Source organism: Hibiscus syriacus, unplaced genomic scaffold, assembly GCF_006381635.1.
Source record: "Hibiscus syriacus cultivar Baekdansim isolate YM2019G1 unplaced genomic scaffold, ASM638163v2 tig00111566_pilon, whole genome shotgun sequence".
NCBI classification, from domain to species: Eukaryota; Viridiplantae; Streptophyta; class Magnoliopsida; order Malvales; family Malvaceae; genus Hibiscus; species Hibiscus syriacus.
The window spans coordinates 1,279,210-1,351,298 of record NW_024063122.1 but is presented as its reverse complement, the minus strand read 5'-3'; the positions used below and the strand labels follow the sequence as shown (position 1 = coordinate 1,351,298).

Below are 72,089 nucleotides of genomic sequence, written 5' to 3'. Positions count from 1 at the left end.
AAAGATGTCTTATTGATACTGTAGGTTGGTTTGATTTCTCAAGAAGAGATGCTCTCAATGCTCTTTACTTCACATCCTTTTCTTTATTCAAATTCATGCATGAAAATCATCACAAGCTAAGTATAACTTAGTGAGATAGCAATACATCTAAGGTGAGATAAAACATAAAATACTTTTAAACGTAAAATGTAATTTAAAGAGAAATATTAAAACTTTCAAACAGAGCTATTCAAGAAGATTTCTAATTTAGAAAAATTTGAAAATCATCATCTCATGATTTTATCAAAATAATGTAAATCAACATCATATAAAATAAATATTTCATATTATTTTTCATTTGTACATAATTTAAAACTTTGATTTTTTTACTTTCTTGTTCTTTTGTTTCAGACTTTTCTTACTTTCACATTCACTTTTCATACTTACTTTCTTAGCCCAAAGTACATTTAAGAGAATGCAAGGTACACAAGTCAAACATAATGTGTGCACTAGGCACTTACACGGTGCTGAATCATCATCATATTATAAAATGCACTCCAAGTGTTATCTTATCATTTCACCAACGGTGACATTAATAATGTACACGAATGTACCATAACTTTACTTTACTTTAACTTTACTGAACTCCTTGGCATGCCAAGTGTACCTACGACTCTCAATGCAACATAAAATGGGCTTTAGAATTATATTATAATCAATTAAAGATCAACATTTCTGATTCAAAATCATTTTTCATTCATCAGCATAAAACCATAACTTGAGCAATTTATACCCTAAAATAATTCAATTAACATTTATGAAACCATTAAAGAAATATTTCATCATTAAGAATTCGGATCATACGTAAAATCACTTTAGAAAATTCATTCAAATATATATTTATAAAATATCATTTATAATGTATTGGGTAATTTCATACCCAAAATAGTCATAAATCCTTTTTACAACATTATGAAAATATCCTTTAATAAAAAATAAAATCATACTTTAAAATAAATAAGAGGTTGACTTATCACAAGTCTTCATCGATCAGAACAATTAAATAAATCAACTGCACTCACCTTTGCCTCACTACAAAATATTTTCTATGATATTCATTTCAATCTCGTACTTTTTTCTTCTCTTTCGAACAACTCAGTTTGCTAGATTTTTCGTAATCTGAACATTATCATAAAATAATACAATACCCAATACTTATGTTAGTATTATACTAACATAATACAATTTTCAATAAAATAATTTCTATAAAACTAAATCATAATTCTATCATAACTTTAAACTTTCCAAAATAATCATTCAATTCCATAAATATCCACTTCCTTCATCAACCCTTCAACTCTTCAAATTTTTCATTCGAATTACTAATTATGAATTCTTTTTAGAATTTATATCAATTTTTCATTTTATTTATAACGGTATGTTGAGTTAATCGATTGACAGAATCGGCCAAGAGGGGGTGAATTGGCAATTAAAATTTTGTGGAAGCTTTTGCAGAAAATTGAAAGTAATTGAACAGCGATTTAGAGTGGTTCGACTTTATCAACCAAAGTCTACGTCCACTACCTTAGTTATCCACACTAAGGATTTCCAACAAATTCACTAATTTGTTCTTTATTTTGAGGCCAAAGAGATAACCTTACAACTCCCTCAAGAATATACCCCAATTCTTGAGAACACTCTTTTCTCAAAGAGAAGATTACAAATTTGCAAACTTACAAGAAAAACCTCATAAGGCAAATATGTTTGCACAATTCTAGAAGAAAGAAAGAACACTCAAGAATAAATACAATTGAACACAATAAGTGTTCTTGAAAGCAAAATGAATATTGAATGAAAAATAGGCTTGAAATGCTCAAACTTGAGGTTTAATGCTTTCTCTTTGATTCTCTCTTGATTCTAGTTGCTTGATGTTTCTTGTTTTTGATCAATGACTTCTAAGCTTGTTTAAATACTCCTTGAATCAATTCTGAACGTTGGAGATCATTAATGAAGTTATTGGAGCCATTTAAGTGTGAAACCAATTAATACAATAGCTTGGAGCGTGGGGGGAATCGGTACCCCTCATGGGGAATCGGTTCCCTAAGTGTAAAATTCAAATATTTCGACCGTTGAACAGTGGGGGAATCGATACTCCTAGGGGGAATCGGTTCCCTCCGAGCATACTGGAATTTCTCGGAGCCAAACCATTCAGGGGGAATCGGTTCCCTCTGGACAAACTATAATTTTTTGCTTTGAAACGGTTCGAAATACTTTGTAAAATTGTTTTGAAATTATTTTAAGATTAAAACTTAATTTTACACTTTAGTAAGGATTTTAAAATGAACTTTGAAATACTTTGATTAATATTTTGATATTCGATTTAATATATCGAATATGCTTAGAAAAATCATTTTCAAAATTAAAATTCTTTTAATTTAATTTGTTATATCGAAACATCAAAATGTTTTCAACAATATCCCCCTTTTTGATATAACAAAACATTTTAAGATTTTCTAATTTCAAAATGAATTTTGATTTTGAAAAAACTACTCCCCCTTACTTTAACACTTTCTGCCCCCTTTTTGTTAAATCAAAAAAGACCTATAAAAACGTTTTAAACAAGAATTTTGAAAAAAAAAACGTAAGCCAATTGATTTATTAATATAAAGCTTAAGCTGCTAAGATCACAATCAAAAGAGAGGTTAGTCATTAGTTTCATAATCAATATTCATAAACATGTAATGGATAATTGGTCATATATGTCTAAAGATGCAAAATAAACACGAAATCCAAATCAAATGTATTAAACATAAGTTCGAACAACCAAAAATAAACAATCCAAAAGCATTCAAAATGTTTTAACAATAATGCAAATATCCAAGTTCAATCCAAACAAGCAAAGCAAAGATCAAAGTTCAAGCATTCGTAAGAGGATCAGGAGGTGGGAAATGAGCTCGCATAGCTGCCATTTCATGAGTGAGTTCATTAATACGAGCTTTTGTTGCTTCATTGTTTGCACGCATCTCCCGGAGAATTTCCAATTGTTGAGCTTCCATAGTCGATAAGTGAGATTCTATGGAAGTGAAGCGAGAATCCAAGGATGCATAACAGAAATCAAATGATTGAAAATATGGGGGCACATGATCTTCTTGTTGAGCTTATTCCTCGTGTTGTTCTGGCTCATCGTCAACTTTGTCAATATCTTGCATTAATTGTTCAAGCTCAGGATCGTCGTCAGCTTCTGGTGGAGCTTGAGAATAACTAGCTCCCAGAGTATTTTCAGAAGATCGAACCCATTCACCGGTTTCCTTATTATTTATCCATCCCGCTCTCGTTAAGGAAAGAAGATTAATTTATTTCTTGAGAGGAAAGACGACATCTAGGCCTACTCTAAGCCCGGCTTTAGAAAATAGATTACTCAAAATGTAACCGTAAACTAGAGATGAACAGAGTTTCTTATTAGGAACAAGATTTACAGTTTCAACAATTTCAGCAAAAATAATCTGAGGTAGGTTTATTTTAATATTGTTTTGGAAACAATGTAACCACTAAAGATCCAAGGCTCTAAGAGTTGAGTAACGACCTCCAGATGGTCGAAACCACTAAGAAATCATTAGATGAAGAAAACGATCATGAAGATCTATGACACTCGCACTATCCCTTCTTTTATAACGAGAACCTAAAAATTGTTTTTCATTTGATATACCATCATTATCTAATCCTAATTCATTAGCTATGTAAGTCGAGTCAAGATGGAAGAATTGTCATAGGAGATAGGAACGAACTGCTATGGTTTTAGTTTGAGCTCGATTTTTAACACAAACGGTATTAGAATAGAAGATGTGAACAAGTTGATGGTAAACTATAGGTTCAAGGTCACAAAGTTTATCAAATTTCCACTCTTGTAAAAGATGAAGATATCTAAAATTGATATCTATCATAGCTTGAAGAGAAGGGATACGTTCTTCTCTAATTTTGTAAGAGTCAAAATATTGATAATACCAAAAACGATGATTTCTAGGACCAGGATGATTGAAGCACGAGTTTTGGATAGTCATATTAGGATCAACGGGATTAGGAATAGGAATTTCAGGAATAGGAGGAGGATTTGGAGGTGGATTTCGCTGTTGGTTTGAACGACTAGATGAAGACCTAGCACGTTTAGGATTTGGCATGGTTTAGGAAATCGGAATAGAATGGATAACCTGTAATTTAGAAAACACATGTATGCAATTCAATCAATCCCAAAACTCAATTGAGTTCTCAATATTTCAAGGTTCTCTTAAACTAATCCTAATGGGCAAAGTTTTTGAAAAACTTATTGAAAAATGAGGTTTTGAAAATCAATATATATATAGTTTTCATAACAACAACATAATTAAATCAAAACAAAATAATTTGAAAAAACAAAATTTTTTTATTTCGAAAATTTCAAAGAATTTTGGAAAATTCTTGTGTTTTTGATGAAATTAGTTGTAAAATCTAGTTTCTAATCACTAACAATCAATGCCCGATCTAAAGTTCAACCTAGAACTAACTAAAACTAGTTCTAAAATCAAAATTTGATGAAATAGAAGTTTTAGAAAAATACCTTGAAGAAATTCGAATTTGAGTGAGATTAGATGAAGTTTGCACGATTTTGTTGATTCCAACAGGTTTAGAAGATGATATTTGAAGAGAATTCCGATTAAAAATATTGATTTGAGGCAAAATAGAGATAGGGAGAGAGTAGAGAGGGGAACAACGGCAAGAGGAAAAGAAGAGGTTTTGAGAGTAAAAGGGTATTCTGGTCGTGTTATATCCAGAAACCCCAGGGGGTATCGATTCCCCTAGGGGGAATTGGTTCCCCTTCAAGGGGGTATCGATTCCCTCTGCCCTATAATTCAAAAATCTATATTTTAAACACTCAAAATGCTAAATTAATCTTCTCTAGTGGTATTGGCAACTCATATATCAAAAATTAATTATGTTCAATCAATCAAATTAATCCTTAAACTACATTTCAACATAAAGTTAATTTTTCATCAAGAATCATAAACTCCCCCTAACTAATAGCAATGAATGCAATAAAAAATTACTATTATAAGCATTTTTTATTTAGTCTTTAAAATGCTAAAATTATTTTAAACTCTTAGTGAAGATAGGTCAGTTAAACCTAATTCTCTCCTAAGTGTCCAAAAACGTTCCTTGTCTAAAGGTTTTGTAAATATATCCGCTAATTGATGCAAAGTATCAACAAATTCTAGAACTACATCTTCCTTAGTGACATGGTCTCTAATGAAGTGATGTCTTATTTCAATGTGCTTAGTTCTAGAGTGTTGGATGGGATTTTTAGTGAGACAAATAGCACTAGTATTGTTACACTTGATAGGAATGGTACCTACTTAAATTCCATAATCAAAACGTTGTTGTTTCATCCATAAAACTTGTGTACAACAACTACCAGCTGAAATGTATTCGGCTTCAGTGGTAGATAATGCAACACAATTTTGTTTCTTTGAAAACCAAGAAATCAGCATATTTCCAAAGAATTGGCAAGTACCGGAGGTGCTTTTCCTATCTAATTTGCATCATCCATAATCCGCATCAGAAAAGGCATGCAAGCTAAAGCTAGAGTCTCTATGATACCAAAGTCGAAAACTAGGAGTGTCCTTAAGGTATCTAAAGCTTAACAGCTAGTAAATGTGATTCCTTAGGACATGATTGAAATCTAGCACATAAACAAACACTAAACATAATGCCTGGTCTACTTGCAGTTAGATAGAGAAAAGAACTAATCATTGACCTATATAATTTAACATACACACATTTACCTCTCCTTCATCTAAGTCAAGCTTTGTTGAAGAGCTCATTGGAGTGTCATGAGGTTTGCCATTTTCCAGTCCAAACATCTTCAGCATATCTTTGACGTACTTAGCTTGATTGATGAAGATGCCATCTTTTCTTTGCTTGATTTGGAGTCCCAAGAAAAATGAGAGCTCCCCCATCATGCTCACTTTGAATTCGCTTTGCATTAGCTTAGAAAATTCTTGGCAAAGAACATCATTAGTAGAACCAAATATTATATCATCAACATAAATTTGAACTACTAATAAATCTTTACCTTTATGCTTTAAAAACAATGTAGTGTCAACCTTCCCTTTTGAAAAACCTTTTTCAATTAAAAAATTTGACAATCTTTCATACCAAGCTCTAGGAGCTTGTTTTAACCCATAAAGAGCTTTTGTCAATTTAAGAAAATGATCCGGAAATTTTGAATCTTCAAAACCTGGAGGATGTTCCACATACACTTCTTCTTTTATAAAACCATTTAAAAATGCACTTTTAACATCCATTTGATATAGTTTAAATTCATGAAAACATGCAAATGCTAATAACATTCTAATTGCTTCTATCCTAGCTACGGGAGCGTATGTTTCATCATAGTCTATGCCCTCTTCTTGAGTATACCCTTGAGCAACAAGTCTAGCCTTGTTTCTCACTATATTACCACTCTCATCAAGCGTATTCCTAAATACCCATCTAGTACCTACAGTAGATTTATTACTAGGCCTTTCAACTAATGTTCATACTTTACTTCTCTCAAATTGATTTAACTCTTCTTGTATAGCCATAATCCAATGTTCATCATTTAATGCTTCTTTAATATTCTTAGGCTCTATACATGAAATAAATGCAACATAATTACAAATATTTCTAAGAGAAGATCGAGTTGTTACCCCTTTGGATGGATCACATATAATCTCACCATCCTTGACCTAGTTGTACTCTCTTGGATAAGATACCTCCCTTTCTTCAATGGTTGGATTCTCGAGAGGATCATGAGTTTCCTCATCTTTCGTTTCTTCCTTTGATAATGATTCTCCAACATTATGTCTAACATCATTTGTATTTATAATACCTACATCATCATTAACACAAGAATTCTTCCTCGAAAGGAGATTATCATCGAAAACAACATGTATAGACTCTTCTACAACTAAAGTTCTTTTATTAAATACTCAATAAGCATTAGAATTTAAGGAATAACCCAGAAAAATTCCTTCATCACTTTTAGCATCAAATTTGCCAAGGTTTTCTTTACCGTTGTTTAAAACAAAACATTTACATCCGAAAGGATGAAAATAGCTAATGTTAGGATTTTTATTTTTGAAAATTTCATATGGATTTTTCTTTAAAATTGGCCTAATCATTACTCGATTTGCAACATAACAAGCGGTATTTGTGGCTTCCGCCCAAAAATATTTTGGCAAATTATTTTCACAAAGCATGGTTCTAGCCATTTCTTCTAAAGTTCGATTTTTCCTCTCAACAACTCCATTTTGTTGAGGGGTTCTAGGTGCTGAAAAATTATGACTAATACCATTAGAATTACAAAACTCATTAAATCCAAGATTTTCAAATTCAGTGCCATGATCACTTCTAACACTAGTGATAGAGTAACCATTTTCGTTTTGGATTACTTTTGAAAATATGATGAAATTTTCTAATGCTTCATCTTTAGTACTTAAGAATAGAACCCAAGTATATCTAGAATAGTCATCTACCAAGACAAATGCATATTGTTTTCTACCCAAGCTAGTAGTCCTAGTTGGCCCAAAAAGATCTATATGGATCAATTGTAATACTCTACTAGTTGACACATCATTAATGGATTTAAAAGAAACTCGCTTTTGTTTTCCTTTAGCACAAGCATCACAGATTTTATCATTATCAAATTTTAGTTTAGGCAGCCCTCGAACCAATTCTCCTTGAACTAACCGTTGCAAAACACTCATGCTAGCATGTCCTAGTTTCCTATGCCATAACCAACTATCATGCTCATCCTTAGCAACTAGGCATAAATTAGTCATTTCTATAGAGTCTAAATACACCATGTATATGTTTCCTATTCTATGACCAACAAGCATAATCCTATTAGATGCAATGTAAATGACTTTACAACCATTAGTTTTAAATATGACATTGAATCCCTTATCACATAATTGACTAATACTCAAGAGATTATGCTTTAATTCATTCACATATAACACATTTTTAATTTGTATGGAAGTGATATTACCTATTGTACATATACCTTCAATGTGACCTTTTGAATTATCACCAAAAGTCACTTCTCCTCCAGTTTTGGTGTTAAGCTCTATGAACTGGTTTTTGTCCCCGGTCATGTGTCTCGAGCATCCACTATCAAGGTACCATGAATTTGGATTTGTTTCCCGTGCCTTGTAGCAATGCTCCTTTTCCTACAAATATAGATTAATTTCTAATTTTTGGTACCCAAATTCTTTTGGGTCCATATTCATTAGTTTTTAAAATCCTTGTCCCCTTTATTATCCATTTATGAAGGACATCTTTATCTTTAGTAGTAATGAATTCTTTAGGATCCCATATACTCCTAATAATTTTACCATTCAAGGTTCGTTGAGGACTTCTATGATTGTAGCTTCTCAAAGTTTTCTTAACAAAGTTGGATTTTGAATTCTCACCTTTTTCAAAACTTTTTGTTCCAACCTTATTAAAAGAAGTTTTAAGATCATCAATCTTCTTTTGATGATCATTATGAACTTTTGAAAGTAAGTTATACAAATCAGTATTTTTCTTTTCAAAATTATTAATTTTGATTTGCATTCTTTGATCTTACTTTCAAGCTCATTATTGGTCTTGGATATAAGACTATTTTTGTTTTTCAATTTTGAAACATTATTTTTGTATTTTGAAAATATAGTCTTATAATCTGAAGAAAACCCATTATAATCCTCTAATAACTCATCATAAGATAATTCATCCAAATCGAATGAGTTAGAGGTTACCTTAGAATCTTCCCCGATAGCCATCAGGCACAAGTTTGCAACTTCTTATTCCTCTTCATCGGAACCTTCTTCATCACTCCATGTAGCTACATGAGCATTGTGCTTCTTTTTGGATTGACCCTTTTTCTTCAATTATGGGCAATCATATTTGACATGCCCTGGCTTTTTGCATTCATAACAAATGATCGGGTCTTTCTCCTTCGATTCAGTTTTGAAGCCTTCATGACGTTTGAATTTTCTTCCTCGGTTGGGCATCATCAACTTTCTGAATCGTTTGGCAAATAATGCCATTTCCTTGTCATCATCATCGTCATTCGAATCACTCTTATCTTTTGTGGATTTGAGAGCAATTCCAATGTTTTTCTTCATCTCCTTCTCCTTTGGTGTCTCGTCAATTTTATAGAGGTCCACTTCATCTTCAAGCATCATTTCATGAGTGAGAAGGGAACCGATTAGTTCTTCAAGAGTTAAGGACGTTAGGTCCTTAGACTCGATGATTGTCGTCTTCTTTGATTACCACGATTTTGGAAGGCAGTAGACTAACTTCCTCACAAGATTTTCATTTGAAATGATCTCTCCATATGATTTGAGACCATTGACAATCGTTGCAAATCTATCCGTCATAGCTTTGATATCTTCATTTGGTTTCATCCTGAAATTTTCATAACTATGCGTTAGAATACTAATTTTATATTTCTTTACCTTATTGGTACCTTCATGAGTGACTTGAAGTTTGTCCCATATTTCTTTGGTGGTTGTACAAGATGAAACTCTTTTGTATTCATCTGGTCCAAGAGTACAAAATATGATATGGATGGCTTTGGAGTTGAGCTAGAACATTCTTGTCTCTCCTTCACTCCACAATCTTGGATGAGTGAGAGGCTTGATATATCCTTCTTCTACGGCATTCCATGCTCCCATGTCACTTGTTTGAATGAAGTACATCATCATATTTTTCCAATAGGCATAGTTAGCCCCATTGAAGAAAGGAGGCTTGTTGACGGGCATCGAATCGAGACCGGAGTCGAAGTTTGAAGTAGAGGCCATTGATGACTTTGATTATCGATGTAACTCTTCCCGAATTGACTCAAGATGCGATTAAACCTTCAAATGAGTTAGGCTCTAATACCAATTGTTGAGTTAATCGATTGACGGAATCGGCCAAGATGGGGGTGAATTGGCAATTAAAATTTTGTGGAAGCTTTTGCAGAAAATTGAAAGTAATTGCACATCGATTTAGAGTGGTTCGACTTTATCAACCAAAGTCTACGTCCACTACCTTAGCTATCCACATTAAGGATTTTCCAACAAATTCACTAATTTGTTCTTTCTTTTGAGGCCAAAGAGATAACCTTACAACTCCCCCAATTCTTGATAACACTCTTTTCTCAAAGAGAAGATTATAAATTTGCAAACTTACAAGAAAAATCTCACAAGGAAAATATATTTGCACAATTCTAGAACAAAGAAAGAACACTCAAGAATAAATACAATTGAGCACAATAAGTATTCTTGAAAGCAAAATGAATATTGAATGAAAAATAGGCTTGAAATGCTCAAACTTGAGGTTTGATGCTTTCTCTTTGATTCTCTCTTGATTCTAGTTGCTTGATGTTTCTTGTTTTTGATCAATGGCTTCAAATCTTGTTTAAATACTCCTTGAATCAATTCTAAACGTTGGGGATCATTAATGAAGTTATTGGAGCCGTTTAAGTGTGAAAACAATTAATACAACAGCTTAGAGCGTGGGGGGAATCGGTTCCCTAAGTGTAAAATTCAAATATTTCGACCGTTGAACAATGGGGGGAATCGATACCCCTAGGGGGAATCGGTTCCCTCTGAGCATACTGGAATTTCTCGGAGCCAAACCATTCAGGGGGAATCGGTTCCCTCTGGACAAACTGTAATTTTTGGCTTTGAAACGGTTCGAAATACTTTGTAAAATTGTTTTGAAATTATTTTAAGATTAAAACTTAATTTTACACTTTAGTAAGGATTTTAAAACGAACTTTAAATATTTTGAGTAATATTTTGATATTCGATTTAATATATCGAATATGCTTAGAAAAATCATTTTCAAAATTAAAATTCTTTTAATTTAATTTGTTATATCGAAACATTAAAATGTTTTCAACACGGTCCTTCTCCATTATGATCACTTTTAATTAATTACTAGATTTCCAGCAAACAAATAACAATATCAACTTAGTAATTTAACAATTGAAAACTTAAAATTTATCGTAAGTTTTCTTAGCCTTTTCGAACTTAACCATTAACTTTAACAAACTTAAAATTTGATCCCAAACAAATATTTAAACTTAAAAAATCATCATGCTAATATGATTTCCAACTTTGAAGTTTCATACTCAACGAGTGCCTTCACATTTGAAAACTTGCAATTAAATCCTTAAATTTTAAAACCTATCGAATTTTGTTACCCAACTTGTCAAATTTACACTTTAATCCTCAAATCCCCATTCTAACTTAAAATTCAATAAATTTCATTCTTTAACACCTTAAATTCCACCATTTCAACTTAATTCACTAGCTTTTTCCATAATTGCAATTTGGTCCTCCAATCTTACAACTTTCCAAAATGGCCCAATTCCACATTCTAACATCAAATTCAACACTCTAACATTAAATTCCAGCATAATATAACAACTATTAAACAATTACACATCAACTCCATAATTTTTTGTAATTACTAAAAAGGTCCCTTAACTTTCAAAAATTTACAAATTGGTCCAAATAACTTTTTGTAGCTTGTAGGATCTTCCAAACATCATTTCTAAGCCTAAGAAAATTTTCATAATTTCCCCCCAATTATTTCCTTAAGGCTGATGCTATAAAGTTAGGGTTGGTTGATTTTCACTTGATTCAAGCATGAATTCCACTTCTAATCAACATTTCAAAGCTTCTAAAATTAAACCCCTAACATAATTGAATCAAATCTCAAACTTTCCAAAACATTCGGTCATGGCCAAACTTTTTACATGGATTTATACTTAATTTTAATCATCACACATGCTTTAGAATTAATCTACAACATCAATATAAAATTCAACCTTTAATTCATCTTGTTTTAACTTCCCCATTATAAACTGTAATCATGAAATCACTCATCCAAACATGTTTAACATGAACTACTTATACCAAATGATAAAGAATTTGATGTAGATCAATTCTCTATTTCACAACTTAGTCCAAAAATCAATCAAGTAAGCTTAAAATGAAAAAAAAAATCTTGATTTTTTTACACTTAATTATCATAATACACATGGCTTAATAATATAAATGAATTTAAAATTCATTTAATTCTAGTTTACCATTTTACCATTAATGAATCATGATAATTACCAATTGCCATTGCAATATCTTCCATTAAAATATTCCATAGTCAAAGATGAACTAATTTAACTTTGACTTTCTACTTTGGCCATGCAATTTTCAAAAATTGCATTTTAGTCACTAAATTCCTCAATTTTCAGACAAAACAGATAAATTATCTTCAATTTCACTGATCAGTGCTAAATTTCACTTTTCTAAAATATTGATATAATATCTCCAACCTTTATCTAACATCTTTTATTTTTTTGTGAAATTCCAATTTGATCTGATTATCATATTTATATACCAGACTTTACTGCTTTATAGCTTTTAATATAAATCTCGTACCAAATTCTGATTTTCGTGAAAATTCTTGTTTTAGGATGCACTATTCATTTACGAGCTAAAATACCTAAAAAATTTTAAAACTTTAGTCACCAAACTTTCAAAACTTATATTTTAGTCACTAACCAAAATTTAGGGTATTACAAAAGCACTTGTTCATGTTCCAAAGGATGAAAGATCTAAGTTGGATGTCAAGACTCTATAATACATCTTTATTAGCTGGTAAGTTTGATTATAAACTCTATGATCCAATTTAAAAGAAACTTGTGAGAAGTCAATAGAGTTTTGAAAAATATGTGGGTTTAAATGTTTAAGAAAAAAGAGAAGTCTTCATCTCCACAATACAAAGCTAGATTGGCCGTCAAGGGTTATACTAAAAACATGATTGATTTTGATGAAATTTTCTCTAGTTGTGAAGATTTCCTCTATCAGAATTATACTGAGTTTGACAGCTTGTTATGACTTAAAGCTTGAACAAATGGATGTGAAAACTACTTTTCTTCATGGTGATTTGAAGGAAGAACTTTACATGGAGCAACCAGAGGGATTTGTTGCACAAGGGAAAGAGGATTATGTGTGCAGGTTGAAGAAAAGCTTGTACAGTAGGTAATGGTTCAAGAAGTTTGAGTCTGTTATGAGGGAGTAAGGCTACAAGAAGACTACTTATGATCATTGTGTGTTTATTAAGAGATTCTCTGGTGATGATTTCATTATCCTTTTACTTTATGTTGATGATATGCAACGTTGTTTTGGCAATGAAAAACCTATTCTTGTTGGATATACAGATTCAGACATGGCCGAAGATATTGACTCGAGGAGATCTACTTTAGGTTACTTGATCACTTATGCAGGGGGAGTTGTGGCATGGCAATCGATATTACAAAAGTGTGTTGCATTGTGCACCATCGAATCAAAGTTTATTACAACCATCGAAGCGTGCAAGGAGATGCTTTGGATTAAGAAGTTTGTGCATGAACTTGGTTTTGCTCATAAGAAGTATGTCATATATTGTGATAGCCAAAGCACAATTCATCTTGGTAAGAAATCAACCTTTCATGCTAGATCAAAGCATATTGATGTGAGGTACCATTGGATATGAGATGTTCTTGAGCCTAAGTTTTTAGAGCTTGAGAAGATTAATAATAATGATAATGGTGCTGATATATTGACGAAAGTCTTACTAAGAGGGAAGTTTGAAGTATGTTGCTTGACTGTCGGCTTGGAGGTATTCCCCAAATAGTTAGAGGGGGAGATTTATTGGGTATGGGTCCCACTATGTGAGGAACCCTTCACTCGTGAATTCATTTAAAATGAGTTGCTTATTTTTCCTTTTGTATGGTAATAAAAGGTTCTACCACACTTTGAAAGTCTTCTTTTGACTATCACTAAATAAGGTCATTTTTTGCTTATGTGTGTGATATAGTGTGTATGGGCACCAAGAAAAAAAATCCGACTTGATTTTAGAAATGGAAGCTCATGTTCGAGAGAAATAAAGGGGAGGAAAACTTTTGTGAAGTTTGCACAACAGTGATCAACTCCGATCGAAGGTCCATCTATGGTTCGATTGTTGATTTTTGGATAGTAGTTAGACGACTTGGTGTTCTTGAGTTTGTATGGCCTAATTTTTATCTAAGTCCTGCAACGACGAGAATCACCAATTTACAGCTACTACATATTTAGGTGATGTTCTCATTTTTTTTTCTCTCTTGTGCTAAAGATTACTAGTTAGCCCTCTTGGAGTTGTATGCTTGTTGTATGCTTGATTTTGTGATCTTGTAATTGAACATTTGATGATATTAGAGCTTTTGATTGGACTCTAAAGTATCGTAGTTTTTACTATTGATTTAAAGGGGTTTTCCAAGTAAAAATATCGATGTCTCGATTTATTTACGTAGCGATTGCATTGGTTGATTTATGGTTGGTTAGTGTTGCTACATGTAATTATTTTGGAGAGATGAAATTCTTTTTGGGATCTCTGTAATTTTCGGAGCTTATGTTGCAGAGATAGTTTTGTAGGGATGTTGGAATAGTATTTTGGGATACTTGTGATATCATGTATTTGTACTCTTTGTATTCTCTACATTAATAGTGAATTATAGTTCATCTCGCCCGTGGAAGTAGGCAAAGCCGAACCACATTAAATATCATTTCTTGTGCATGTCTTATTTTATGTTGATATAATTTTGGTTATTTTTCTGCTCCCAAATTCCTAAAAATTTTGAATACTTATTGAACAATTAGGTTTCATAATAATCAAAATATTTTTTAGGCTTAATTGGAAAATAAGTACCCAAACTATATTGTTTTTTCAAAAGTGGTGCTTAAACTTTTTTTCCAATTCATCCAGATTTCTAACGTTACAAATGTTATCACTTTAGGTGCCCAACCGTAACGATCATCAAAAAGCTCTATTAAGTAGCATGTAACCCGTTTTGATAATTTTGAAAAATTTTATTTAAATTTTTTTTAAAAAACCAAAATTTTCGAAAATTAAAAAAAAATCTTAAAACTTTAGAAACCTTTATTCTAATACTTATATACACATCGGCTACTGTTGATGCCGTTGAACCCTCACTTTATCGAACCTCTAGCTTACGACAAGATGAAACTGACCACCATAAATACCGTCTGGCCATAAATCACGCATTAACCCCTACATATCATAGTGGTGAAATACCACAACAAATTCTAAAGTCGTGAAATAACACTGAAAATTATAATGGTGAAATTCCACTACAAATCATCACTGTCGTAAATGATCACTACTGCAATCAAATTCTTTCACCATCGCATCAAGGCCCTTGCACATTACATTCTTTGCAAAGCTTCTACTCCATCGATTGAAGGATAAAAAGTTAGGGTTCATGAATTTGGGCATTTAAAATTTTAGGGATTTAAGTTTTGAAATTTGGGAATTTAAGGTTTTGAGATAATGACAAGGTGTGGATAGTGACGGTTGGGTGACTGTTTGGCGACGGATGGGTGGCCGAAAATAACCGACGATGGAAGAAAAAAGGGTTAGAATTAGGGATTTTAAGAATTTGAGGTTTTTCTTATTTTTTTAAAAAATTGGGGTTATTTTCAAATAATAATAATAATAATTTTAACTTTTCTAATAATTTTTTTAAAATTATCTGAATGTGACACTTGTTAATTAACGAGTTCTTTTAATGGTTGTTATAGTCAAAGCAGTTAAAGTGACGACATTTGTAACGTTAGACACCTAGATGAATAGAAAAAAGTTTAGGCATCAATTTGAAAAAATGGTATAACTTGGATACTTTATTTTCTAATTAAGCCTATTTTTTTAAATTATAAAAAATTAAAATCATTTAAAATATTTTAGAATTCATTGTGTCATATGTCCCCAAACTATTAACTTTATTTCAAATTGATCTTTAAACTTCTGAATAATCCAATTTTATCCCGAAACTATGACTCTCATTCTAAATTATTCCTAAAAATTTTCAACATTCCAATTTGATCCCCAAACTATATAGGCCTATAGCTAAGCCTAGACAGGAGAGGCGCATGCCCGAGGTCTAAAACAATGAAGTCCACATATAATTAAAAAAAAAAGATAAATTATCTATCTAGTCCCCTACATATTATTTTTTTTTCATTTGGTTATCCGAATATTATTTTTCTTCAAAATCATACCTAAAGTTATATTTTTTTTCTTTTTTAGTTACCCACCATTAAAGAATTAACGACAATGCTTATGTGACATTTTAATTTTTTTACTTTCCAAATTTTGATATATTTACTATATAATTTATTAAACCAATAAAAAACAATTTATATGCAAATTTATTTATTTTTGCTTGTTCTTACTATTCATTTTTTTTCAATACTTGTTATGAGATGTTTAATTTCTATGTTTGACACATGCCAATGAAATCTTAGAAATGGGTCTGAAACTATGATCCTCATTTTAAATTGGTCCCCAAACATGTGAATCTTCCAATTTCATCCCCAAATTCATCCAAATATGTAATTAGTCTGAACCATAGTTCAACCTAAAATTTATTTTCTTTCAAGCATATAATAGTATAACTTGACCTAAAAGAGTTCATTAACAATGTATGTGATTAGTATATATGTATAGTTTAGGATGAAATTGAAATGTTTAAAATGTTTTGGGGACCAATTCAGAATGAATGTCATAATTTGGGGATGAAACTAGAATCTTTAAAAGTTTGAGGATTAATTTAGAATGATAACTATAGTTTAGGGATGAAATAAAAAAATTTAAAAGCTTAATGACCAATTTAAAATGAGATTCATAATTTGAAGATGTGTTGTATAATTAACTCAATATTTAATTAATAAATACAATTAACATTAGAGGTTAACGTTCTATCGAGTCGAGATAAATCATGTCAAATTTTGAGTTATTCGAGTTGATAACCTTATTTTATAATTTAAATTTTATTTAAAAAATTTTAAATTTATAAAATTACAAGTCGAGATAATTTAAATTGAGTTCTTTTCTAATGAAGTAAAAAAAAACCAAATTTTAGAGCCGAGATTTTGCTTAATTAACATGCGATCATCATAATTTTCAATTCTTCATTTCGTTTTAATTGGCAAAGGCCCAAAGGCCAATGTTAGGCGAGGTAATAACGTAAATTAAGCAGAGAAACGAGGTGGCCCAAACCTCAAAACTCCGAACTCATCTTCTCCTTTTCATTAAAACCTTGTCTCGCAGACACCTATCTGAAACATCATCGTCTTTGGTTTTGTCTCGTCGATTGTGTTTGCACTCTGCTCAAGGTAAAAACACATCAAACACCCAGATCACTCTGTTTATCTCTTTCCAATTTCTTTTTATTTTAATTCATTAAGTTCATTTTTTGTTCTTAATTCCATTCGTTATCTTTAGGTCTTTTTTTTCTTTTTTTAATTTTAGGGTTTTTCATGTTAGTGTTTGCTTTACAGATATGTTTGCGTACTGTTTCATATCGCTGTTCAACCAGATGCTCCTTTGATGAATTAGGTTAGTGAGTATAATATTTACAATATCATTGTTGGAATAGAAGTAAATAAATATATTGACAAGGAAATTTGGATTATTGGGCGCCCGAAAGGAATCTTAAGAGTGAATTAAGGATGAGTTTTATTGGATCAAGTGTGTAAAATCTTAAGAGTGAACGTATTATGTAGGATGAATTATAGGAAACAATCATCCGTTACGCAGAGTCTCCTTCTTTGGACCAATTTATCCGAACTCTGTTTCCCCTCTCTAGTATCTGTATTTGACGATATTTTGAACATATCCTCAAAATATATGTGAGAACGTGAAAACAAAAAATGAACTTATGTGTGTCAGACTGAGCAAATATAGGCATACTACTCTCACCCGAGTCTTGGTAAAATAGCTTCGTGAATGTCCAAATGCTTCCAGGACCGAAATCCGAAAACAATCAAACAAGACTACTGGTGAGGGTTTTATGTACCACCTCGATCTTGCATCATACCATTGTCTTTTTCCTTATCGTGCATCATATCGAAGTTTTATACTACAATTTAGTTCTCGAAGTATTGAAATGCTGAGATACAACGTGTGAAGTTATTAATTCCACTAGGTGTTATAAACTATGGAAACCAGGAATGATTAGATCTTCGAAGACCAAATAATCATTTAAAAGGGATAATTTGATTTCGAGGGAAGTAATACTTCCACTTCCTGGGCAATAGATTTTTCTTATTCAAAGGCAGTGACTTTAGCTTTGATTGTATAATTTATGTACTTCATCGCCAAAAGGTTACAACCGTGGAAGATAGAATTATAGTCTCTTTTAGTTTTTAATAGCATTGTATTGGGATTGTTTGTAATATTTAAAATTGTAGGCAAATAGGGCATGAGAAATCTATGTTACTCTAACTCGGGCATGAATTTCGGACATGGGTTTGTGTCCGGCATAAGTTTGATCCTACTATTTTCAAGATTTTAATTAATTTATAGGGTCTTTGGAGGATGGCATCCTGATACCCATGTTCGCAAGTGGATGCTGTTCACGGGGTAGACATGAGAAATATATGTTACTTAGACTCTGGTGTAACTTCGTATACTCAGGCCCGAGTCTATGTGCCACATGCGGGTGCCTTAGTTAGCAGTAAAGAAATTCATTCTTCCAAGGTTTAGAATGCTTTTGTTATTCTCTTTTGAATTGTGAATTTGTACTCTGATGATTAGGTTTTTGAGAGATGGGGAAGGACTCGAAATCGAAGGAAGCCAAGGGAAAAGGCAAGCAAGCTGGAGGTGGAAGTGATGAGACTGCATCAAAGGGTAAAGGGAAAGCCGGGAAGGGAGATGGCCTTGGCACTTGCACTTATGTTAAAGGTCTCTTTTTATTGTTACCCTTTCCAATCAAGTATTATTAGTTTATGCATTTCATCACATATCTTTTACGTGATTGTCTTCCTTTTTTTTTTTTTGGTTCAGCGAGGCACATCTTGTGCGAGAAGCAAGGGAAGATAAATGAAGCGTACAAGAAGCTGCAAGATGGTTGGCTTAGCAACGGTGATAAGGTCCCACCGGCTGAATTTGCAAAGGTGAGTTCATATACACATTTCATCTTTTGATTTTGACTTATGCCGGTAACATTAGCATGCCACCAATTCGCTGAGTATCGGGGTGGTTATTAGTTGCGTAGAATTTTTATATTCTAATCACATTATCCTACTGTTACTTAATAGCTCAAGCCCTTAATTTTTAATCGAAAATCATTGAAAAAGTGTCGGTAGGTTTGGCTATTTCATTTTTGTTATCTTTAAAAGATATAGAATTATGTTTGGAGAAACAGTGGCCGCTATTTCTCTAGCCCATGCATGCAGGTGTACATAATTCCATATGTAAGTGCTTATGCAGTCACACTCGTACGAATGCATATAGTCGGTGGCTGTGTACGGTGTACCGTAACTTAAATGTTTTCATGGTTATGTGGTACTTAATCATCCTTGCTATGCACCAATGAGACTCAACTACTCACTTCAGGTGTTGATCTAATACGTTCCATCTCTTTTCCAGATAGCTCAAGAATATTCTGAATGTCCCTCGGGGAAGAAAGGCGGAGATTTAGGATGGTTTCCAAGGGGTAAGATGGCTGGTCCGTTTCAGGAGGTTGCCTTTAACACAGTCGTTGGAGCTACCAGTGTACCCTTCAAATCGACGTATGTATTTTGCCTTTGATTCAGCTTCATACTGTTGACGTTTTTGAACTCTGACAATTATTCGTGTTTTTTTATATCTTTGTTTTGCAGTCACGGATACCATATAATCTTGTGTGAAGGAAGAAAGAATTGAAGGAAGCGAACCGTGAAGATAAGCTTTATGTTCTATATACAACTTCTGTAGACATGAAGTGTGCTAAGTTTGTCATTTGAACCAATGATTTTTCGGATATTTGATCCCATTTCATCTATATTATGTTTTATTAGTCTCGGTTATGGTGAAAGTTACCGGATCGAGATAAAAACGTATACTCGATTGAACTCGATACTAACATGTATAAAAATTATATTTATGTTATAAAAATAAGGATCTAATTAAAAATATATATATATTAAGAATGATATTATTATAATTATTTTTAAATATAAGAGATATTTATATTATTTTTTGGGTCAAATTGAAAATTTTCATATTAAACTTGAATCTGGATTTTTTTTTTCTACAATAAAATTAGGGGTGTTTAATGAATTGAGCAATTGATAAGTTGTTTAAATTTGACTCATTCAAAATTTGATCAATGTTGGATCCAAGTTGTTTTAAAACTTGAGCATGACTTGAGATTTTAACTAGATAGGATTACGAGTAATATGTTAATTTTTTTTATAATTTTTTAGTAGTTATCTTAGAAAGTTTTTCTATTAAAAAAAAGAAAATCCAATTAATAACTACTAATTTACCAATAGACAATAAGACAGATACTAAATTATTAATTACTACAAATTTTTAATATTTTAATAAATAAAAAAATATTAAATTATCAATTAATAATTATTAGTTTACTAGGTTCTACATATAGTTGAAAAAACAATAATCTGATGAATTTTTTGAACGAGTCAAATAAAAAAAAATTAATGAGTAAGAGTTGAATACCACTTAACTCGCGGAACTCGCTCAATAAACAGCCCTATTGTTTAGATGGCTCAAATTTATTGAAATCCTTATCTAAATTGTACATCTTACATTAATCAAACCATTGAACGAACAAAAAAATGTTCAAAATTAACGGATATTTGATTTAATATTCCTTTCTACAAGAGACGAGCAAAACTATGCTTATAACTCACTTTCATTGTCAACAAGCTTAAGACCCCAACTCATGTCTTCGCAGTGCCTTACATAAGGAACCACTGCACCTGTGTCAATGCCTCTCTTGGCTTTACAATCATAAAACGGTGGTGCATGGAAACATGGCTCCATCGACATGACTCGGCAACAAGGCGGATCTGGGACCGTCCGGTTCTCGGGTTTGTACAGTATCCATGGCTTCAAGCCTCCCAGGCTCTGAGCAACATAACCAAAAGTTGACCATCAGCTCGTTACAAGCACATCCATCAAGCTCAGTAAATACATTTCAGCTCATGCTTTCCGGTTGTGAAATTGCTTCTCCGTTTGCCGATACTCTTCGTGACTCGGTTGGTAAAAACCGATGATCTCCCCTGTCACGGTCGGATGTTCCCAGTACATGTCCCTTAATCTCTCAAAGTAACCGGCACTCAAAGATGTAACCAGCACAACTTTAGACTTCAAAGATTAATTGGTTATCAACTTTTCTGTGCTTATCTCGGGCAGCAGATTCTCCTTCAAGGCACAAGCAAGAATCTGATCAAAAACATGTTTGAATGGACCGGTCGCAGTATCGAATACCCTAATTTGGATGCATATCCTTTCATCTGCTTTAGCTAAATAAGCTTGATAATATCAAGTTATAAGTCCCCAAACCTCATTTGTAGGGTGGAGGAGATACCGACCCAAGAAGTGGAAAACCGTCTCTTTTCTCGGGAAGAGATTACCGAGTTCCTGCTCGAAAGAGGGGATCAAGAAGAGAGACGGGACAAAGTAGTTATCCGATTTCATGATCAACCATGAAACTTTCTGAAGAGAAGTTTGGTCTTGATCACAGAAAAAGAGCTTATCTTGATCATCATAATCATGAACCAGATGGAGATACACGAAAGATGATGATATCGACCTGTTTGAATTAGCAAAAGTGTTGCTCTTTAGAATTTTTCCGTAACAATGAAGAGATTTCTTATCGAGGCTGCTGAATTGCCTTGTAAGGGGGAAATCCAGGGGGAGAAACCAGGAGACCTCCAAAAATGGTTCACAAAAAAGATCAACCATATCTCCAGGGTCAACGAGTAGAACATGATTCATAAGGGCATAGAGAAATGCCGAGGCTAGGGTCAGTATCCTATTTCCCAATCCACTAAAGGAAATCCATACTAAATAATTACAATCTGTAGATTCAAGGTGATCCCCAGTCTTGAGCTTTTCCAAGGTTTTGTTATATGATTTGGTATACGGCCCACACCGTTTATGCAGAGCTTCATAACTCCGTAACCTCAAGATTAGATAAGGTGAAGCTTTATGTAGTGATTCTTTGCGGTATAAGACTGACTGATACCTGCTGATACAAGATGCTTCATTGAATCCACCTGCAAGAAGCCCACCTTGCAGTTTATCTTTACGCGCCTGGATAGGTGGGGCATAATCGTCTACTGGACCTATGACTAAAACGGGGAATACAAAGATTATTCCAAATTCATTTGAGAAAACAGAAATTGAAATCTGAGCAGGTAATGTCATTGTCAAGTCAAACAAATAGATGAGAACCGGGGAGGACCATGGTTCATATGGAAGCAATGGCAATGCATCTATTCTCAGGCCAAAAATTAACTAACAAACCAGCTGGTATTGGGGTAAATCGTTTGAGTATATTTCTGCTTACATGGAAAGTTGTCTTTGTTTTCTGTCTAACTGATTATGGTCAATGGTTCAAAAATTAAACGCTGTTGATTTCTTATATTGTTGATCTGTTCAATTTTAATTTTTAATCGTTAATGTTTGTTAATTTATTAACGAGTAGTAATTAAATTTTTCAAGAAAGATTCATGTGCATCACGTACCTCTTCTTTTTCATTTTATTTTTCTTCTTCCTCCTCCTTTGCTGCTCTTATAGGATCCAAAGTTGAAAATTTGGAAAGAAAAATTCCTAGTTGAAATTACTTGCAGACTGCAGTCAAACATTTCTACAACTTTCTCACGCTTTTCGGAAAAATTCCATGAACCCCAAGCTATATTATATACAACAGATACATCTGTATATATAAGCACATTTTGAGGGTGCAATACAAGTTGACAACTTGAGCATATGGAGCTGATATCTTCAAAGTTTCTAACACAAACAGATATCGAGAGAAGATGATCAGTTTCGACACGTATTCCGTTTTTGCTTCCCTTCATAGATGGAGACACCGGTCATCGATATGCTAATTGGCGAGTTATTGACGTCGGGGACAACATGTGAACTTTTCCGATGCATATGGCGAGATGGGATCTATGCGAAGCCTGTTTTCTCTAAAGGGTGGCTTGAATTCGTAGAACCTTAAAATCTACGATGTAGTAGTATTGTATGTTGAGAAAGATGTTGGTGAAGCTGTTATTTATTGAACTGAAGTGAGAAGGAATGTTTAGCAGTTGATGGGTCAGGTTATTTGGATTGAGATTGAACATTCACATCTTCATGGTTTGGCTTAGATTTTATGCAAAATTTTCCATTCATTTATGATTTTTCAAGTTTATGTTTTATTGTTATTAGGTTTTATGACTCGAATTTCGTTTTGATATGATTCATTTAGCAAAAAAAATTAAATTAAATTGGTTAAAGAACAAGGGCTATGGGACTACTTAACATAGGTGGACAAACAAATTTCAAAAGCTGGATGACAATTTTTTCATCTAAAAGACGAGCATCCAACTCCTTAGCATGGAGTGGGCAACAAGGAACACAACATATATACGCACAAAAGCTAATCAAACAAATCATAATCAACTTTAAAACTCATTTTTTCCATTTCTATTTACAAAGCTAATCATATATCATATGATGAGTTGCTTAACAGAGTCTCGGTATTTCTGGAATTTCACGTGCGTAGAAATGTTGGACTGCAGTCTGCGATGTCGTCGGGAGATAGCTTACCGGTGATGGAGAGGCCAAGCGTGGAGAAGAGTGAGTTAAGTGCTCCCACTGGCTTCTCTTTACTTGTCTATGCGTGAAGAAGAAGAAAGAGGAAGCGTGATTGTTTTTTAAAATGCCACATAATGGGTTGACGGACATTAACATCGAGAGGCTTAAACCGGACAGACATATAACGTAGGGATCCTGACTAGGGAAGGTACTTGACTGATATGACAGTCAAACATGTTGAGGCCAACTTTTTACTGAGGGTTAAAATCTCAAACCACATGATTTTCTTAATACTGCTTTGCCATAACAATTTTAATTTTTTTTCTAGCTATTGTACATTGCTTGAAGACAAGCAATAGCTTAAGTTTGGGGGTGTGATAACTCCATAAAAAAGACTCAATTTCTAGTCTTTTCACTTAAGTTATTGCTTGTCTAAACAAAGTATGCACACAATTTAATTGCATTTAGTTGCATTTAGGTTATATTTGTGGTGGATAAGTTTTGCTTCGGCAAAATTTATTTGGTTTGATTGATGCTACTGAGGAGAAAGAGTCTGTGTGGATTATGTATGTGCAGGAAATTTACTTAGGAAGAACATTTCAGTCGCGACAACGAAATTTGAAAGGGCCAATGGAATAGAGAAGCTAAAGAAAGTGAGGATCAGATTTATCTCGCCAAGACAAGGTTTATCTGGAAAGTCTGAAGCGGATATGACGAAATTGCCTATGTCACATGTCAGTTGTACGACTTCCTTCACGTGCAAGCAAGCCCTCAAGATTCTGACAACATCCATCTGCCTTTCTTTTTTAGCCTGGATAAGACAATAACGGGTATCTAGGGAATATTTATTTATGCAAAACCCTAGGAGATTTCCCTTTATAAATACCAAGCCATAGCCTCCAAGAGGAGGAAATGAAATTAGAAGAGCTTTACTTGAAGTGTGAGTAAGCAACTGCAGTGTTTCCCCATCGTTTACCAACCGACCTTTCTTGGTGTCCTCCATAGCCAGACTGTAGCAGAGCGGCGGTCAGGTCTCGAGAGAGGCTAACTGCCAGGGCAGGCGCAGTGTTGATCAGAATTGTCACGAAAGAGCCCTCGGTTTTGGGAGTCGTTCTTCCTTTGTTCTTAATTTCTTTACGTATTTGGGATTGTATTAAAACGATGATACTTGATTGACTTTTCGATAACACCATGAACTGTCTTACTTGGTGTTAATCTTTGTTTTGCCTAAACAATTATTTTCTACTTTATGAATGATCAATTATGATTCTGCTCATAACTGTTTTGTTCATTGTTTGAATATTTTGTCTTGACACCGTAAGAGCTTTGAGAGATTGCCTGGGGTCTTGCTGAAACATGTCTTGGCAATGTAAGAGCGTCGAGAGATTGCCCTTTGTCTAGATATTGATTCTTAGATTCGAGAGAATTAAGATAGATCTACGTGAACAATGGAATGGATTCGAGATGGTGATGTTCTAACTTGTATACCTTAGAGATAAGAAACGGATTTCAAAAGACTAAAAGGGATAGACGCTAAAGTAGGATAGACAACGACTATAGTTTACGCTAAGAGGTATTACTACAACAACAGTCTGACAAACCAAGGGTTGTAGTTAATGCTAAGTAGTATTGCCATAGCAACCGTCTAAGAATACTTAGTAATCCTATCGGGCAGCTTAAGCATGCTATAACAATTCATTATGGACTTAGAATAATTGATTGGCAATACAAAAGATTAGCATGAGTGCTCTGTGATAAGTCTGAATATCTGAGGTTATTTTGGAAATATTTAAATCAACGTTTATCCTTGCTTTATTTATTTTACTTCGATAGTTTTGCATATTTATTTTGTCTCGACCAAACTTTTCTGCAATCATACTTATAATATTTTCTTGATTTATTACTAATAGTTTTCTAGTTTGACAAGATAATAGGAATTAGCTTGTGACAACTAGTTCTGGTTATGGTGAAACTTAAAAACTTCGACCAATCTTTGAGGAGACGGTAACTCACTTACCCTATATTACTTGATTCGATTATGTATACTTGCACATAATTGCTTGCCTTAGCATATACATTTACAAGCGATCAAGCTTCAATGATCTTCACAAGGTTGTTAGACCGTTGATTTGTGACCTGCTCTAAGACCAAATGTTGGAAATTTGGAAACTTGATTCGATCAATTGAAATATGCCAAAAGGGGGTTAATTGGCCAAATAAAAATGGTAGGAGTATGGAGAGAAAGGATAGATAATTTACACAATGATTTAGATTGGTTGGATTTTTCAACCAAGTCTATATCCACTACCTTAGCTCCACACTAAAGATTTTCAAACAAATTTACTAATTTGTTCTTTCTTTTTCTAGGTTCAAGAGTGACCTTTTACAACTCCCTAGTTTTCAATGGCTAAACTAGAACCAAACCCTTTTTACAAAAAGATATAAAGATTGTAAACAAGAAAACATCACAAGGTAGGTGTTTACACAATTTAGTTCACTAAAACACTATATACAAGAGAAAATAAAGATAAATAGTGAAAAAGTTTTTCTCTTGAAGATCAATTCTTGAATAGGAGTTATGTAACCTTCTTTAGGTGTCTTGAACTTGTTTTTATATGATGGAATGAGTTTCTGGACGTTTCTAGCCATTGGGAATATTTTGGAGCTGTTGGAAACCTTAATTTTGAGCATTGAATGCTCACCTGCAACTTTGGTATTGAGACCGGAAAGTTGGTCTCGAGACCAAGCCTTCCAACGGTCGAAAATATAACCGTTGAACCCTTAGTGTCAATACCAACACCATGGTATCAATACCAAATTTTCCTACTAGAATATCAGTCTCCAGACTACCATGTTGGTCTCTAGACTGGCTGGTATTAGTCTCAAGACTGATAGGGTTTTTGGCTAATTTTAAGGGTTTTGGCTAATTTCAAGAGTTTTGAGTTTTAAAACAATATTTAAAAGTTTGACAAAGTTAGAAAACATTTAAAACATAATTTTCAAATTTATTTGGACCTTAAATTATTTTTGAAAACTTTGAATAAATTCAATTTAGTTCTAACAAACATTTTACCCTTATTTGTTATATCAAAATATAGATTCAACATTCTCACATTTTTTGATATAACAAAACCTTTGAAAAAATAGTTTTTTGACAAAAGCTCTCTCTTATTGAAACACCAGTTGAATAGGAGAAATAATTTGAGAAAAAAAGTAAGCCCTCTATTTCATTCTTGAAATTGAATTTTTCAAACACCAGTTTGTGAACGACAAATGCCGCTACCTTTTGTGAGGCTTGTTTTAGCGGCGCTTTTTGTCGACGTTTGTTTTTGTGCTACAAAGGTTTTTAGCGACGCTTAAAAACGCCACTATATAACCAAATAAACTCCGCTAAAAACTTGTTTTACTATAGTGATTGGATGAGGGAAAATCAAAGGCTAAGATTAACTCCTTGTTTTTTTCCACTAAATATTTTCTCATTTTCTACTATTAATATCAGCCTTTGATTTCCAACATAAAATGATCCTAAAGGTATACAACTTTTTCATTTTACATTATTTAATTCGATCCTAGCCCATATACATATATATGGGCAGGATCCACTTACACTAATTTACAGTCATTATATTTAAATAAATAAATTACTAATGTTTAATTAAAATTTATAACTCATAAATAAATATATTTTAACTCACCGTAAAACAATATCCTTTTTATCTCAATCTTATATCTTAAATCATAAACCCTAAAATCCCAAATTCTAAAATATTTACCTTAAACCATAAAACTTAATTTTAAACCTTAAACCATAAACCCTAAAACTTAAATCTTAAACCCCAAGCATTAACCACTAACCTTAAAAAATATTATTTTATTGTGAATTAAAGAAATATTTATTTATGGGTTATAAATTTTAATTAAATCTAAACTATTTATTTATTTAAATATAATGAGTACAAATTGATATAAAATTTATTAGTTCAACATATATATATATATGGAGGATCATGTTATATTCTGTGTAAAATTAAGAACTTTATATCTTTTTAGGACTGTTAGATGAGAGAAAACAAAGGCTGAGATTAACAATAAAAAATGAGACGATATTCACTAAATAAAAATAATGAATTAATCTCAGAATTTGATTTCTCATCATCTAATGGTCACAAAAAGATGTAAAACTCTTAATTTTATATTGGGTCAAAGTGAATCTTAACTATATATATAGATTAATTAATTAATCTATTAATCCTAGGCAAAGGGAAAGGCAGTTTTTGTTGTAAGAGGCAGGCATGCAGGCCATGATTTTGATTGGTTGGGACTAATGTACTTCCATGGATAGCAATAATTGTGATCGGCAAACTGAAATTATTGAAATTCTGTTGAACAAGTTTCATGTTGTCTATTCATATGTGAAATTAAAGTGTTGCTTGATTTCAATTTTAACCATTTTGCTTAAACATATTACTGATTTTTAGGTAGAAATTCATAATGTTCTAGAATAACAAATATCAAGAACGACAAAGAACACTCGAAATGACGAATCCAGGAATTTAAGAATAAGATTCAAAATTTTAATTTTATTTTCTAAAAAATAATAGGGGTACAAAAAAATTCATTTTTCTTTAAAAAAAAATTAGTTGACCCTTATTCTCATATGTAATGGGGTAAGGGGAGGTAGGATAATAGGCTGCCCCTAACGTCAGGTTGAGAGCAGCTTCTGTGAGACCTCCAAATTATGAATTACCCACCGTACGACTCGATCCCACGACCTCAAGATTAAGAACCTTGTGCTCTACCAACCGAGCTGGATAGGCAACTTCATTTTTCTTTAACAAATTATACTAATTTTTTTTTTTCCTCTAAATAATGGGGATGCACTTGATTCCCTAAGAGCTTAGTGCATCCGCCCCTGACCACTCGACTAAACTTCGATGAGCAATCTCATTATTAAGTAGAATGATTCAACTGGATTTTCAAACTGTCATGGAACATTTGAGGTTATTTGTTCGGCCAGCTTGAATATATAAGACCATCCTTAATTTGAGAAGTGATGTCTCTAATGACATTTTTGGAGCATATTTTCTCAAACGTCTCCTCCTATCAAATCTTTTCGTCCTTTTCTTTGTTAAGAAATTTATGTTTTTCTTAAATGGGTGTCAAAGTGATCGGTCAAAGGATGCCAACTAGGTCGGACTTTGCCAACTCAGCCGCCCAAACGTGCCACATCATACTTTCATAATTGAATAACGAATGATTAAGTGACTGATTTATAATAAAACGATAAAATTTATAATGATAACAAATATGTAGGGAAACATGTAATTTCACAATAATTGTTTGGGTTGCACCAGTGGTTTAGGCGCTCTAAATTTCTTTTTTGTTCCCGGGTTCGATCTCCTCAGCTGCAAAATGATTTGTTATTTGTTTTACCTTTAAATAGATGGTGACATGTCACCATTTGATTGGTGAGGGAATTTATTTAATTTAAATATTAAAATTAATTAAAAAAAGTTCTCTAATCAGCTTGTGACATATGTCTAATATTGAATGGAAAATTAATTCTTTCAATTAAATTTAAATTAGGATGAATTGATAAATTATACAAATAATAAAAGGTTAAATAGTTATATGATCAACGATATAATTTACCCTTAAATATAATATAGTTTAAGTACTTAATTTGATAAAAAATAATTTATGTACTTAAAATAAAAGGAATACATAGTTTGAGTGCCTATTTTCACTTTAAACATTTTCTTAACCAATTGACAATAAACACTTGCACACTTTGAATACATAATTTTTTGAACTCGAACCTCTAAAAAAATAACACTCATTTTTATCATTTTTTCTTTGATTATTGAAGTGGCTAAACAGGTGATTTATAATTAAAATTGTGTTATTTTCATTAATTAAATAGTAATTGGTGATCAAATTAAATAAATTAAAAATATAAGTGATTATTTTATAATTTTTTATTTTCAAAATACTTCTGATTTATTCATTTATTGAAAAGGGATGGGGGTAGTGTGACAATTATTACTATTAAATGATAAAGATCTGAAAGGGAGACGTGGTCTTCTCTCTATATCTACCAAACTATGCAAAGTCCTTCGCTTTTTTATTTTCTCCTCCACCTGTCCCCTCCTTTTTGCCACCTCATCCATCTCTCTAGCCTACTCCAACGAGCGCATTACGCACCCCATTTTCCTCCTTCCATCCAACGCTCTGCCTAATAATGCGCTCATTAGTCACAGCCACTCTCCTCATTTACTCGGGTGTAAACGTGTCGAATCGAGTTCAAGTATTGTCGAACTCGATTTAAACTCGAAGACTTTAAATATAAATTCGACTCGACTCGAAAATCCACGAACTTAAAATTTCAAACTCGACTCGAACTTAAAAAATAACATTAAAATTCGACTCGAACTAAAAAAAAAGCTCGATTTTGAGTTCAATTCAAACTCAATTCAAACTCATCCATTTTATACACTCTCCTTACCCCCTTGTTCCCAATAACCATCATTCATTTATTTCATCTAGTAGTTTAATTCTTTGTTTAATCTCCTTTTCAACCGAAAAAAGTAATTTTCCTCTGGAAAAGTTCGATCTTCAGCTAGTTTAATTATGCATGTCGTCGGATATAAGCTAGACATGTTTCTCTGCTATCTGTAGTTTTCTCACTTTCTCTTCAACGAATCAGAAATATTTTCGTTCTAAAGATGGACGGATGCGGCAACGACTTCAACGGAGTTAATTGGGACGAGAACTTCATATTTGATCTCACGAGTTTGATATTGTAATTGACATCTGCGACGAAAACTTCTTAAAAGTCATTTCTTTTTTTTTCCTCCTTTTTCTATCATTGGGCGTCTTGGAATGGGAAGAGATAGTTTGCTACTACCAACAGTTGGACCGCCAATTAAACCGCGAGCAGGGTTATGGAGAAAACAGGCTAGAAGAGGCTCTTACAGAGGAAGCTTAGGGCTTTTTTGCAAACAAAAAATAGGTTGGGGGAGCGTTTTTTATTGAAAATTTCGCTGCTTTTAGTTGATGTGGGGGGCCTTTTGAAGTAAATCAAAGAGATGGTTTCTGTTTTTGGGGAGAGATAGGGATGGGCAGCAGTACAATTAGCAGTGGATTACACCAGATACTGAGAAGTCTCTGTAGTTAAAGTAGTTAAAGAAATAATATGTAAGGATGCAATCAGTTGAACATAGGGTCTTGTTACCCCCCCAACCCAATCCTCTGTTAAATTTTATTGTGATTATGATAAGTACCAAATTTATGTATCTCTAGCTTATGCAAAAGTCCAGTTAGTCCTTATTCCTTGTTATGCAGGATTGTTGGACAAGTGGCAGTTTCTGGAAAGCATCAATGGACATTTGCAGATAAGCACGTTAACAGCTCCTGCTCATCGTTTGAGGTGAGGAGCTTACCAAGCATTGATGTCTAACATACTGTTTCAGAGTTGATTTTATTTTCAATACTCACTCTGTTTGCTGCCTTAATTTGATTTGAATTTCAGTTATCTGATGGTTGGGAAAGTAAGTTATCTGAATTTAATCATTATTCTAAAGTTAGTATATTTAATTTAAATTAGTCCTCACATTTAGATTTTTTTTTAATTTAGTCAGGATTGTTTTCTTTAATTAATTGTGCATATTTATTTTGCATGTTGATATGTTTATGTATGAGTATGTGATTGATTCATTTAGGAATCACACAACATCATTTTGCATAATTTGTTACATTCATGTGCATAACTTAACTTCTATCATATAATTGGATTTAGGTTTTAGGGTTTAGGTTTTAGGGTTTAGGGTTTATAGTTTGTGGTTTGTGGTTTAAGATTTATTACAAAGATATTAATTAATCAACTTGATATCGATTTACGAGGTAAGTATAATTTAGAGTTTAGAGTTTAGGGTTTATGATTTAGAATTATTGTTTAAGGTTTAGGGTTTAAGGTTCATTGCAAGGACATTAATTAAATTTGAGGGTAGTTGTATTATAGAATTTTTAATATATTTTTAAATTTTTATAATTATCAATAGTGTATTTTTAATATATTTTTAATAATGTAATTTTAAAAAATTTAAAATTATAATATAATATTTTTTCGAGCTGCTCACGAGCTTTTCGAGTCGAATATCAAGTAGCTCGTTTAGGCTCGTTAAGAACTCGAGTCGAGCTCAAGCTCGAGTCGAGTCCATTCGATTCAAGTATTTATCGAGCCTTGATCGAGTCGATCTCGAATAGCTCGCTATCTGTCTCGTCTCATTTACAACCCTAACTCTGAATTTAGGATTCAGGATGAGGTAATCTCCACTTTGGTCGTTTTGTTTACGGGTTCCTTGTGGTTTCATGGTTCCTCCCACCATCCATCCTTGCAGTCCGATTGGGTCCACTTGTACATTTCATTGCCTTTCATGGAAAGTCTGGTTCATTTTTTATAACCAAGTGGAAAAAGATATGGAAACTTCGACGAACAATCAAGCTTAGTCCTTTATTAGGAGGACGGTGGACCATATAGGTTCAGGATAATTAGAAACCCTGATCCCAATTTTGTATCTTGTTCAGATTGTTGGGAAAAAGGACGACTTTTATGGGCTTACTTTAGTATCCTCCTTTTGATTTTTATATATATATTAAAAAAAAGAGAAAGCCCTGTTTTTTTGGTGAGATAGTTTGAAGAAGAAAGGTTTTGTCTTTGCTTTTTTGGAGTGTGGGGGATGAAAGATAGGAGCAAAGTGAGGATTTTTCTGTGTGATAATGATACAAAGAGTTGTCAAGAAATGTTCTCTTCTTTTGACATGTTCTTACCAGGGTATGCTTCTCATTCTGTGAATTTTCTTTTTCATTTTGCTATTACTGAGAGTTGTATAATTAATACTGTCTAGTTGCAATGTGTTTATCGCGATTGCGGATATAATGGCTTCTATTAAAGTTACCACGGCAATTACGGTCATGCAATAACGGTTTTGAATGGTATGCTGCCCGCTATATAACATTCGCTATTCCAATAATGGACCGAAGGAGATCATTATTATCATTAAGAGCATGGTATTAAATTGTCGTCGCAACTTAGTGTAACGGCCGTACCGAAACCTTTTTCAAGGTTACATCCGATACTGTAACCGCAATTTAGTACTATGATTAGAGTTCTATAGAATTGATTGCTGGAAAATCCCAGAACCCTTTGTCTTTATCCCTAATTTAATTAGTTATCGTCTTCTTTAAATTTTCTTTGCTATTTAGACTTTCCCCTCCACCATCTGTGCTAATGTGTGTTTCAACACGTATAACAACATAGTGATGGTTAGCCTTTTGAGTTGAGAGTTGGATTACTTTTTAGTGTATGTTTATTGTGCCACTTATTTAGGCTGCTTCTACTTTTTGTAGGAACTCTATTACTTCTATCATTATATGTTCCAATTAGGAGAGAGTACCCTATAGTTTCATGACTGATGACACTTTCCATATACTTCTAGAAGAGATATCAGCTTCATGATTTTGTGTTACTCGCTGAAGTTGACCTCCCAATGTCAAAAGGAATGAATTTGTTGAAGTATATTATGCGGAATAAGGATCTGCGTCGGATTCCTGTTATTAGTGAGTTTGCCTTTAACCTTCTTTTCTTTGGCTGTCTGGCTTTTGTGATTGCGAATTTTCCTTTTTGGTGTTTGTGGTCTGATTATTATGTTTTTCTTTCCTTTCTATGATAAGTGATGTCGGCCCGGGATGAGGTTTCTATTGTTGTTAAGTGTTTGAGGCTTGGTGCTGCTGATTATCTTGTCAAGCCTTTACGAACCAATGAGTTGTTGAACTTGTGGACGCATATGTGGAGAAGGCGGGGTGAGGTTTGTTTTTTTAGCAGTTTTCCTTTTATCGGTTAGTTTCAGCTGTACTTTTTGTAGGGTTTTCCCCCTCTGGCTGTCTTTGATTTCCTCCCCACTGTAAAAACAGTTCCATTATAGTTTATACTTGTAAAAGTATAATTAAGGTAAAAATTAGATAGAGAGAACCGAGAAACTCATTAACCGACATTCTTTTGAGAGTTGATATGCATGCATGGTTGCATGAATGGATGTTTAATGAGAACTACCTGTGATATTATGCTAGTTGCTTTCTCTGACAGCTTGGTCTGGCGGAAAGGAACATCTTGAACTATGACTTTGATCTGGTGGCATCAGACCCTAGCGATGCTAATACAAACAGTACTACTTTGTTCTCAGATGACACAGCGGACAAGTCCCGGAAGGCCTCCAATCCAGATATGGGAGCTCCAATTCATCTGGAAGACGAAGTGAGTATTGAACTCGGATAACCAAATACATATTTGTGTACATTTAAAATTAGGGGAATGTGTTATCTGTGGAACCGACTATCCAGGTTGTTCGCGGCCATTGTGAAGTTGTACAGGATAGATTATGAATATGCACTTTAGGCATGTTAGGCAAGTTGTCTATGAATGATAATCTGCAGCTGTGGACGCATTTTGTAATTTCACATATTTACTCGGTTTTACGAATATATGGAAAATCATTGGCGTAAAGAGTGAAATTTATAGTTTTGTTAATATATGTTTTTTCGTCTTTCAGTTGGCTGCTGCTACTGTGGAGTTTCCTCCGAATGATTCAACTGAATGTCGTCCCGGTGTTCCAGGAATAACTGGTAGGAGAACAGGAGGACTGTTCTTATACTTTTTTGATGTCTAGGTCTCCGTCTTTTCTTCATCTATTATTCGTTATAATGCAAGCATTAGTTATCATGCGATAACACTGGAATACCGGGAAACCATGGCTGTGATTCTTTTCCGGGTTTCCCAACTTTTGGATTCACTGATTCTCTTATTCAGTTGATGTCCTAATGTCGGTGATATTTTACTCAGGTCAACTTGCATGTGGTCCAAAGAAGAGTGAACTAAAGATTGGTGAGTCGTCTGCCTTCTTTACATATGTAAAGTCACCTGCAGTAAAAAGCAGCACTCAAGCGTCGACCCCGAATGATGAAAGTGCTGCCCGAATTAAGATCCTTGAAGAGGATCTTCCGCAATCTGTTCAACAGGTGGTTAATGATACCCAAGTACATGAGAACGGTGAAGCGTGGGAAAACTGTTCACAAGGCGATGACTTTCCGAGCAGCAGTAGTGTACTGGATTCACTTTCCTTAGAAAGGTCTTCTACTCCTGCATCGATAGAGTTCTTGCAGCAAAAGAATTATGGGGAAGACAAGATTCTTCGGGAACTCGTGCCTCCAAGAAACGAACCTCGACATGATGTATCTCGTTTACCAACATAAAGTGCTTTTTCGTACTATATGTCGGGAGCTATGAATCAAGTTATGATGCAGCCATCGGCCCAGTTGTTTGAGAACAACCTCCTCGAACTCCGAAACCTTGCTAGTTCTGGTGTGCTATCTCAATATAAGCACCTGCAACATTGTCATTCCCATTCATATGTTGGTGGTATGGCATTGTTTCCGTACTATCCGGACATGTGCGTGCAACATGATCCGATGCTGACAGGTCATTCATGGCCGTCTGTTGAAAATTCATCTTCCGGTGAAGTGAAACCAAGTAAGGTTGACAGAAGAGAGGCAGCACTAATCAAATTCCGGCAGAAAAGGAAAGAGCGCTGTTTCGATAAGAAGATTCGATAGATAAATAGAAAAAAGCTAGCCGAAAGGAGGCCGCACTTGAGGGGACAGTTTGTGAGGAAACCAAATGGTGTAACTGTTGATCTTAACAGCGAACCTTGTGCCGATTATGACGAGGAAGAAGACTATGAGCAGGTATCGAGGGATTCTTCTCCTGAAGACGATACTCAATGACATCGATGATCAGTTTGTATTCATGGAAAGGAGTCATACTTGTTGAAGAAGAGCATGGACCATGTATCAGAACAAACATGCACTGCCGAATATCGATCAGGCGAAAGCAACTGGATTAAACTATCGGACGTGTTTCATACGGGACGAACCCTGAAGTTACCCTGGCTCTTGATAGAATCAGTGCCCCTGGCCCTGTGTACTGCATGTAAACGGAGTTTGTTCTTCCCTAGATCAAATTTAATCAATAGATACAAAGGCATTTCCAGTTTTTTTTTTTTTAATTAAGAAAGTGAGACTTCCCAAAATCATTGTCAAACGAAGAATGTAATCCCATGGTACTTCATCAATGAAACGACAAGCATCGGATGCCATGAAATTTCTTGGGAAAGTACATAAATAGTCCTCCAATTATAGGGTGCGATTTTGTCAAGTCTTTCAACTATTAAAAATTATAAAATGGTCTCTCGATTTAGGGTGTTGCTTTGTTGAGTTCTCCGATTATTAAAGTTATAAAATGATCATTTACAATTCATATATTCTAAATTTATCATTTTCAATAAAAATTGACAATTGCTTGAGTTCAACATTAATATATTGATTGAGATATGATAAAATCTGTTCTCAGAATCGTTTGAGTTATATTTTGTAGATCGACTCTTTATTTACATTATGTCATCAAATTAATGCTTGAAATATTATACTGTCGAGTTAGTGCTTAAAAGTAAGAATAGAGATAGTAGACATTATTAAAATATGATTTTATCATATTTTATTAAGTAAGTTAACATCTAGCTCAAACGATCATCAATTTTTTTTTACAGAAATGATGAGTTTGAAACATATGAATAGTGAAGTAATTATTTTATAACTTTTAACTGTCGAAGAACTCAACAATACAACACATTATAGTTAGATAATTATTTTGTAACTTTTAATAATTAAATGACTAAACAAAGTAACTCTTTACAATCGAGGGACCATTTATGTACTTTGTCCAAGTTTCTTTATAGTATACTTGTAAATAATATACGTAAACTCTGTAGGGCAGTAGAAAATTCGATCTTAATTATTTAACATTTTTCATGAAATTACAGAGACATAAGCAGTACAGTGTTTCTTTTGTTCTTCACTGCCATGAAACAAGGCTGTATTAATGTTTTGCAAAGCAATAAAGGTGAATGAATGCGCCCAAAAAAGAAGAAGAAACCCCATGATTTACCTTGCTTGGATATTTACAACATTTGGAAAATTCAACTGAGAATCATCATCAATTCCAGAAAGAAGATTGGCAATGGCCTCGGGATCTATACCTCGTTTCCTTTCTAATGATTCATCATTCTTGGAAGAAGAAGAAGCTTCTTGAAGTTGCAATGAAGATTCCAAGTTCCACAACACATCCCCCAAGCTCGGCCTGTCAACTCCATATTCAGCCAAGCATTTCTCTGCAGCTTCTGCAAATTTCTTCAATGATTCTTCATTGATACTCCCTGCAATCTTGGGGTCAACGATGTTCTCGATCATCCCTTTTCTATGACACTGCATTGCCTATTCGGCCAAACTGACTTGATCCCTGGGAAGCCCGGGGCATATCACCGCCCTCGCCAATAAAACCTCGAAAAGCACCACACCGAACGAGTAAACGTCCGACTTATCCGTGAGTTGCTGTCTTCTGAAGTATTCTGGATCGAGGTACCCGAAGCTACCCTTCACTGCGGTGCTGACATAGCCTTGCTCCATAGGAGCAGCTTTCGAGAGCCCGAAATTAGAAACCTTGGCTAAAAAAGTTATCGTCTAGGAGAATGTTTGTGGTCTTTGCGTCGCGGTGGATGATCCCTTGTGCTGCGCCGGTGTGGAGGTAATGCAATCCTCGCGCTGCACCGATGCAGATATCGAGCCTTTGTTTCCAGGACAGAGTTGGTTTGTCATTCGAACCGTAGAGATGGTCGCGGAGCGGACCATTTTCCATGTACTCGTAAACCAGGATCATCTCCGATTCCTCATCACAGAATCCTATAAGTGACACCAGATGTCGATGCCTAAGCTTCGAAAGCATTTGTATTTTGGTATTGAATTCGTCTATTCCTTGCTCGGATCCCTGGTTTCCTTGTTTTATTGCGACCTTGGTTCCGTCTTCTAGGGTTCCGAGGTACACTTTCCCGAACCCACCGACGCCGACCACCGTCTTTTCGTCAAAATTATGCGTCGCGGTATGAAGCTCGGCCAAAGTGAAGGACCAGCCAAGACCCTGAGTAGCGTACAAACTCGGGTGTCCACTCTTACTTTTTCTCGAGCCAAAGATGCTCGATTTCCGGGAAATGCTCAGGAAATTTGAATTGCCACCATGGATAGGTAAAAGCCACGACGAGAAGCTCGTCTGTTTTTGCCAGTCACAAGGCCGTTTTCTCCACCGGATGCAAACGATTCCGAGGAAGAACATGGCAAAGAAGGCCATACAGAGCCCTGCAATTGCAACCACTTTGAGTTTCACAGGTTTCCCCTTGTATGAACCATCAACAGCATACAAACCATCCAAACTATCAGCAAAGTTGCTCAGCTTCATGATCGCCAAGCCATTGAGGATTGCATCAGGCAGACCACCATTCGAGGACGGACCGACTTGAATCAGGATGGAATTGTTCGTGACGGCCGATGCATCAAGCACGAAATCCATGTGATACGGAGTTGCCAAGCCACCGGCTGCGGAGGTGAGATCAAGATTCGAAACCGCCATAAAGCTGTTTATATACACATTGAAGTACAAGTCATTGGGGGACTTGCTTACAATGTCACAGAAGTGCATCCTGATGAGATACGAATAGCCTGCATCGACGTTCACCTTCCAAGTGAGATTCAAATTCGGTTCCATCGTCTGAGCATATGCCTCCGGCGTCATCCTCTGTGCTGTTTCGTAAACCGAATCCGGAGCAATGAACCGAGTGATCCGTTTGTCAGGCCTGATAAATGTAACTTTCACAGCTTGAGCTCCTTGTGGGAAAACATTGTATGGCTCATCAGGAAGCCATGTCCTAGCTAATGTATCGTTTTTGGGACTCAACGTCGGCCCCCCCATATTCAACCGATACGAAACTTCCAAAGCATAATTCCGCAAGCCATTCACAGTGCCTCCTTGTGGAACCACTGGTGCAGAATAGGAGAAAACTTCGTCGGGAACAGCCGCGATCTCGACGGTGTTAATGAACGCAAACGAACCCTTTTCCGGCTCGAAAACGAGGGAGAAATGTTGTGCAGCGTTAACAAGGTACTCCTTGAAAACCACCTTAGAATCATCACCGGTGGAGAAATCATGTAAAAGGACGAACTTCTGGGTATGGACAGTGAAAACCGAAGTTTTAAGATCGTAGAGAGGGTGATGAAGAGGGTAAAAGTAAAAACGAACCCAATGTTTGCCTGGTTTCGAGATGGAAAACGTGTATTTTGAAACATCATTGAAAACCCTAGCGGTTTTGTATAAATCCGTCATTGAAGAGAACATGTGATCGGAGAAGACAGTGCTGGGAATGGAATCAACCGACGCCATGATATTTTGTTTAGTGGATAAGTAAGTAGTGGATTCAGAATCCGACATGAACACCCGTTCATCATCGAGCTTTGTTTCCATGGAAGACCCACAATCGATAAGATAATTATCAGACGGCTCATACGAAGCAGATGGTGATGGAGGAGGGGCTGAAACAGCATAAGCATGGTTTGATATGAGGTAAATGGAAATAATGAAGAGAAAAGAAAGGGAGGAGATAGAATTATTTGGAGGCATTAATGACGGCCTCCTTCTATGATCTCCTCCTCCCATTTTTAATCTGGAAAACACTAACTCGGTGATGGCGGTGGTGGCGGTAGTGGTTTGGACATGCTAGTGGATGGTGGTGGTGGAGAGTGGGCGCGAATTTGTACGTAAGAAAAATGGTTAGTTTGTTGGAGCACGTTGGGAAGAGACGTGCAAAAGAGTAAGGGTCATTTTGTAACGATAAAACTTAAAACTATTAAGTTGTTAAACTAGTGCTAGATTAACAAATCCCGACCCAAACTTAATAGTTTAAGTTTTATCGTTACAAAATGACCCTCTACGAGATCATAAATAGTACTAATAATTTTAAGGATAAATTATACGTTTAATATATCAATTATCACTTTTGTTCTGCTTTGGTTACTCAGTTATTATTTTTAAAATCATATTTAACGTTATATTTTAGTTTAATTTTTGTCACCCACCACCGTTAAAAAAATTAATGATGGTGCTGATGTTTTACTATAAGATAAAACCACACCATCATTTAAAAAATGACATATCAGTCGTTCTATTAAATTTTTTAAAAATGAGTGCCCAAAATAAAATTATTGTTTTTTGATTAATCTGGGGTAAGTGTGAGGTAATATCTGTTCAAAGATAATTGTCAACCATTTAACATTGATTGTTCATAACTCTGACATTCCTAGTGAGCAAACCCAAAACCTCAATATATAATAACAATTCTTTTACCACTGAAATCACTTGGTATGTACTATATTTTATTCACTTTTTTTTAATATCGTTGAAGGTGCTGCTCTAACAAATATCCAAAATGGATTCATGGTAATATTTGATTTTTGTTAAATATATATCATTTACTTTATATATTAAAATTTGTAATTATTCAGAAAAATCAAATAAAAAGTTTTTTTTAGTTATTTATAATGAATTCATATTTTTTTACATAATAACAATAAATGTTCTATATTTAAATTAATAAAAATAACTTTAAAATATTACATAAAATAATATTTTCAAGAAAATAAATCAATCTAAATTTAAACAAATTAATGGTTCAAGTGGTTAAATGGCGTGTGCGAGTGTAGAATGTGTGTGCGTTGTTAATTAAAAATAACTATGAACAAATATTACTTTATAATTGTAGACACTTATTTTCGTCATGAGTTTTTTTTCATATAGCATAGTACACATAATAATTTCAAATATAGTTTTTTAAAAAATATATAATAAATGTTTTTAAAAACATTTTTGAAAACGTATGATATATGGTTTTCAAAAAATATTTTTGAAAACGTATAATATATGTTTCTGAAAATATTTTTGAAAACGTATAATATATGGTTTTAAAAAAACATTTTTGAAAATGTATAATGTATGTTTTTGAAAACATTTTAAAAAAACATATAATATATGGTTTTGAAAACATTTTTGGAAAACATATATATAAAATATTTTTGAAAACATATTTTGAAAACGTATATATAGTTTTTAAATATTCTTGGAAGAATATAATATATAATTTTCAAAAACATATTATATTTGAAAATATAATATATTATATAGTTTTTCCCTTTTAAAATATATATATTAAGCTTATTATTGTTTTTATTATTATTAATTTTATTTTTTATTCTTTTTTAGGGTCCAACTTTTTTAGGGTCCAAGTCCAGCCCAATAAAAGGCTCCAAATATCCAAGTCCAAAAACAGAGCCCAACCATGTAATACCAGCCTGACCTAGCAAGCAAACTCAGAGGCCCAACCAAGTAAGCAAACCCAACAGATTAGGGTTTCGTGTTTAACCAGGGGCGTCGCAAGTAAGGAAAACAGTAGCAAGCAAACTCGGAGGCCCAACCAAGCAAGCAAACCCAGCAAATTAGGGTTTCGTGTTTAACCAGGGGTGTCGCAAGTAAGGAAAACGAGTTGGCTGAGACTTTCTACCGAACGCCCAGGACTGAACCATCCCGGGATTTCCGGCCCAACGATGACCTCAACAGAACGTTAACAAGTCGAGAAATAACCCCAGAAAGATCGGGGATGACCCCAAGATCATCGGGACCCAAACGACCGATCGAAGGCTATAAATGCCTCGTCGGGGAGAGAAAAAAGGATGAGACATCAAGCAAACAAACTCAGCAACACAAGCAGGAACTACACAAGAGAAGAAAAAAAAACAGTGATTCACAACCAAATAAAAAAACCAAACCAAGACGTATTCGGTTAAAACAGAAAGTCACCAAGCTAAAAAACAACTAAAACAAAGCCAAATAAGGCATTTTTGCAAGCTCTAAAATACAGTACAACATCGGTCACGGTTCGAGAAGGGAACGATGCCAGAAAGTGAAAAGTTTTTCATCGAAAATAGGTAAAAAAACAAAACTTTAAATCTAGATCTACGTCGGTTGGAGCCTTTTTGGGGTAATCGGACTTTGGTTTCATACTCACGGGGTGGAGAGGAACATTTTGGATAAGTTTGGGTTTTCCGGCAACCGCAACGATCCAGGCAGTGGTGTCTCGTCGGGAGGTGGCTGGTTTTCGACCGGCAAAAGGAAAGTTGAGATAATGTTTAAGGGGAAGGGGTTTATTATTTGAGAGGGAGAGTGAAAATGAATGTTTTTTCTGATTTTTTGGCTATTTATAGGGAGGGTCACATTGTAATTTCAAAAATTTCACATTATTTTCGCAGTCCCTAGACTTTTGATGCGTAGTTCATTTTGGTTACCAATTTCAATTATGCCTATGAATTTCCAATTAATTCAATTTAATTCTTTATTATATTGATTATATTTCGTGATTTAGTATTAATTAGATCCATAAATTTCAATTTAGTTCAATTTGATCCTTTAATTTTTTATCTATATATTTATTTACTCTTTTTACACTTCAACATGATTTTTTTAGTATTTTTATTAATATTTTTTCTCTCTTGACATTTTTTACGTTTTTTCATTTTTTATTTCTTTCAAGATTTAACATTGTATTTTTTTTATTTATTTCATTTCTTTTTTTAAATTAGTATTTTCTTTATTTTATTCTTTTTAACTTTTTTTTTTCTTATTTTTTTTTAATTTAACTATTTTTTCTTTGATTTACTTAATATTTACTAGTTAATTTATTTTACTTTATTTTAATATAATGTTTTTGACTTTTTAGGAGCATTTTTTATCGATCAAAGGTAAGTAATTCGAATTGAATATTTAAATTTCAATTTAACTTTTAATTTTTGCAATTAAAACAACCAAGAAATTAAATTGGTACCGAAAGGGCAGTACAAGGGTACTAATCCTTCCTTGACTGTAATCGACTCCCGAATCTGACATATTTCCGGTAAAACACAGATCAAGTAAGATGGTAAATTAAGGTGTCTGGTCAACATAATTTTCTTTTTAAAAAAGAATGATCGGTGGTGGCTCTAATACATCGAAATTAAGTCAAAGCCTGATTTCGGGCCCACCCGAAGGACGGTTACGACAGCTTGGCGACTCCACTGGGGACATGTAAGTGAGTCAGGCCAAAATTAATTTCTGGTTGTCTTCTTAAGTGAAAATATGAGTTTAAATTTTAATTTATCTATTCAATCCTTATTATTTATCTTTGATTATTTTTTTCAAATAAATAGTTATACTAATGTTTTTTCAATGATTTTAGCTTTTCAAAAATTCCTCTCAGGCTCTATACCCAAGCTCCAAACCCTTTTCTAAGTGGGGTGAAAGCGGTGCCTTCATGAGAATTTATTCTCCGTATAGGCCTAGCAAGTAACCTTCGGAATTCATATACCTTATATCTTCGTGGGAATTTATTCTCCGTACAAACATAAGGGAATGTGTCCTCTCGAGTTTAACTCGGTCCACATAAGCTTGTAATGGGCTTAGGACTGAGGGTCTGGCAAGCCGAAGGGGCACCAACAAGGAGAACTCGGGTACCTTTTTTAGAACCTAAATCGGGAGACTATAAGGAATTAGAGCCCACCCCGAAACTCCATTTCAAAACCTATGATGCTTGAGTTATTTCCTGTTTTTTTTCTGTTCAAAGCATGCGAACTAGAAACATATGCGATTAGGACTTGCTCAAAAAATAACATACGAGATAGAAATCATGTCTGGGTAAGAAATAAAGCATGTGGGGTAGATATCATGTAGGGTAGGAATTTTTTACTTTCATTTTGATTATTATTTTTATCTTACTAACTTGTTTCCTTCTCATTTATTGTTTTATGTTTTCTCCATTTGCATTATTTAAAGAGGTTTTGATCCACAAAAAAGTGTTTGTTAAACATAATTATTTACATTAATGGACAAAGGGGTTGTAATGCAAGAGATGAAAAACATAGAGGTCCGACTATGGTCAGAGAAGACTCAGAAGGAAAAGGAAGACAGTCTCCAAGGTAACTATGTGTCAGATCTAGTTGGTTATGCTTCTATCAGCCTTAAACATAATGATGTTCAAGAATTGTGGAGCATTTGGGATAGTTGGAAAAATGACTAGAAACGAAAATTCTGCCAGTGATATGGTGATATCGCACTTCTACTCTATGTCAAGATAAATGAGCACCTAATCCGAGCCTTAGTACAATTCTGGAATCCGAGGTACAACCTTTTTATATTTAATCAAGAAGAGATGGTACCCACAGTCGAAGAATATACTACTTTACTATATTGTGAAGGAATTAGAATGAACATGGCCTACACCAAGTATATCAAAGGTTAACCTTTCAAGAATGGGTTAGCAAAGGTTGTAGAGGTAGATGAAAAGTGGGTAATGGATCGAATTCTTGAAAGGTTGACATTTGATATGCTTGGTGTATTTATGACTTTGTAATTTTCCCAAAAACTTTGGGATATATCGAGGCAGCTGTGGTGGAACTGTTCGAATAACTACCGAAGCGAGTGAACCTTGAACCATCAATATTGGCTTAAACTTTTCGTTCACTTAACCATTGCAGAAAGACTGGGGAGGAATATTTATAGGATGCACATAGCTTCTTCAGGTTTGGATCCATAGTAACTTCTAGAAGACTGACAGGATTTCTTACCACCGATTTAGCACCACTTACTCTCCTTTGGGGGAATTTCTTACACTGAAATGGCAAGAAGGCATCCGAAAAGAAAAATAGATAAAGGTATTCACGCACCTTCAAGATAATGACATTGTTTGGAGAGCCCATTGGTTAACCCTTAGTGACATCATTTATCGATGTGGAGATTCAAAAACCATAACATTACTTAGATTATGGGTAGGAGTCGAATATTCTCTACTTTTAGCACTTCGACAGTATGGGGCACACCAGTTTGTCCCAACTACACATGGAATAATTGGATCAGAATTTGCATACCATGAGGACAACTACAAGAAGAAGGTCAAAGATGTAGTTGAGTCATGGAAGAATATATTCCGTATGGATGTCGAGGCTACTAAAGACATGCTTACTCCAGATTATTTAGAATGACAGAAGTTAAGAAATAATGACACAATTCCTATGCCAGATCATGAAGATACTCGGACCATGGAAGAACATCTTAAACTAGTTTCCTCTGAATTGGAGATAGCAAAGAAAGAATTCGAAGCTGAAAAGGAGTAGCTGAAATAATGGCTAAGGGAACTCGAGGCTAAAAGATTCCAATGGAAGTTAGATGCCGATACCCAGAAGGATCGGGTAGACATGTTAGAAAGGGAATAGAGAAAGTTTGTTTTGAGTTGGAAGATTTAAGAAAGGGATATAAGGAGCAAGTCCATAAAAATTCCAGTCTAAAAAGATCTTCTGAATACTGGAAAGGTGAAGCCAGTAGCCTGAAAAGGAAGTTCGAAAGACAATATGAAAAAGAGACGTTGAAATAACAACTAAAAAATTCCCAAAGACGTTTGTTAGAAAGCCAACACCATAACAAATGGTTAAAGACTAAGGTAGCTGATAAGGTAGTTAATCTGGAGATGACTCTTCAAAGACAGCAGGAACAAGATGACAAAACCGTAGCTGATAAGGTAGCTGATCTGGAGATGACTCTTCAAAGACAGCAAGAACAAGATGACAAAACCATAGCTGAGTTGAATGTCATTGTGAACAAGTTTAAAAAGCAAGCAAGTGAGCTTCAGATAGTTCCCTTTGATGAAAGATTTTAATGGCGTTTCCGTTGGGAGTAAGCTCAGCAAAAGGTGAAAGCCAGAGATATTTGATACTTTTTAGAACAAGTACAGAAAGTGGCACATCACTTGCACGGTTTGGCAAGAGAAGCTGGGGTAGTCCAACAAGGTATTTAGCAGGTGATAGTTGAAGGAAGAAGACTTGTCAACCTGTTAGAAGCCGTTCAGGGTCTAGAGGAATTAGTCAGAATGTACATTTGAAATGTTTTTAGTCTCTTAAGAAATAATTATTTTATCCTAATAAAGATTATTTATAATAACAGACGCATTTTTTGGATCAGTGCCTCAAACATTTCATGCATCATGCATTTTTACATACTTTGCATTTGTTATTTTTTCCCTTCATTTCTTTACATTCACATTAACTAACAGAAAATTTCTCATCAAAAAAATGAACAAACACTAGACATACCTCCTCAAGCATTGGACACACCTCATCCTCATAACACCCGTTCAAAGAAGAAGAAAATGGAAGCTAAGATTGCTCAACTCGAAGAGAACATACTGAGGTTACAAAGGGAGCTGAAAGAAAAAATAAGTTAGAATAATCAAAGCACTCTAGAATCGATCACTAAAAGCCAAGAGTCTTTGGTTGATCAAATCGTCGCAAAGTTATCGAGTTTAAATCAGGCAAGTACTCCCGGGGTAGGGACATCTGAAGGAGTTACTGTGCCACCTACCCCACAGGTGGTTATTTCACCGGGAATCCTACCATGACTTCAAGGAGACTCATCCGCTATGAAAGCACAAGCCTCGTCTGCTATAAAAGTATAGACTATTGTATCCACAATCCTCAGAATAATCTAGATAACTACCATATACAGGATATCGATGAAGATAACAAGGAAAAGAAAATAGAGGGAAAAAAATCAAGCAGCTGGAAGATCAGATGAAAACAGTTAAAGAGGACAGTGACTATTATGGAGTTGATGCCTTGGAGTTAAACCTAGCCCCAAATTTGATTCTTCATCCAAAATTTAATGTCCTAGATTTCGAAATGGGAACAGTTGCCCTTTAACTCACATTACCATGTTTTGTCGAAAGATGACAGGACACGTATGAAATGACCAACTCCTGATTCACTGCTTCCAAGAGAGTCTGTCATGTTTAGCCATTCGATGGTACAACCAGTTGAACTGATCTCATATCAGGACTTAAAAGGATATGACCGAGTCCTTTTTAGAACAATACAAACATGTAAATAATATGAGACCAGATCGAGTTATGCTTTAAAGTATGGAGAAGAAGCATAACAAAAGTTTCAGACAATATGCACATAGATGGAGGGATTTAGTTGTGAAAGTTCATCCACATTTAGATGAGAAGGAAATCAAGAATCTCTTTGTGCAAACACTGAAGGCTCCTTACTTTGAGCACCTGGTTGCAATCACATCTGGAAATTTTCTGACTTCGTTATGGATGGAGAGATAATAGAAATGGCCACAATACAAGACAAGATCGAAGGAGATGAGTCAAACAAGAAACCTCTTATAAAGAAGAGAGATAGAGAGATCAATAACATCAACACCTACAACACCAACAAAGGTGTTATAATCTCTAACTCGAAATCAACAATAGCTGTACCGTCAGGTACTTCTAGACAAAATTCAAGGGAACCCAGGAAAGAAAGAGAAAAAGAATATTTCGATCCTATTCCCATGACTTAAAAAGAACTTTATCACTAACTCTTTGACATTCATGCAGTGTCACCATATCCGGTGGAACCTATGAAGCCCCTATACCCCTGGTGGTATGATGAGAACGAGCATTATAAATATCATGGCGGTGTTCCATGACACAGTATTGAGAATTACCTCATATTTAAGAGGATCATGTAGAGAATGCACAACAAGAATTTGATCCACTTCAGTAACTCAGGAGCACCAAATGTTGCACAAAATCCTTTGTCTAATCATCAAGAGGTTGAGATTAATGCAGTCACTGAAGAAAAATGCAGGAAAGTTAAAACTAGTATTTTGAAGTAAAGTCTCCTTTGACTTGGGTATGTAGACAAATGGTGAAGGCAGAATTTCTTGCACCGCATCCCAATGCAACTGGATTACAGGTAGCAGTTATTGCTGCTATCACAACAAAGAGGGACATGATGTGCATAAATATCCAAAATTTAGAGCCTTGATCCAACTGATGATGGACAGAAAAGAGCTGGAATGTTATGAAGAGAACAAGCACACTCTGAAAGCATACATCTATACAACTGGAGAAGTATCTCATCAAGGATATGGCACGAGGAGCCCTTTGATAATCACCCATAAGGTAAAGTCGATAGAAAAGACACCAACAAAGGTAGTGATTGTAGCACCCAGACCTTTTCCCTATAAAGACGATAGACGAATGCCTTGTAAATATGATAGCCAAATGAGCACATTGAAAGAAGGTGCTCATGAAGTGGGGCACGCTGCTGGAAGTGTTATTCCCAGGTAGTTCATCCACCCTAAAAACCACTTGAGCTATTCAAGGAAGATGAACTAGTGGTAAATAAACCTATTAAAGAGGAGGAAGCAATGGAGTTTCTGAAATTCCTAAAGCATAGTAAATACAGTATTGTGGAGAAACTATACAATTTTCTAACACGCACCTCGATGCTGGCACTATTACTGAATTCGGAGGCACATCGAGATGTACTACTGAAGGTCTTGAATTAGACATTCGTACCACAAGACATACCAGTCAACAAGCTGGACATACTGGTCAACAACATTAGGTTAACAATCTTATCTCATTTTCTGATGATGAGATCCCATCCGGAGGAAGAGGTCAGACTAAAGCATTACACATTACAATTAATTGCACGGTACATGACTTCCCGAGTATGTTAATTGACAACGGGTCTACTTTGAATGTGATGCCTCTAGTCACTTTGAAAAGACTACCAATGGATACCTCCCATATGCGTGCATGCCAGAGTATGGTTCGAGCATTTTACGGGATAAAGAGGGAGGTAATCGACAAGATCAAAGTACTCTAACCATTGGACCTGCCACTTACAACATTGAATTCCTGATGATGAACATTATGTCTTCCTATAACTACCTTTTAGGGAGGCCATGGATACACCAAGCTGGGGCGGTGCCATCAACACTTCACTAGAAAGTGAAGTTTTTCATTGATGGAACCCTTATCATTATCAACATTGAGGAAGATATAGTGGCAAGTGTGACCACCGATTCCCCGTACATTAAGGTGGATGAAGACACTTTAGAATGTTCATTCCATTCTTTGGAGTTTATAAATGCCACATTCGTGGTTGAAGGTGGAAAGTATTCCAGACCTAGGTTCTCAAAATACACCAAGATGGAGCTAAAACAAACCCTATGAAAAGGTGCTGAGATAGGAAAAGGATTTGGAAGCCTTTTGCAAGGAAGAATTGATCATGTTTTTCTTGTCACAAATCTAGATCAATTTGGGCTAAGGTTTCAGCCTAAGCACCAACAATTCGGAAGTGCCATGGAAGAAGATTGACAAGATTGACTAGGGATGAAATTCAATGGGAACCGATGATATTCCCTCCTCTTCAAGATACATTCAGATATGGTGGCTATGTGTTTGAAACTACCTTACCGGACTTGGAGGTTTCTTTGAAAGACTTAAGCATCAATGCAATAACAACAAAAAACACTAAAGACACTGATAGATTCGAAATCCGTCTGTTACTGTCGGGGTTCAGGCTTAACAACTGGATGGCTGAAGAACTACATGTGGTTTTCAAATTTCTTTCATAGTAATACTCAAACTTCCCCTATTTGTCTATACCCGGGGAAATAGGTGATCTTTTGTAAGGGGCCAAGTATCTGGAATGGGTGGCTAACATAGTTCCAGTGCTAAAGAAAGATGGAAAAATACGTATATGCATCGAGTACCGATACCTAAACAAAACAAGTCCTAAAGACAACTTCCCCTTACCGCACATAGATACTCTAATGGATAACACAGCAGGAAATGCTTTCTTTTCATTTATGGACGGATTCTCTTGATACAACCAAATTAAAATGTATCTAGATGACATGGAAAAAACCACATTCGTCATAATGTGGGGAACTTTCTGCTACAAGATGATGCCCTTCGGATTAAAGAATGTTAGGGAAAAAAACCAAAGAGCTATGTTGACCTTGTTTCATGACATGATGCACAAGGAAATTAAAGTTTATGTCGATGACATGATTTTCAAGGAACAAACTAAAAACGAACATGTCAAGAATCTGAGAAAACTCTTCCAAATATTAATAAAGTTCCAGTTGAGACTGAATCCCAACAAGTGTACATTCAGAGTAATATCTGGAAAGTTGTTATGGTTTGTGGTTAGCAGAAAAGACATCGAGATTGATCCAGATAAAGTCAAAGCCATCTAGAATTTACCTTCCCCACTAATACAAAAAGAAGTTCGAGGTTTTCTAGGTAGATTAAATTATATTGCACAGTTTATATCTCAGCTGACTAACAAGTACGACCCAATTTTCCGCCTTCTTCAAAAGAACAACTCTGGAACATATGATGAGGATTGTCAGATTGCATTCGAGAAAATAAAAGAGTATTTATCTCACACTCCTGTCTTAATGTCTCCCATCCCATGCAAACCTTTATTCATGTATTTGTCAATCTTTGAGAATTCAATAGGATGTGTCCTGGGCCAACATGATGAGTCTGGAAGGAAAAAGAGAGTCATTTACTACCTGAACAAGAAATTCACTTATTACAATGTTAGATATTCACCTATTGAAAAAGTTTATTGCGCTTTAGTTTGGGCTACACGAATACTCAAACAATACATGTTGTACCACACCAGTTGGTTGATTTCCATGTTAGACCCGGTAAAGTACATGATAGGTGTGCCTGCTCTCTCTGGAATGTTAGCCAGATGGAAGATGTTATTATCTAAATTTGACATTGAATATGTGAGCCAAAAGGCTATAAAGGGTAGTGTCATATCTGACTTATTAGCAAGAAGAACTTTTGAAAATTACGAGCCACTAGACTTTGACTTCTCGGACGAAGACTTGATGGCCATATCTCTAAAAGAATCAAATACTTCTATATGTGATTCATGGAGAATGTATTTTAATTGTGCATCAAATGCATTAGGGCACGACATTGGTTCTATATTGGTTTCACCTAAAGGAAATCATTACCCGTTCACTAGCAGATTGAACTTTGATTGCACTAATAAAATGGCAGTGTAAAAAACTTGTGTTTTAGTGATTCGAGCTGCTATTGGATAGAATATAAAGACCTTACGGGTATATGAAGATTCCTCCTTAGTAATCTATCAGCTCCGAGGAGAGTGAGAGATAAAAGATGTCAAGTTGGTGGAATACAGAAAACTCATATTGGATCTACTTGAAGAGTTTGACGAAGTCACTTTCCACTATGTGCCCCGAGAAGAAAACCAAATGGCTGATGCCTTAGCTACCTTGGAAGTGGCATTCAAAGTTGGTGGGGAATCTAACATGATGGCAATTGACATGCAGTCATATGAGTACCCGACTCATTGCTACCAAATTAAAGAGATAAAATATATCAAACGTTGATACCACGACATTCTGCAATACATTAAAAGCAAAGCTATTCAGAAGAAGCCACTGAAACTGATAAAAGATCAATCAGAAGGATGACGGTCGGATATATTCTTGATGGGGAAGGCTTATTCAAGAAAAACCATGATCGAGTCTTGTTAAGATGTGTAAATACAGAAGAGGCAAAGACGATCTTGAAAGAGGTACATGACGGAGTTTTTGGAATCATACAAATATACATATGACGTCAAGACAAATTATGAGATGTGGATACTTCTGGTCCACATTGGAGGGCGACTGTATCAATTAGGCTAGAAGATGTCATAAGTTCCAAATCTATAGGGATAAAATAAATGTTTCGCCTCACCCTCTTCATGTGATGACGGCACCATGGACCTTTTTTATGTAGGGCACAGATGTCATTGGACAAATCCATCCAAAAACTTTAAATGGTCATCGTTTCATTCTTGTGGCAACTGATTATTTTACTAAATGGGTGGAAGCTGCATCATATGCCAGTGTCACTCAGTCCACTATTTGCAAGTTCTTGAAAAAAAAGATCATATATTGGTATGGTTTACCCGAAAGAATCATTACTGATAATGCAATAAACTTGAACAACAAGATGATGGATGCTACTTGTGAACAATTTAACATAAAACATCACAACTCTACTACTTATAGATCGAAGATGAATGGAGCGGTAGACGAAGAAAACAAAATATCAAGAAAATAATGGAGAAAAAGACTGAGACATATAAGGATTGGAATGAGAAATTGCCTTTTGCTCTGTTTGCTTACCAAACTTCAGTAAGAACTTTGATTGGTATAACCCCATTTTCATTAACATATAGGATAGAGGCAATATTTCCCATTAAGGAAGAGATCCCATCACTTTGGTTTTTTCGAAAGTTAAACTAGACGATGTAGAATGGATGCAAACTCGATATGATCAATTAAACCTAATAGAAGAAAAGAGGTTGAAAGCCATTCATCATGGTCAACTCTACCAAAAACGAATGATTGAAGCACATACTAAGAAGGTGCACCCGAAAGTATTATGTGAGGGAGATCTTATGAGAAAGAGGATTTGGATAAATTAAAAAGACTTCAGAGGAAAATGAATGTCAAATTGGGAAGGGCCTTATGTCGTGAAAAAGATCTTGTCCGAAGGTGCACTGATCCTGACTAAAATGGACGGGCCAGAACTACCTAATCCCGTTAATTTGGATGCAATCAAGAAATACTTCGCTTAGGGTGAAAACCCGAAAGGGCACCCTAAATTGGGAAAAAATGTTTAGGGTGAAAACCCAAAAGGGCGTTCTAAATTGAAAAATATTAAAAAAAACAAAATAAGGTAGGTCCAAGATGAAAACCCGCAAATGGAGTCTTGAAACCAATGATGGATCCAAGTTGAAAACCCGAAAGAGCAACTTGGATAATGATCCAAGATTCACACATGGGAAGGGTCCCGGATCAGGACAGTAAAACATCACGACATCCAAGTCTTCTATAGACTTAACGATTCGGAGGAACTTTGTACTCTCCCAAACATTGTCACATCTTCGAAGTCCCCTTGACAAAAGTTGTACTCAAAAGTCATCTAACGGTGTGTTAGTTCAAAGGCGTCCTCATTATCGAGATCGATGGTACCCACTTGTATTTCTTTTGTGTATTGACTTTTCAGAATGTTTTTCATGTATTCTTTATTCTTTTTCCTCATAAATAAATATGGTTATTTATCTAAAAAAATAATTCCTTTTAAGCATCTTAGATTGAATTTAAATAAGAATGATTTATTCACTTTTGAAAATACAATTGTGTATTACTGTACAAAGGTTTTCCGAAAGGTATAGATGTTCGGAAGTCGATAAAGGATTTTGTACCATACTCGAGATAATGGGTTATAGTTCATTGAAAGGCGTTGTTTAAATTAAGACTAGAAGTAAACCTTATTTTTGTAAGTTTACAGAATGTATATCAGAACAAAACCCATTGAGGAATCTAAGATCAAGGATCAGGAATTCAAGAATCAAGAGTCATCCGAAATGACAGTAAGAGATTTAGATTTCTCTCTAAACCCTAAAATAACATATATTGTATATGCATTTTAGGCATACATAAGAACATTGCATCCATAACATTGTATATATGCATAATTTTGTAGATTTTTGTTAGAGTCAATTTCAACTTCATGACGAAGAATATTGAACTCAAAGGAAGCTCAAAATTAAAAACAACGCATCCTATCCAAGTTAGATTGTAACTTCGCAAGGAAGGATACGTGGACCAAGGCAATATTTTTAATATGGACTCAACTTCACAACGAATGAGTCACCCACGATTTCAACTTCACGAAGAAGGATATTGTGTCCAATAAATCGACTTAACTACACAATAAAGGAGTTAGCTGCAACAACAGGGAGCTATCTCCTAGCCCTAATTTACAGCATAACTCAAGGCGGGAAGGGCTATCTGTTAACAGAAACTTTCAAGTTCGATTACATTAAGCTCTAAGGCATATCAACCGCATGGTAGCAGCGATGAACTACTTTCCGGTCGAATTTTCAAACCGAGGTCTTTAAGCCAAGAAAAAGACCAAGGTCGACTAAGATTTGGCAACAAGAAGCCACTTTCCAGTTCAGATTTCGAACTAGATTTCAACTTCACAGCGAAGGATATTGTGCTCAAAACATCCAAGATTAACTCAACTTCAGGACGAATGAGTCACCCGTAATTCATCTCAACAGCAGGGAGCCATGATCTATTAGAATTTTCAAGTCGAATTTTAACTCTGCGATGGAATATATTCGATAAAAGAATCAACAGACATTGAGTCAGATTTCAACCACAAAGAAAGATATCAGACTCATAGGAGCAAATTCACTTTTGGACCCTCTTCTTACCGAACGAAAATCTATGTCCTTTTATCTTTGCCCTATTTTCGTTACACGATAAATGGGCAAAGAAGGGCAGCTGTAGACACTTATTTTCGTCCGGGGTCTTTCATATATCATAGTATACATAATAATTTCAAATATAGTTTATATATATATATATATATATAATATGTTTTTGAAATATTTTTGAAAATGTATAATATATGGTTTTAAAAAAAACATTTTTTGAAAACATATAATATATGTTTTTGAAAACATTTTTGAAAACGTATAAATATGGTTTTAAAAAACATTTTTGAAAATATAAAATGTATGTTTTTGAAAACAGTTTTTTAAAAAAAAACATATAATATATGGTTTTGAAAACATTTTTGAAAAACATAATTTAGTTTTGAAAACATATTTTGAAAATGTATATATAGTTTTTAAATATTATTGAAAGAATATAATATAAAACTTTCGAAAACATATTATTTTTGAAAAATATAATATATTATATAGTTTTTTCCTTTTAATATATATAAAGCTTATTATTGTTTTTATTATTATTAATTTTATTTTTTATTCTTTTTTAGGGTACAAGTCTAGTCCAATAAAAGGGGTCCAAAGATCCAAGTCCAAAAATGGAGCCCAACCGGGTAATACTAGCCTGACCCAGCAAGCAAACCCGGAGGCCCAACTCAGCAAGCAAACCTAGTATATTAGGGTTTCATGTTTAACCAGGGGCACCGCAAGAGAGGAAAACAGTCACACGCGTAGAGGCAATCTCGAGATTTCTGGCCCAACAACGACCACAACAGAATGTGAACAAATCGGGAAACAACCCGGAAAGATCGAGGATGACCCCAAGATCATTGGGACCCAACGGTGATCGAAGGCTATAAAATCCTCGTCGAGTGAGCAAAAAGAGGAGACATCATGCAAAAAAAACCCAACAACACAAGCAGTAACCGCACAAGAGAAGAACAAAAAACAGTGATACCCAACCAAATCAAAAAACCAAAACCAAAACAAGTTGTATTCGGTTAAAACCGAAAGTCACCAAGCCAAAAAACAACCAAAACAACGCTGAGTAAGGCATTTTTGCAAGCGCTAAAATACAGTGCAACATCGGTCATGGTTCGAGAAGGGAACGACGCCAAAAAACAAAAAGTTTTTCATCAGAAATAGGTAAAAACAAAACTTTAAATCTAGATCTACGCCGGTTGGGGGCCTTTTTGGGGTAATCGAGCTTTGGTTTCATACTCACAGGGTGGAGAGGAACAATTTGGTTAAGTTTGGGTTTTTCGGCCACCGATGGCAGGGGCTGGAGCGACAGTTCGGGCGGTGGTGTCTCTTCGGAAGGTGGTCGATTTTTGATCGGCCATGAGAAAGTTGAGAGAATGTTTGACGGGGAGGGGGTTTAACATTTGAGAGGGAGAGTGAAAATGAAATTTTTTTTTCTAATTTTTTGGCTATTTATAAGGAGGGTCACATTGTAATTTTGAAATTTTCAAATTATTTTCGCAGTCCTTAGACTTTTGATGCGTAGTTCAGTTTGGTAACCTATTTCAATTCTGCCTCTAAATTTTCAATTAATTCAATTTAATCCTTTATTATATTTATTATATTTCGTGATTGAGTCCCCTAACCTTTTGTTTTTTTGGTAGCTCATTTTTATTATTAATTAGGTCCATAAATTTCAATTTAGTTCAATTTGATCCTTTAATTTTTATCTATTTATTTATTTACTTTTTTTACACTTCAACATGAATTTTTTTAGTATTTTTGTTAACATTTTTTTCTCTGGACATTTTTTAATTTTTAATTTTTTTATTGTTTATTTCTTTCAAGATTTAATATTTTTTTATTTTTATTTTTTATTTATTTCGTTTCTTTTTTTAAATTAGAATTTTATTTCTTTTATTTTTAACTTCTTTTTTTCTTATTTTTTTAATTTAACTCTTTTTTCTCTTTGATTTACTTAATATTTATTTGTTTATTTCATTTTATAATATAATGTTTTTTACTTTTTAGGAGCATTTTTAATCGATCAAAGGTAAGTAATTTGAATCGAATCTTTAAATTTCAACTTAACTTTTAATTTTTGCAATTAAGATAACCGATAAATTAAACTGGTACCGAAAGGGCAGTACAAGGGTGTTAATCCTTCATTGATTGTAATCGACTTTCGAATCCGACATATTTCTGGTAAAACTCGGATCAGGTAAGATGGTAAATTAAGGTGTCCGATCAACCTAATTTTCTTTTATAAAAAAGAATGATCGGTGGCGGATCTAATATATCGAAATTAAATTGAAGCCCGATTCTGGGCCCACCAGAAGGACGATTACAACAATAATTATCTCATACTATTAAAATATATCGATCCAAATTAATTAATTCAATTCAAACCCAAACATTAAAATTTAAAATATCATACAATAAATGTATTTTTTTCTCTAAATTAATCCAAACTTAACATATGGGTTGTTTGTTTGCCTCTTAATGGAACCATTTAGCGCTGGATAATGAACCGTTCAGCATTCAACGCGTTTGTTTCTCACCTCTGAATGATTCAGTGTTGACTGATTCAACAAAACAGTGCTGAATGATTCAGCACATAAGTACATTCTGAATAATTCAGAGCCATTATCAAACAACATGTCACATTCAGAGCTAATTCATACAGAGCATCTGAATCATTCAGCGCTTAATCATTCTGAAGTAAACAAAGAACCCCATAGTTTCCCATCCATTCAGTGCCGATCTTCTGTTATGTTTATTGCTTCAGGCTTCAGCAAAACCGCAGCGCGATAAGTGTGAAGAACGCTGCCACAGTTTTGTAGTTAAATTGTCAACCGATTCAAAATTAGATTTTATTTTTTTGTTGTCCTCTCGATTTTTAAGGTTTCGTTTTAGCTAGTCCGAACCTAATCGTGTTGCACATCGGCTTTGGTGGATGTGTCTCTCAACGAAGATTTTTTTACATATACAAAGATTCAAACTCGAGACCTACATAAATAATATCAAGTTTTTCACTACTTGAGCGAACCCTGTAGGTCAAAATTAGACTTTATTATTGAGAGGTTAATAGTATAATAGCTAATTTAAGGGAAAAAGAGTTAATTACGCCAGTTGTCCCTAAACTATGCATAGATTTGAAATTAGTTTATATCTTTCGAGTATCAAGATTGTTTTCATTAAATCCGTTCGTCTATGTAACTATTAATTTGTTTGATTAGTAAATGCCAAATGCATGGATCAAATTCTAAACTGGTGTATGCATACCGCATAGATAGTTTTAAACATGCTTAAAAAATCCATATTATGTCATTGAAATTTAATAAAATTATTAAATCGATTATGTCATTAAAATTTAATTAGATCATTAATACGTCATATTCAAGTTATCCAATAGATTCATGATATTTAAAATTTGACCCATGTATTTTAAATAAGTTATGCACCACATTTAAATACGAGTTTAAATTTAAACTTTGTGAAACATGACTCTACCCTCTTCGAATGTTCTACTATGTTACTCGAATTTAAGATGGAATGGAGAGGCCCATCTGGGACCTCATCAACATCCTTAAAAGCCAAAAGTTTCGTTCTTTAAGATATATATATATATGATTCAGTATTAATAAAGGGATATTGGTGATAAAAAATATTGTTATTTCTTGAGATCCCATATTTCAATATTAGAAATGTTAGGGATGCAAATGTTCAATGTCAAATGATTGAAAGTTATCTTTAAACATATTGTCGAGACCGTCTTTCGGGTGGGCCCGGAATTGGGCTTCGACTTAGGAAAATGGATTTGGAGTCGCCACCGATCATTTATTTAAAAGTAAATAGGTTGACCGGATACCTTAATTCTTATCTCATCTGCGTCTTACCAGAAACGTGTCGGGCTCGGGAGTCGGTTACGGTCAAGGAAGGATTAGCACCCTTGAACCGCCCTTTCGGTACCAATTAATTTTCCGGTTTTCTTTATTTGCGGAAAAAAATTAAATTAAAATTTATGAAATTCGATTCAAATACTTACCTTTGATTTGTTGGAATTCTTGTAGAAAATGAAAATGTTAGAGAAAAATAAATACTAAATGGATAAAAAAAACATATAAAAAAATAAAAGCTTACAATAATAAATCAAAGGAGAAAAAGAAAAAGAAATAAAATAAATAATAGATAAATAAATAAAATAAATAATCAAAGGGAAATAAGGAAAAAAATTAAAAGGATCAAAACGTAAAAATAAACAAAAAACAGTGGCCAAATCAAAAGAAAGGAAAAAAAGAACAGTGGTCAAATTAAAACATGCAAAAAGTACCTGGGCCATTTGCGAATAAAACATAAATTAGGGACAAAAATGAGAACATATCAAACTCGGGATCCCAATTAAAATGTTGAAAATTAGATCCAGTGACTAAATCATAGAGAAAACAAATTACAAGGACGAGTTTCATAGTTTACCAGGGCTCGAAAATGCACAACAAACCCCTATCAAAACGGCGTAGTTTTGATAAATATATATATATACTTAAAAGGCCAAAATGTCCAAAAGACCTAATTTGCTCCTCTTTCACTCTCTCTGAACAAAAAGAGAGAAACCACTTGTTCTCTTGCTTCTCTCAACCCCGTAAACACCGTTCCGTAGCCCGTTTTTCCAGAAACCCATCGAATCGACGTAGATCTACAGAAATATACTCGATTTTTTTACCTTCGTCGATGAAACCTCTCGCCTTCCCAACGTGTTCCTATCGGCTCAGATGGAAAACACTTTTCTATTTTTGGTTATGTTCTTTTCTGGTTTAATGCTTGTTGTATATCCACTTTTTTGGTGTTGTGATTTGCTTCTTGAACTGTGGTGGTTCCTCAGCTTTCTGTGTTGGTATGTTTCTGTTGATCGGTGTTCCCTTGTGTTATGTGTTGGTATGTTCCTGTTTTATATTGTTGGTGTGGTACTGGTTCTTTGGTGTTTGGTGTTCTCGTCGTGAGTTATCTCTGATGGTTCTGTCGATGATAGTTTTGGACTGTATTCTGGGTTCTGTTGAATCCTCGATGATGATGGGTTTTTTTGTGTTCGTTGGCAGTGTTCCTCGGGGGTTCTCTCGCTCCTCTCCGTATTGATGGGTGGTGGTATTTATACCCACCACCATTGTTCGTCCGTTACGATTAGCACGGTAATCGACATGTCGTTGGCCGGGGATATCGGGATGGGTCAGTCCCGATTCCCTCGGCCGAAAATCTCGACCGGCGTGATTTTGGTCGTTAGTGACTCTTCGTGGTTTGACCATGCGGCGCTTGTGACTGACATCTCCTTAGGGTTTCCCAAACCCTAAGACTTAACGGGCTGGGTCAGGCCCAAACCTGACTAGACCAGACTAGACTCTTTGGACTTGAACCGAAAGAAAAAGAAAAAAGAAATAATTAATATAATAAATAACAATAATAATAATAATAATAATAAATATTTCAAAAGAATATATATATATATATATATAATACTTTAAAAAAATATTTAAAAAACCATTTTTTAAAAATATTTTTAAAAACTATATAATATATATATTTTAAAAACATTTAAAAACTATATATTATAGGTAAGTTTTCAAAAAATTTAAAAACTATATAATATATATATGTTTTCAAAATGTTTTAAAAACTATATAATATATAAATGTTTTCAAAAATGTTTAAAAACTATATATATTATATATATTTTCAAAATGTTTTAAAAACTGTATAGTACATAAATGTTTTCAAAAATGTTTTTCAAAACCATATATTATATATATTTTAAAAACATTTTCAAAAACTATATTACTATATACATATATATATATATATAATAAAAATATATATACATATAAAAATAAAATAACTCCGAGCGAAAATGAGTGTCTACACATATAATACCTTATACTTATCCCAAATTAATTTTAAAAAAATGTATGTAATTCAAAATACAAAACTGTCTTTGGCACTCAATGGCCTGCCTACGTTCAGAACCTGTTGCTGATCACAATCGAGGAAGACCAGAGAATGAGCAGGGCGAAGGCAGCATTTTATATTAAGATACCGAACTTATAAATTTTTAAGGGTAAGTGTACTTATAAAATTTTAGAGAGGAAGGAAACATATTTTCGATAAAAGAATTATAAAAAAAATCTAAAAACATAAAAAAAATTGAATCTAAACTCATCCGTCCCTCTCGATACATCCTTGAGAATGAGGCATTTGATGAAAGCTCCCACCAAAACCCACCAAACAGGTATTATTGTTTATCAACCAAATCATATGACACCAATCCTAATACGTATGCACATTTCAGGTATCCATGATTATGTTATGCCCTTTTCATTTTTATTTTCTTAGTCAGACACCATAAGATGGCGGATTTATTTGTGTTTTTACCCAAATTAAATTCATATTATGTTCACACACTTGCAAATTGTATTCATGCAAATATAAGACGAAAAAGAAACAAGATTTAAAGACATTGGGTTCAAATATGTTTAGATGCAATTGTTTTGGATTTAAGTAGTTTAGGTGTTTATATTATATATAAAGTCTTCGAGTAAGTTGAATTCTATGAAAATAACCTACTTGCAGAAAGAAAAAAAAGTTAAATGTTGAATTCTATGAAGCCCAATGACACACAACTATTCTATTATATTACGTAAAATAGATAAAATTTTCATCCCAAATTTGATCGATATGAATAAATCTAGATTCGAAGCATCACATTGATTATTGGAGTGCTCACAAACAAATAAATAAATTTTTCATTTGCTTTTTATGATTAAGTAATGGACTTGATAGCCAAAACGACAGCGCGCCAACCTCACCAGCAAATACCTCAAGAGCTTGGGACCTAACCCATCTCAGCTTTCGTTATCTAAATTTCATTCTAATTAATATTAATATTAATCATGAAAATGGAATAAATATTAAGAATTTAAAGGTTGGTTGAGCAATTGGGAGCACATGAAATATCTTGTGACTGAAGAACCATTAAGCATTGTGTAAACAGGAAGTATACATGCATTAATACCTTTTAATTAGGAGTTTGTATTATTGATTTTAATTAAGCAACCCACTATTTTGCTTTATCAAGCAAGTCCAAATCAAGCCATGTATGCATAAAAGGATTTTATTGTTCATGATATGTTTACCTTCAAAACCATTTTAATATTCGTTGCATTATACGTTCTTAAATTATGATTTTTATTTTAAATTTGTCCTCGGACTTTTAAATATTTTAATTTTATCTCCAATTTATGACCTCGTTTTAAATTGATCTCTAAACTTTTAAACATTCCAAATTCATCCCCAAATTATGACACTCATTTTATATCGATCCCCAAACTTTTTAATGTTTTTTCATCCCTAAACTTTTGAATCATTTTGGGGGATGTTCTTGTAATGTTCAAAAGTTTAAGGATTAATTTATAATGAGGGTCATAGTTTAGGGATGAATTTAGAATATGCTCAAAAGTTTATAGATCAATTTAGAGTTAAAGTCATGATAATGAAATTAAAATATTTGAAAAAAATAGAGATAATTTAAAATGAAGTTCATAAATTAGAGATGTAGGTGCAATTCATTCTTAATTTTTCAAGAATTGTATAAGTCATACTTGCTTGTATATATAAAAAGTATATCAATAAATCGAGTGATTCGTCCAGTTCAGTCTAGATATAAGTAAGATTTATGAATATGTAAGTTGATCTAAATATAATTTACTATATTATTTAAGTTTAATTATAAAAATATATAAATATTACTATGTGAGTGATTTACAAGATAATATTTAGGGTAAACTAGACCAGAGACCACCAGACTATAGCCCCTTCTCATTTTTGAATTCTTATCAATCAGACACCCAACTATTTAAATGCATTCAATCAGGCCACTAACTGTTAACACTTAACGGAAGTGCCAACGTGGCAGTTAAAAAATTGTATAATTACACATTTGATCCTCAATATTTATATATTCTTTCAATTTGGTCATAGTTTTGATTCAATTTAATAAATTTGATTCTCCAATTAAGTGGTGACACGTGTCACTACTAGATTGGAGGATATTTTATTAATTTTAATTATTTCTTTGTAATGTTTTGTAATACCCCAAATATCAGGTCAGTGGCTTCATTGAAAAGTTTTAAAATTTGAGGATTTATTTGAATAAATGATAAAAGATAAGAAAATGATTTGAAATAGTGGTTTAGACTAAATTTTAACCATGGATGATTAAAAGGGCATTTTGCTCATTTGGAATAAAATGAATTTTAAAACTCAAATTTTAATAGGGATTTAAGAATGGGAAAGTTAAGAAGAAAAATGTTAAGTTATTTCTCTTCTTCTTCTTCCAATGACTTTGTGCTTCCTCCATAGCCAAGGTAAATCTCATCTAATTAGTTTTTCCTTTCGATTATGGTTTGTTATTACAACCTTAAGTGATATGTAAGATTAAGGAAGTGTTAAATAAGGTTAAAACTAGGAGATGAATGAAATATTATAGATTTATGAAAATGAGTTTTGGAATTATATGTTAAGATATGAGTTTTTATTGATGCTTACTAGTATATTTGACTTGTCAATGAAGTAAATGAGAGATTAGAAGCATTGGATGGGTTTAAAAACATGTTAGAAAAAGAGGTGTGATTCTTAGATTGAAATGTTCTTGGGAGATTTTAGATGTTTTAAGAAGCTAAATGAAGGAAAGTTAGCACGGATAAGTAAATAAGAGTTTAATAGTATTGTTGGGTGTAAAACATAAGGAAATTTGACCAAATTTGGGTAAGAATCGGGTTGAAAAAAGGAAAATCTGGGTAAGGGTATCAGTACTGATAGAACAATAACGATAATATAGGCTTAAAATTGGAAGAATCAACTGAACACTACCGATACCGATGCAATTGGTATCGATACTGAGAGGTTATTATCGATACTATGGAGAAGGTATCAATACCATTGATTACAGAATGCATAAATGGTATCGATACTATAAGGTAGTATCGGTACCACAATATAGTAGTATCGATAACCATGGTAGGGGTACCGATACCATTGAGACATAAATTATAAGATAAGCTGAAATTGTTATAGAAATTTAAATAATAATACTTGTGAATATTATTAAAGTATAAATGTTAGGGAATATACTAACATTTAGTATGGTATATGTCTTTAATGGATACTTGTGTAGTTCGTAATCAAACTCCCCAGTCAGGCAAAACGAAAGGCAAAGATAAAGTAGCTGAGTAGTCAGATTCGCGTTTTGATATAATAGCGAGGCAAGTCAGGTGAGTGCATTTATTATGTACCTATATGTTATGATAGTCATAGATGTATGATTGCTTAATATATGTATGGTGATTACCAAATGGACACTTTGTGTGCGAAAACTAAGAAATTCATAATGAGTTTATGAATTTTCGTATAGGCACTGTGTGTGCAAAAACTAAGAAATTTATAATAAGTTTATGAATTTTCCGTATGGACATTTGTTGAAAACATTTTGATATTTCGATATAACAAATTAAGTTAAATGAATTTTAAGATTTTCCAAAATGATTTTCTAAGTATATTCGATATAATTATTCGAATATCAAAACATTACTCAAAATATTTCAAAAATCATTTTTAATCCTTACTTAAGTGTAAAATTAAGTTTTAATCTTAAAACAATTTCAGAATAATCTTTCAAAGTATTTCGAACCATTTCAAAGCCAAAAATTCCAGATTGCTCAGAGGGAACCGATTCCCCCCCAAGAGGGTACCGATTCCCCCCTGAATGGTTTGGCTCTGAGATTTCCAGAATGCTCGGAGGGAACCGATTCCCCCACACGGGGTACCGATTCCCCCTGTTCAACGGTCGAAATATTTGAATTTTACACTTAGGGAACAGATTCCCTATGATGAGGAACCGATTCCCCCCACGCTCCAAGCTGTTTTATTAATTGTTTTCATACTAAAACGACTATATTATCTTCATTAATTATCCCCAACGTTCAGAAGTGATTCAAAGTGTATTTAAACAAGTTCTGAAGCCCTTGATCAACAAGAAATCATAGAGAAACAAGAGAGAAAGCATCAAACACCAAGTTTGTGCAAATCAAGTCAATTTTCCTTTCAATATTCATTTTGCTTTCAAGAACACCATTTGTGCTCATTTGTAATTATCTTTGAGTTTTCTTTTCTTGTTCTAGAATTGTGCAAACATCTTACCTTGTGAGGTTTTCCTTGTAAGTTTGCAAATTTGTAATCTTCTCTTTGGGAAAAGAGTGTTCTCAAGAATTAGGGTATATTCTTGAGGGTGTTGTAAGGTTATCTCTTTGGCCTCAAAAGAAAGAACAAATTAGTGAATTTGTTGGAAAATCCTTAGTGTGGATAGCTAAGGTAGTGGACGTAGACTTTGATTGAGAAAGTCGAACCACTCTAAATCGCTGTGCAAATCTTTTCAATTTTCTGCAAAAGCTTCCATCGAATTTTTAATTGCCAATTCACCCCCCTCTTGGCTAATTCTGTCGATCGATTAACTCAACAATTGGTATCAGAGCCTAACTCATTTGAAGGTTTAATCGCCTCTTGAGTCGATTCGGGAAGAGTTATATCGATTATCAAAGTCATCAATGGCCTTCGCTTCAAACTTCGACTCCGGTCTCGATTCGATGCCCGTCAACAAGCCTCCTTTCTTCAATGGAGCTAATTATGCCTATTGGAAGAAATATGTACTTCATTCAAGCAAGTGACATGGGAGCATGGAATGCTGTAGAAGAAGGATACATCAAACCTCTCACTCATCCAAGGTTGTGGAGAAGGAGAGACAAGAATGTTCCAGCTCAACTCCAAAGCCATCCATATCATTTTTGTGCTCTTGGACCAGATGAATACGGAAGAGTTTCATCGTGTACAACCGCCAAAGAAATGGGACAAACTTCATGTCACTCATGAAGGTACCGATGAGGTAAAGAAAACTAAAATTAGTATTCTAACGCATAGCTATGAAAATTTCAGGATGAAACCAAATGAAGATATCAAAGCTATGACGGATAGATTTTCAACGATTGTCAATGGTCTTAAATCATATGGAGAGATCATTTCAAATGAAAAGCTTGTGAGGAAGTTAGTCTACTCCCTCCCAAAATCGTGGCAATCAAAGAAGACGGCAATCATCGAGTCTAAGGACTTAACTTCCTTAACTCTTGAAGAGCTAATTGGGTCACTCCTCACTCATGAAATGATGCTCGAAGATGAGGTGGACCTCGACAAAATTGACGAGACACCAAAGGAGAAGGAGAAGAAGAAACATTGGTGTTTGCTCTCAATCCACAAAAGATGAGAGTGATTCGAATAACGATGACGATGACGAGGAAATGGCATTGTTTGCCAAACGGTTCAGAAAAATGATGAGACCTTATCGAGGAAGAAAATTCAAACGAAATGAAGGCCTCAAAAATAAACCGAAAGAGAAGGACCTAATCATTTGCTAGGAATGCAAAAATCCAGGGCATGTTAAATATGATTGCACACAATTGAAGAAAAAGGGTCAATCAAAGAATAAGCACAAGGCTCATGTGGCTACATGGAGCGATGAAGAAGTTCCGATGAAGAGGAACAAGAAGTAGCTAACTTGTGCTTGATGGCATTTGGGGAAGATTCTAAGGTAACCTCTAACTCATCCGATTTTGATGATTTATCCTATGATGAGTTATTAGAGGAATATAATGGGTTGGCTTCGGATTATGAGAAATTATTTTTAAAATATAAAAATGATGTTTCAAAATTGAAAATGAAAAACTCATATCCAAAACCAACAACGATCTTGAAAGTAAAATCAAAGACTTGCAAATCAAACTAGAAGAGTTTGAAAAGAAAAATTTAGATTTGCAAAATTTACTTTCAAAGATCAATGATGATCATCAAAAGAAAATTGATGATCTTAAAACTTCTTTTGATAAAGTTGGAACAAAACATTTTGAAAAGGTGTAAATTCAAAATCCAACTTGTTAGAAAAAGTTTAGAAACTACAATCATAGAGGTCCCCAAAGAACCTAATGGAAAAATTGTTAGAAGTATGTGGGTTCCTAAAGAACTCATTACTACTAAAGATAAAAATATCCTACACAAATGGATACCTAAGGGGACTAGGATTTTGGAAACTAATGAATATGGACCCAAAAGAATTTGGGTACCAAAAATCAAAAATTAATCTATGTTTGTAGGGAAAGGAGCATTGCTACAAGGCACGGGAAACAATTCAAATTCATGGTACCTTGATAGTGGATGCTCAAGACATATGACCGGAGACAAAAGCCGGTTCATTGAGCTTAACGCCAAAAATGGAGGAGAAGTGACTTTTGGAGACAATTCAAAAGGTCACATTGAAGGTATTGGTACAATAGGTAATACCTCTTCCATATAAATTAAGAATGTTTTATATGTGAATAGATTAAAGCATAATCTATTGAGTATTAGTCAATTATGCGATAAAGGTTCAATGTCTTATTTGAAATTAATGGTTGTAAAGTCATTGACATTGCATCTAATCGGATTATGCTTGTTGGTCATAGAATAGGGAATATTACATGGTGCATTTAGATTCTTTTGATATGACTAATTTATGCCTAGTTGCTAAAGATGACATGATAGTTGGTTATGGCATAGGAGACTAGGACATGCTAGTATGAGTGTTTTGCAACGGCTAATTCAAGGTGATTTTAGTTCGAGGGTTGCCTAAGCTTAAATTTGATAATGATATAATCTGTGATGCTTGTGCTAAAGGAAAACAAAAGCGTGTTTCTTTTAAATCCATTAATGACGTATCAACTAGTAGAGTATTACAATTGATCCATGTAGATCTTTGGGCCAACTAGGACTACTAGCTTGGGTGGAAAACAATATGCATTTGTCTTGTAGATGACTATTCTAGATATACTTGGTTCTATTTTTAAGTACTAAAGATGAAGCATTAGAACAGTTCATCACATTTTCAAAATAATCCAAAATGAAAAGGGTTACTCTATAACTAGTGTTAGGAGTGATCATGGCACTGAATTTGAAAATCTTGGATTTATTGAATTTTGTAATTCTAATGGTATTAGTCTAATTTTTCAGCACCTAGAACCCCTCAACAAAATGGAGTTGTTGAGAGGAAAAATCGAACTTTAGAAGAATGGCTAGAACCATGCTTTGTGAAAATAATTTGCCAAAATATTTTTGGGCGGAAGCCACAAATACCGCTTGTTATGTTGTAAATCGAGTAATGATTAGGCCAATTTTAAAGAAAACTCCATATGAAATTTTCAAAAATAAAAAGCCTAACATTAGTTATTTTCATCCTTTTGGATGTAAATGTTTTGCTTTAAACAACGGTAAAGAAAACCTTGGCAAATTTGATGCTAAAAGTGATGAAGGAATTTTTCTGGGTTTCCTTAAATTCTAAAGCCTATCGTGTATTTAATAAAAGAACTTTAGTTGTAGAAGTCTATACATGTTGTTTTCGATGATAATCCCCTTCTGAGGAAGGATTCTTGTGTGAATGATGATGTAGGTGTTATAAATACAAATGACGTTAGACATGAAGTTGGAGAACCATCATCAAAGGAAGAAACGAAAAAAGAGGAAACTCATGATCCTCTTGAGAATCCAACCATTGAAGAAAGGGAAGTATCTTATCCAAGAGAGTACAACTATGTCAAGGATGGTGAAATTATAGGTGATCCATCAAAAGGGGTAACAACTCGATCTTCTCTTAGAAATATTTGTAATTATGTTGCATTTTTCTCATGCATAGAGCCTAAGAATATTAAAGAAGCATTAAATGATGAACATTGGATTATGGCTATGCAAGAGAGTTAAATCAATTTGAGAGAAGTAAAGTATGGACATTAGTTGAAAGGCCTAGTAATAAATCTACTGTAGGTACTAGATGGGTATTTAGGAATAAGCTTGATGAGAGTGGTAATATAGTGAGAAACAAGGCTAGACTTGTTGCTCAAGGGTATACTCAAGAGAGGCATAAACTATGATGAAACATACACTCCCGTAGCTAGGATGGAAGCAATTAGAATGTTATTAGCATTTGCATGTTTTCATGAATTTAAATTATATCAAATGGATGTTAAAAGTGCATTTAAATGGTTTTATAAAAGAAGTATGTGGAACAACCTCCAGGTTTTGAAGATTCAAAATTTCCAAATCATGTTCTTAAATTGACAAAAGCTCTTTATGGTTTAAAACAAGCTCCTAGAGCTTGGTATGAAAGATTGTCAAATTTAATTGAAAAAGGTTTTTCAAAAGGAAAGGTTGACACTACATTGTTTTTAAAGCATAAAGGTAAAGATTTATTAGTAGTTCAAATTTATTTGATGATATAATTTGGTTCTACTAATGATGTTCTTTGCCAAGATTTTCTAAGCTAATGCAAAGTGAGTTTGAGATGAGCATGATGGGGGCTCTCATTTTTCTTGGGACTCCAAATCAAGCAAAGAAAAGATGGCATCTTCATTAATCAAGCTAAGTACGTCAAAGATATGCTCAAGAAGTTTGGACTGGAAAATGGGAAACCTCATGACACTCCAATGAGCTCTTCAACAAAGCTTGACTTAGATGAAGGAGGTAAATGTGTAGATGTTAAATTATATAGGTCAATGATTGGCTCTTTGCTTTATCTAACTGTAAGTAGACCGGACATTATGTTTAGTGTTTGCTTATGTGCTAGATTTCAATCATGTCCTAAGGAATCACATTTACTAGCTGTTAAGAGAATCTTTAGATACCTTAAGGACACTCCTAGTTTAGGACTTTGGTATCCTAGAGACTCTAGCTTTAGCTTGCATGCCTTTTCTGATGCGGATTATGGAGGATGCAAATTAGATAGGAAAAGCACCTCTGGTACTTGTCAATTCCTTGGAAATATGCTGATTTCTTGGTTTTCAAAGAAGCAAAATTGTGTTGCATTATCTACCACTGAAGCGGAATACATTTCAGCCGGTAGTTGTTGTGCACAAGTTTTATGGATGAAACAAAAACTTTTTTATTATGGAATTGAAGTAGGTACCATTCCTATCAAGTGTGACAATACTAGTGCTATTTGTCTCACTAAAAATCCCATCCAACACTCTAGAACTAAGCATATTGAAATAAGACATCACTTCATTAGAGACCATGTCACTAAGGAAGATGTAGTTCTAGAATATGTTGATACTTTGCATCAATTAGTGGATATCTTTACAAAACCCTTAGACAAGGAAAGATTTTGGACACTTAGGAGAGAATTAGGTTGACCAACCTATCTTCACTTAGTGTTTAGAAATATTTTTTAACACTTTAATAAATATTGAAATGCTCATAATAGTAATTTTTTTATTGCATTCATTGCTATTAGTTAGGGGTTTATGATTCTTGATGAAAATTAATTTTATGTTCAAATATCAATTAAAGATTAATTTAATTGTTTGAACATAATTATTTTTCAATATATGAGTTGCCAATACCACTAGAGAAAATTAATTTAGCATTTTGGATGTTTAAAATCGGATTTTAGCATTTTGGTGCAGAGGGAATCGATCCCCCCATGAGGGAACCGATTCCCCCTTTGAAAGGGAACCAATCCCCCCCACAGGGGAATCGATACCCCCCTGGGGTTCTGTTAAAATCGGGCAGAACCCTTCAAAACACGCAAAAACCCTCCATTTTCTTCCTTGTCGACCAAACTCTCTCCCTATCTCCTTTCTTACCTCAAATCAACAATATTAATCGGAATTCGCTTCAAATATCATCTTCTAAACCTGTTGGAGTCATTACAATCGTGCAAACAACATCCCCCTCAATCTTCATCTTTCAAGGTAATTTTCTAAACTCTCTATTTCATTGTTTTGAACATAGGAGTTTTAATTAGTTCTAGGTTGAAATAGTGATCGGGCATTGATTGTTTAGTGATTAGGAACTAGATGTTACAACTAATTTCATCAAAAACACAAGAATTTTCCAAAATACTTTTTAAATTTTCGAAATAAAAAAAATGTTAATTTTCAAATTATTGTGTTTTGATTAAATTATGTTTGTTGTTATGAAAACTACATATGTTCTCAAAACCATATTTTTCAAATGTTTTTCAAAACTTTGCCCATTAGGATTGATTTAGAGAACCTTGAAATATTGAGGACTCAATTGAGTTTTGGGATTAATTAAATTGCATACATTTGTTTTTAAAATTACAGGTTATCCAATCAATTCTGATTTCCTTCACCATGTCTAATCCTAAACGTACTAGGTCTTCATCTAGTCGTTCTAGTCGTCAACCAAATCCACCTCCAAATCCTCCTCCTATTCCTCAAAATCCTATTCCAAATCTTGATCCTAACTTGACTATCCAAAATTCTTGTTTCAATCAACCGGGTCCTAAAGATTATCGTTATTGGTTTTACCAATATTTTGACTCGTATAAGATTAGGGAAGAATGTATCCCATCTCTTCAAGCTATGGTTGCTATTAACTTTAAATATCTCCCTATCTTGCACGAATGGAAATTTGGTAAACTTTTCGAACTTGAACCCGTTGTCTATCATCAACTTGTTCGTATCTTCTACTGTAATGCCATTGGTATCAAAAATCGTGACAAGACCAAAACCATAGGAGTACGTTCCTACCTCCTAGGTTAATATTTCCATCTTGATCTGGATTACATAGCCAATGCATTAGGCTTGGATAATGAAGGTTTATCAAATGAAAAACAAGTTTTAGGCTCACGATATAAACGGAATGATAGTGCAAGTGTTCTAGATCTTCATGAGCGTTTTCTTCATCTCATGATCACTTGGTGGTTTTGACCATCCGGGGGTTGTTATTCTACTCTTAGAGCTTTAGACCTATGGTGGTTGCATTGTTTTGAACACAACATAAAAATAAACCTTTCCGAGATTATCTTTGCTGAGATCGTTGAAACCGTTAACCTAGTGCCAAATAAGAAACTCTGTTCTTCACTAGTTTACGGTTGTATCCTTAGTAATCTCTTTTCTAAAGCCGAGCTTCGATTTGGTCTAGATGCCGCTTTTCCTCTTAAGAAACAAATCAATCTTATTTCTTTAACAAGAGCGGGATGGGTCAAAAATAAAGAAACCGGTGAATGGGTTCGATCTTCTGCAACTACTCCGGGAGCTAGTTCTTCACAAGCTCCACCCGAAGCTGACGAAGATCTCGAGCAATTAATGCGAGACATCGATGAAGCTGAAGATGAACCTGAGCAGCCCGAGGAGCAGCCCGAAGAGCAAGCACAACAATCGACTCAAATGCCTCCATATTTTCAATCATTTATGGAGACATTTGATTACCGATATGCGACCATGGATTCGCGCTTTAATTCTATAGAGTCCCATTTATCCATAATGGGAGCTCAACAATTAGAAATTCTTAGGGAAATGCGTGCAAATAATGAAGTAACCAACGCACGTATTAATGACCTCACTAACGAAATGGCCGCTATGCGAGCTCGTTTTCCTTCTCCTGATCCGGATATGTGATTAAATGTTTTACTTTCCAAACTTATTGTTTTAACATTTTGAATATTTTGGAATGTTTGAATTTGTGGATTGTGAATTTGTTTGGATTTATGGATGGTGTGAACCTATATGTTTGGTGTGATTTGTTCATTATTGCATCATTTACATCATTATTAGCAATATGACCAATTTTACCATATCACATTATTTATGAATATTGATTATGGAACTAATGGCTAATGGTTCTCTTGATTGTGATCTTAGCAGCTTATGCATACATATACCTAATCAACTGACTACATATTTTTCACGCTTATTTGAATCTTTTTGATTTAACAAAAAGGGGGAGAAGTGTGTTTTAAGTGTGTCTTAAGTGTGTTTTAAGTGTGTTTTTAAAATGATAAATGGGAGAAGTGTTAAAGTAAGGGGGAGTAATTTCAAAACTTGATTTCAAAATCTTAAAATTACTAAAATGTTTTGTTATATCAAAAAGGGGGAGATTGCTGAAAACATTTTGATATTTCGATATAAAAAATTAAGTTAAATGAATTTTAAGACTTTCCAAAATGATTTTCTAAGTATATTCGATATAATTATTCGAATATCAAAACATTACTCAAAATATTTCAAAAATCATTTTTAATCCTTACTTAAGTGTAAAATTAAGTTTTAATCGTAAAACAATTTCAAAATAATCTTTCAAAGTATTTCGAACCATTTCAAAGCCAAAATTCTAGATTGCTCAGAGG

The 72,089-nt window shown here is 34.0% G+C and overlaps 1 protein-coding gene, 1 long non-coding RNA gene and 3 pseudogenes across 3 annotated transcripts; 2 read left to right on the top strand and 3 right to left on the bottom strand.

Moving 5' to 3' along the window:
- The first annotated feature begins 17,154 nt into the window (after positions 1-17,154).
- Positions 17,155-19,901, top strand: LOC120165024 (peptidyl-prolyl cis-trans isomerase NIMA-interacting 4-like). Of its 2 annotated transcripts, XM_039174622.1 has the most exons (6): positions 17,193-17,240; positions 17,406-17,463; positions 18,664-18,810; positions 18,913-19,022; positions 19,498-19,640; positions 19,731-19,901. In XM_039174622.1, exons 3-6 carry the CDS (start codon positions 18,675-18,677, stop codon positions 19,771-19,773), a joined length of 432 nt encoding a protein of 143 aa, XP_039030553.1. In that variant the 5' UTR covers positions 17,193-17,240; positions 17,406-17,463; positions 18,664-18,674; the 3' UTR covers positions 19,774-19,901. The 2 variants fall into 2 exon arrangements, with proteins under 2 accessions (XP_039030554.1, XP_039030553.1); XM_039174623.1 differs by lacking the exon at positions 17,406-17,463 and having other exon boundaries at positions 17,155-17,240.
- Positions 19,902-20,708: 807 nt separating this feature from the next.
- LOC120165023 lies at positions 20,709-22,404 on the bottom strand (annotated as a pseudogene).
- A 7,391-nt stretch (positions 22,405-29,795) lies between these two features.
- LOC120165073 lies at positions 29,796-32,181 on the bottom strand. The gene is made up of 2 exons (XR_005519781.1): positions 32,053-32,181; positions 29,796-29,884 (listed from the first exon to the last, which is right to left on the bottom strand). It is a non-coding gene; the product is annotated as an uncharacterized LOC120165073 (long non-coding RNA).
- A 424-nt stretch (positions 32,182-32,605) lies between these two features.
- On the top strand, positions 32,606-35,533 carry LOC120165049 (annotated as a pseudogene).
- Positions 35,534-35,621: 88 nt separating this feature from the next.
- On the bottom strand, positions 35,622-39,317 carry LOC120165048 (annotated as a pseudogene).
- Between the last annotated feature and the right edge of the window lie 32,772 nt (positions 39,318-72,089).

Coding starts and splice junctions, on each gene's coding strand:
- LOC120165024 (XM_039174623.1), top strand. CDS start 18,675: ATGGGGAAGGACTCGAAATCGAAGGAAGCCAAGGGAAAAGGCAAGCAA. Junction 18,811..18,912: donor CACTTGCACTTATGTTAAAG/GTCTCTTTTTAT, acceptor TTTTTGGTTCAG/CGAGGCACATCTTGTGCGAG. Junction 19,641..19,730: donor AGTGTACCCTTCAAATCGAC/GTATGTATTTTG, acceptor TTTGTTTTGCAG/TCACGGATACCATATAATCT.